General features: G+C 52.8%; 2 protein-coding genes across 6 annotated transcripts; one reads left to right on the forward strand and one right to left on the reverse strand.

Annotated features, from left to right (window-relative positions):
- Positions 1 to 1,018: 1,018 nt before the first annotated feature.
- LOC309891112 (ATP-dependent RNA helicase DDX25-like) lies at positions 1,019 to 8,096 on the reverse strand. 3 transcript variants are annotated; one of them, XM_082785497.1, is made up of 11 exons: positions 7,737 to 8,090; positions 7,593 to 7,640; positions 7,121 to 7,256; positions 6,928 to 7,020; positions 6,691 to 6,793; positions 5,595 to 5,709; positions 4,930 to 5,107; positions 3,986 to 4,223; positions 3,293 to 3,455; positions 2,804 to 2,992; positions 1,019 to 1,209 (listed from the first exon to the last, which is right to left on the reverse strand). In XM_082785497.1, the coding sequence occupies exons 1-11, from the start codon at positions 7,969 to 7,971 to the stop codon at positions 1,148 to 1,150; spliced, it is 1,560 nt and encodes a 519-aa protein (XP_082641623.1). In that variant the 5' UTR covers positions 7,972 to 8,090; the 3' UTR covers positions 1,019 to 1,147. The 3 variants fall into 3 exon arrangements, with proteins under 3 accessions (XP_082641623.1, XP_082641622.1, XP_082641624.1); XM_082785496.1 differs by having other exon boundaries at positions 7,593 to 8,090; XM_082785498.1 differs by lacking the exons at positions 1,019 to 1,209; positions 3,293 to 3,455 and having other exon boundaries at positions 2,824 to 2,992; positions 7,593 to 8,096.
- Positions 8,097 to 37,915: 29,819 nt separating this feature from the next.
- On the forward strand, positions 37,916 to 44,993 carry LOC309891111 (ATP-dependent RNA helicase DDX25-like). 3 transcript variants are annotated; one of them, XM_082785494.1, is made up of 11 exons: positions 37,916 to 38,275; positions 38,372 to 38,419; positions 38,756 to 38,891; positions 38,992 to 39,084; positions 39,219 to 39,321; positions 40,303 to 40,417; positions 40,905 to 41,082; positions 41,789 to 42,026; positions 42,557 to 42,719; positions 43,020 to 43,208; positions 44,803 to 44,993. In XM_082785494.1, the coding sequence occupies exons 1-11, from the start codon at positions 38,041 to 38,043 to the stop codon at positions 44,862 to 44,864; spliced, it is 1,560 nt and encodes a 519-aa protein (XP_082641620.1). In that variant the 5' UTR covers positions 37,916 to 38,040; the 3' UTR covers positions 44,865 to 44,993. The 3 variants fall into 3 exon arrangements, with proteins under 3 accessions (XP_082641620.1, XP_082641619.1, XP_082641621.1); XM_082785493.1 differs by having other exon boundaries at positions 37,916 to 38,419; XM_082785495.1 differs by lacking the exons at positions 42,557 to 42,719; positions 44,803 to 44,993 and having other exon boundaries at positions 37,916 to 38,419; positions 43,020 to 43,196.
- Positions 44,994 to 69,444: the final 24,451 nt, after the last annotated feature.

A 69,444-nucleotide genomic window follows, 5' to 3' on the forward strand; every position in this document is an offset into this window, starting at 1 on the left:
TCTTGGCCAAAGTGACCATGAAGTAGTTGAGTTTAAAATCTTTGGTGACAGGAGAAAAACTCCACTCAAAATGTCATCCTTGGATATGAGAAGAACAGATGTCAGGCTATTAACCACTTCATAAGGTCCCTTGGGAATCTGTTTCTGAAGGTGTCAGAGTCCGTCAGTGCTGGTCACTTTTTAAGAGCCATCTCTTAAGAGCACAGGAGCAGGTGATTCCAAAGTGTTAGATGTTAAACAAGAAGGACAGAACGCTGGCTTGGCTGAGCAGGAATCTTCTTCTATAACTTAGGCGGAAAAGGAAAGTCTATGGACACTGGAGGCAAGTTCAAGTGACAAGGGAGGACAACAGAAATGCTGTGTGCCTGGAAGGAGAAAAGTGCGGCCAAAACTCGGAGTTGAAGCTGGCCAGTACTGTCGGAGGCAACAAAAAGGGCTTTTTAAAGTATGTCAACACCAAAAAAGGGACTACAAGTAACATTGGTCTATTATTCACCTCACAAATAGGGTCACAGACAAAGCAGACATCTAATGTCTTCTTTGCCTCTGTTTTCAACACCGACCACGGGCCTTGGGACACCTGGAGCCCTGTGTTGAAATCCATTACTCCTTGTCCTGTCACTACATTCACTGATAGACTCCCTTTCCAGCTTCCTTGTGGCCCCCCATTAGGTACTAGAAGGCTGCTGTAAGGTCTCCCCAAACCCTGCTCTTTTCCAGGCCAAACACCCCCAGCTCTCTCAGTCTGTCTTTATCGGAGAGATGCTCCAGCCCTGCAATCATCCTCGTGGCCCTCCTCTGGACTCGCTCCAAACGGTCCATGTTGTTAAACCCCTGCATGTTCTGTTTTCAGGTGATTCATCATGACACACAAAATTATGGCTGTAAAAACCTCAGAGACAAACCAAGGAAGTTTTATTACCAGAAAAACAATCGCAAGAATCCCAAAACTTTGAGGGATGAGGGTCGTGTGTGTCTTTCCCCCCACTCCCCCCCCGCTCCCCTCCCATCTTCCCATTTTGTAAAACATCACAACAAAACCAAGCATCTTCAGGAACTTTGAAGAAAACTGGGAGATTTCCCAAACCTTTTCCCATCCATGTTAAACCAAAACTTGGATTCACTGGAGCAAATCCTGACATTTTGCTCAGTTGTCCAGCTGTTCCAGCTCGTCCATGTCATCTGGGTCAAGCCTCTTGATCTCGGTCTCTGAAGAAAGAAAACAAATGTCAGTGCCTGCCCAGGAGTTGGCAAAGGCATAGCACTGCTGCTCGGGGGCTGCTAGCAGTGGCAAACCCTGGCAGCCATGCCCAGGACTCTCGGCTCTGCCTTCCACAGATGACATAAAACAAGCTGTGAGCTGTTCAGAATGTGGCCGGAGGTGAGAGGTTAGAAACCTGCCCAGCTGTTTGCATCAAACCCAGTTGAGTAGAGGTAGAGGTAGAAGTGACACAGATTCCAGCTATCTCAGGACCAACTGGCCACCTCTGGGATACGGCTTCCTGGCTCAGTGCACGTGCTAACCTCGCTCTGGGCTGAAAAGCTACCCAAAGTGCTCAGCATGGCATTTCCACACTGCGGAGTTCAAAAGGTAATCAAACTTTGAGAGAGCACAACAGACACAAACCTGACCGACAAATGATAAGGGACGTATGTAGTGATGGGAACCCAAACTGATCAGTCACACTGACTGATGGAGCTCAGAGTGTTTATTCCACAGAGGTTATCCGATCAAGGACCTTGGCAACTGGGCAACGTGGGAAAAGGAGGAAACAAGCAACAAAACACCTGACACAGACCTGACAAAACCAATGAGACAATGACGAGAAACTAACCTCACCACTCACACTCATTGGTGGGCTATCGAGAAACTACAGCTGCCGCTTCCCAGAAGAACCACCTGCACTTTACAGCTGGTAAGGCTGTGAGCCAGGGGGACCTGGACTGGAAGGGGTGTGGGAACTGGGAGGGCTGTACAAACCCAGGATGGGACGTGCAGGAGGAAAGGGAGGTGGGACGTGCAGAGAGGGGGTAAGCAGGAAAGGGCATAGAAGCGGCCACTTGCATGTGAAATGGGGCTAGTCGGTGTGCTTCTTTGGTTTACCCCCGACACTGATCGCCACGGTCTGTCTTGTAGTCTTACGCCTGCTTAAATCTTTTCCCACTTCTGTCTCCCTGTGATCTCACACTCAATCCCTGGTATGTGTGTGTGTGTGTGTACGTGCGTGCGTACAGCAGAACAGCAGTACCTTCTCACCAGCTACTGCTGAGACCCGTGCATGAATGAAAACTGGTGCCAACTCCTGCAGTCAGACAGGGACAAGGCTGCCCTTGGCCTCGGCTGCCACCTACTGGAGCCACTGCAGGGGTCTCACTGCAGATGCTGCAGCAAGCACGGTTCTTCAACTCCCAGCCACTGGGCTGGGGATGCTGTGCATCCAAAAAAACATCTGCTGGGGGGCACCGGAGTGACTGTGACTGTGTGTGCGTGTACATGATGAACTCGAAGTGACAGCTGCTGGAGGCAGAGGTGAGCATCTGTACCTCCTACAGACTGTGTGGGTATGGAGGGGGTATGTGTGTGTGCATTCACCCGCAAACTTCAGCCTGGGCCAGCTAGTGACTGTGGGGTACCTCGGGTCCACGCCAGGGTATCAGGTGCGTGGGTGGGGTCCGTGCCCAAGAGAGCAGCTGCAAGAGGTGGCCACGCTCCTGACATCCCTTAACGCTTCCCAATGCACTCCTCATCCACGTGTCCCTCAGCTCTTCGCAGCGTCTCAGAGCTGGGCACAAGGATACTCACGGAAATGCTCCTCTATACTGTGCACGAGGTACGTGGTCTGCCTTTCCACCATGTTGAAGGCAATGCCCTTCTTCCCAAAGCGGCCCGTTCGACCAATGCGGTGCAGGTAGGTCTCAAAATCCAGCTGCTTCTCCTGATTAACAGGGAGGCTGAAGTTCACCACGATGGTGACTTGTGCCACATCAATCCCTGAAAGACAGAGAGGTTTCTCGCAACCAGGCTCCCACAGATCCGAAGGCAATCACCTGCGTCCAGATCGGGGCTAGTCCACTTGCAGCATAAAGCGGTCAGCCCTGGCTCTGCAGCACACACTACAATGACATGTCAAGGCAACAAAAGACCTACATGGAGAGGCCACGGAGCACGGGTTGTGTCACCAGAAACAAAGCAGCATCGTGTGTCCCCTGTGAGTTGATGGGCCATGGGGCAAAGCAAGGGGATTCCCACACTGCAGACGCTGCCAGGGTGTTGCTTTTCAGGATACGCTACCTCTAGCACAGACGTTTGTGGTGATGAGGACCTTCTCCTTCCCATCGCGGAATCTCTGAATCACATCGGCCCTCTGCACTATGGTCAGCTCTGCCGTCAGCATGGCGACCTGGTGCCCATCTTTGCTCATCTCCACCGACAGCCAGTCCGCACTCCTGCGAGTCTAGATGCGTGGGAGAGGCAGGAGGAGCTTTTGCAGCAGCTCTGCTGCTGCTGCTCCTCTCAGTCATTGCCTATCCTTCACTGCTAAGCTTCCCCTAAATCCTTTCAGTTGAGCCCCTGCTGCTTTTTAACAGGCAGAGCCTCCAAAGAAGACCAGAGCGATGCAGGCGAGCAAGAAGCCCAACACAAAGTGCAAAGGGCAAGGAAACACAGTATGCTTCCTATGCAATGCTCCCTGGGGAAGCCAGGCAAACGGGATCTCAACCGTCACGACAGATGCTGCTAGAACACCTCTTTTAAAGGCTGCACTTGCTGCAAGTCATCGTGCCCGTGCTTTCACGCTCAGCTCCAGCCAATCTAATGGCTGTGCCAGAAGGGCTGTCCTTTAAGTGCTGCCCAGGTGCTTCCCATCCCTCCCTTCCTTTTGATGGTCTCAGCAGAAGTACTGAGGCCACGCTGTAAGACGGATCGTTTACAAACCACTGACTGCAAGGACACCACCACTCTCTCCTGGCAAACTAGCTGCTTTACCTGGCAGAATATCATAGCCTGCCCAATGGTGATGCTGCCGTAGATGTTGCACAGGGCCTCGTACTTCTCCTCTCTGTTCCTGCACACAAAGTAGTACTGCCTGATATTGCTCAGGGTCAGCTCTTCCTGACGGAGCTTTATTATGATGGGGTTGGAGATAATTTGCTTTGCAAAATTCCACACTGTTTCCTTGAAGGTTGCAGAGAAAAGCAGCATTTGGCAGCCCCTCGGTAAAGCCCTAGAGCACAAAAAGGACTTGTTACCCCTGAGGCATGCTACAAGCTACCTCTGGATGAACAGGCTTTGGAAACAAAGGGATTCCTCCATCCAGGGAGGGCCATTCCTCACTCAGCGCAGCACAGCACAGCACTCCAGAATGAGTCAGCCCTACGGAAGAGGCCTGTCGGAATAAGCTACTCTGCATTTGCAGTATTATTATTCCAAAAGGCTATCTACTATCGGAGGAAAAAACACCCAATTAACACTTGGCCTCCTTCTTTGCACCCGCAGACACCGCTCACACACAGCATTTCCACGTGCCAAGGACAGGTCCCCGTATCCCCTGATTCTCGAGCTACATTTCAAGCCCTGTCATTCACTCTGTAAAGACCTTCATGGCCCACAGAGTTTTTCAAAGCTGAGCAACCAGCAAAAAGTGGGGGAGGAGGATTTACTTGTCTACGTTCTGATCAGGAGCAAAGCTACGTCTGGCCAAGGACATCCAAGGGATGTAGCAGTCAGAGACAATTTCTTTGGCTCCCTTGTTCTGCAGTTTCTTCCACACAAAGTGGATTTCTTTCTTCCTCTCTCTCCCTCTCTCTCTTGTCTTTTCCTGTCTCTCCTCTTCTATTTCTTTCGCTACCCAATGTATCTAAGGGCATCTCGAAACACCGCATTTGACTATCTCAAATTGTGGCAGGACACAAGCCAGCACTGGTATTCACCTCTGAATGCGAATGCTTTGGTACGAGAAGCCCTGACGGTCCATCATTACGTCAGCTTCATCCAGCACAAACAGGCTGATTCTCTTCATATTCACCACTCGCCGTTTGAAACACCAGTCCAGCATTGTCCCAGGAGTCCCGATGACAATCTGCTCCTCCAGCAAGGCGCCTGGCAGAACTGCAGGAGGAGAAATCGTATCACACCACCTCAGTGCAAGGAGCATTATGTTTCTCGGCCACACACACCTGGCTGCGAATGAGCAGGGTAGTATCCAGAGAGACAGGGACTCAACATCTGCTATGTTCCGACTGCTTGAGCATGGTTCCAACCCTGCTGCGTCAGCTTCGGACTGCCTAGCAATGCCTTTGAGGGGGTCATTGCAAAGCGGAGCTCAGGAGCTTAAAATTGCAGGGAGCCATCAAGCAGGGCTGACGCTTCCCTGACGCCTTGTCAGGTGGAAACCAGCAAAAGGGGTGCCCCACCTCTGAAAGGAGACAGCGGTCACGAGAATGACTCCTTAGAAGGCACGGGAATTCACACGCCGTTTCATGTGCCTTCAGAGCTCCGCACAGCTCCCGCTAGTTCACAGCTCTCACAGCATCCCGCTAGCTCCTTACAGGACTGTTACACCGCCCGCAGCTCCGCTCAGCAGGGCTGGACTCACCTCTGTTTCCCTGAACAGCGTACGTAACCCTGATGTCGGCACAAAACTGACCCATCTTCTCGATCACATGTCCGATCTGCAGGGCCAGCTCGTAGGTTGGAGCCAAGCAGAGGCACTGAGAGATAAGACAGCTGTCAGACAAGAGCCACATCTTTTAAAAGCACGCAGTGCCCCTGGCATGGCATACCCTACGCAAACGAGAAGGCATTTCAAAGGAACGGAAAGCTCAGCACGCTGAAATCTCACCGCTAAACTCTTCCAAATCTGCAGAGGGATCAGCAACGGCAGTCGCATTTGCAGCTTTGGAAGGTAACCTGGAAGGTACAGCTGAAGGCAGAAGGGACTCAAGGCAGCTACTAGGAGAGGTCCCTTCTTTACTGTGAGGGTGACAGAGCGCCAGAACCGGCTGCCCAGAGAGGCTGTGGAGTCTCCTTCTTTGGAGACATTCTAAACCCGCCTGGATGCCATCCTGCACAGTGTGCTCTAGGTGATCCTGATCAGCAGGGGAGTTGGACTAGATGAGCGTCAGAGGGCCCTTCCAACCTCGCCCGTTCTGGGATCCCGTGATTTCTGCTAAGGAAATTTGTTTCCTCAGGCACAGTGCCATTTGCTTCTGTGCCCAGCTTTCAACTGAGAGTTTAAATTACATAGGATGCTTGAGACTCAAGACTTCGAAGTGCAGCACCCAGCCTGCGTAGGTGCTTCTGAACCCAGAGAGGTGCCTTGCCTTCTCAGGAGCTTTTACGGCATCAGAAACTAGCGCAAGTCACAGCAAACAGCTGGAGTCTCTGCACGTGCTTCTCAAAGCTGGCTGCATGCTCCTCAAAACAGAACGTCAGGATACCTAGGGCCTGGCTAAATCCACTGCTACCCAGTAAAAGTACCCTCCTTTAGCTGGCAGCTGCATCTGCTCCCAAGCTTTCTATCCAACCTCCCTGCTGCTGGGACGCTACCTGGGTGTTTACCAGCCCACTACAGCGGCTACAGCGGCTAGACCACCGTTGAGACTGGGACAAAACCAGAGCTCTGTCCACGGACAGCGGCTTGAGGGTGCAGCCAAACCCCTGCCGCATGGCCTTTCCCCTTCCTACGTTACCTGCGGGTACTTCTCTGCACCGTTAACTCTGCTCAACATCGCCAACACAAAAGCTGCCGTTTTCCCTGTCCCTGACTGGCTCTGTGCAATCAGGTTTTGGGGCCTGCAAGGCAAAGGCTGCTTAGCCGAGCACAAAGGCTTGGCGTCCCCGCACCGGCACCCCGACGCCACGGTGCCGCAGGGGAGCCAAGGCGGTGGTGGTACCGCTCTGCTCACCCGGGCGGCCCCGGTACTCACGGATGGGCCAGCAGCATTGGCAGAGCTGTCTCCTGGATCTTGGACGGCCTGTTGAAGCCCATGGCGTAGACCCCCTGCAAGAGCTCCTTCTTCCTGCCCAAAAGCACCAAAAGCGACCGTTCCACAAGGAACGGCTAACAGCGCCCAGGGGCAGCTCCAAAGCCCGCCTGCCTCGGGGCTGCCGCCTACTCACAGGGGCAGCTCCTCAAAGCTTTTCACCGAGAAGAGAGGCGAGCTGGGGTCCTGCTGCAGGATCTCCACGTGATGGCTGGACTCCACGAGGGACGTGTGGATCAGCTTGTTCAACAGCGAGCTCTCCGCCAAGTCCACTAGAGAAGGCGCGGGCTCGTGACAAGCCCCGGTGCCCAGGAGAAGCCTCCCCTCGGGCCCCCCGTCCCACACACACGGGGCTCTCCAGCCATCCGCCCCCACCGCCCCTGCCACCGCCGGCTCTTCGCCGAGCTCTTCTCCTGCGCAACCTACCTCAGTCCCGAGGAACCCGGCTGGACTTCACGGCAGCCTGGCACCCTGCCCCGGCCCACGCCTCCGCTGCCCTCGCCTGCTGCCGAGGCTCCGGGAGCTGCCGCTCCCCCAGCCCGGCCCCGGGGGTGCCGGCCCTGCGGCCTGCGCGCAGGCCCCGGGGGACAAGGCCCGGCGGGACCCACCTCTGTCCTCCTCCTCGCTCTCCTCGTCCTCGCTCGTGCAGGCGGGCTCTGCCACGGGACAAGGCACACGACGCTCAGCACCTCCCCGCAGCCCCGCCCGGGCCGGCCCCGGCACACGGGGCCCCGAGGGGGGCCGGCCCTCACCCCGCTGCCGACACGGACACAGCTCCCGGCGCCGGCCCGCGCACCGCTGCCGGCGGCCAGGCGAGCCGCACAGCCCGCACAGCCCGCGGCGCCGACGGCAGAGGCGGCCCCGGCCAGGGGAGCGCGCGGGGGACGGGCTGCCCGGGGACGGGCTGCCCGGGGACGGGCTGCCCGGCAGGAGGCTGCCCGGGCCCCGCGCCCGCTCCCGCCGCCGGCCCCCGCCGCCCGAGGCCATCGCGCCCCCGCCGCCGCAGCTCGCGAACCTTCCCCAGGCGCCGCCGCCGCCGCCTGCTGCCCCCCGGCGGCCGGCAGGGCGCAAGGCGGCTGCCGGCGGGCCCCGGACAAGGAGGGCGCGGAGGGGCCCCGCACGGGCCTACCCCAGAGTTCAGCCCGTAGGACTAAGAGCACAGTCCTAAACTCCGGCTTGGTCCGGGACCACGTCCCTGGGGAGCCGGTGCCAGTGCACGACTGCCCTCTGGGTGAAGAACCTCTTCCAGTCGGCCGGTTGGCTAGTAACTGGGTCACCCATCTCCAACAAGGGCCGGAATAAGTTTAATATTGCCTTTTGTAGTATTTGGAATTGGAAATTGTTACAACGAATGTCCATGTTAGCTTCCTTGACAAAAGTGCATGGCAAGGTATTGAGGGGTGTTGTAAGTTGCCCCCTTAATTAATTTTCAGAGCATTGCATTAATAATAGAAAGGAATTTATTGAGTGTGGGAATAGAAATGTTGTTTTTGCAGAGTTACGTTGTTTAGAAGGAGGGAATGTGGTACTGAGATATGCTTACAGTGATAAGAAAGTTTAGCAGGGGACCTTGTAAAATGCAGACAATCAGACTCCTTAGGACAATTAGGTGAAAATCATGGTGTCAAGTCAAGTCAGATAAGTGAAGAAACATTACCACTTCAAGCAGTAAAAATGTCAAAAGAGATTTGAAATTTAACAGGCCGGCGACTGAAGGCCATGCATTGTTTGTGAAGCATCAGATAGATTGTGAACCTGGATTACCCACTCAGTGGGGAAACAGGGGAGGGTCCTGCCATCAAAAGGTATATGAACTGTGTTTTGGAACTAGTAGATGCGCTCTCTCCTGCTTGTGGGGCGCCCGCCATTGCAATCGCGAATAAATTTCTACTTCACTGAGATCCTCGCCTGAGCCTAAGTTATTGGCTACGGAGTGTTTCTCACAATTTGGGGGCTCGTCCGGGAGCCAGTCACCTACTGGGGAGCCCCACCGCCGCAGCAGTAGGAAGGCATGCCCCGCTGATTTCAGCGGTCCTGTGCATCGACGGTGGCGGTTCTGCGCCAGAGGGCCCAAGACTGGTTAAAGAGGCAGGATCCGTGAAGTAGTGGGGAAAGGAAGAAGGTAGGCACTCCGGGTTTTTTTTAAGAATCGATCCGGTAACTCTGTGCACAGACCAAGGTCAGAAATACTGAGTATTGCCTTGGGGGTCAGGTGATCTGGTGTATGGTAAGCCCTTGCACGGGGAAGTGCTGGCACTACACCAGGGGAATCTGGTGTACGGTAATCCTTGCACGGGGAAGTGCTTGGAAGTACACCAGGGAATCTGGTAAACTCAGGTGTGCGGTAACGCTGGCACGGGGAAGTGCTTGGCGGTACACCCCCATCTTTCAGTACGTTGGTGTGTGGTACAGGGAGATATCCCTGGGGGAGTGCCTACTAATAGTTCTTCCTGAAGAATGATAAGAAATTGGAAACATAATCCCAAAATTAGAGGGATTGTAAAAGAAAAATAATTAAAAAAAAAAAAAAAAAAGGGTTAAATATTGTGTATCAGTCTGGACAAAAGAACCAATTAAGGAAACAGCAGTATTTTGGCCAAAATATGGGTCTGATGAAAATTCAGGCTTTAAATTTATGTGTAAACAATAAGATTCCTTTTTCAGAGAAGGAGCCAAGTTATGCTCCCTATAATCTTAATATTGAACTGGTGGCAGCAGCAGTCACTCCAGGAAGGGAGATAGGGACTGTAATTAACACTGTCCCTAAAGAAGTATCATACTCTAGGCTCTGGCAAGAATTAGAACAAGGTAGAAGATATATTGAGAATTTTGCCTTCCCTGATACTAACAGTACTAACACTAACTGTGTATCCTCTTAGGTGAACTACCCCCTCCTCCTTACCAGCAGAGAGGTTAGGACTTTTAAGAAGGAGAGGAAGTCTTTATTCGAGGACCCCAACAGCCTAGTTGAACAATTAGACCAGTTCCTACGACCTTATTTATACTCTTGGGGGAGGGAATTATGTCTATAAGTATGTTGTTTACAGGGAAAGAAATGGGAATGATCAGGAGGAGAGCTGCTATACAAGAATGGGAAAGAGCTCATCCTCCAGGACCAGGGGTAATACTGGCAGGGCAGAAATACCCACTTGCCAATCCTGGCTGGAATAATAATAGTGTGCAACACAGAAATCATATGAGAGACTTGGGGTCAGAATGAGAAAGTACTTGGGGATGAGACCTGATGACCCAGTATCCCAAGGGCTCTTGAAAGTTCATTGTGTGATTAAAGCCTTGCAAAATACACAGAAAATGCTTCAGAAGGTGGGGGGATGTAGTGAACAGTCTCTGGGGGACCCTCCTGTGGGAGGCCCTGGAGGCGTGTGTCTGGAGGGGAGATAAGAAGGAAAAAAAGAAAAAAGAGATCAAAACTAATGGTATTGACAGTGCAGCGGGTAGTGAGGCAGAGGGTTGGAGAAAGATGAAGAAAATCTTCAGAGGGAGTCAGGGCCAGGATGGAAAGGAGGGGAAGAGAGATAAAGGAATGGCAGGCAAAGAAGGCTGCCTGTGTTGCGGCCCGAGTCCTAGCAGAGACAGGCTTTGATAAGATGTTTTAAGTGTGGCCAGGCTGGCCACTTCGAATAGGAATATCTGGAGTGGAAGAAGGAGGAAAGAAGGAAAATGGGATGAAATATGCTATATTGATATGTTGTTTCAGTATCTTGGAGGGAAAAGGTATGGAATTAAGTTGGCCCCTGACTGAGCCTTCGGTGCTGGTATTAGAAAAGTACAGTCTGGAGAAAGATGAAGGAAGTGTTAAAAGGGTTGCTGAAGGTGTTAAAGGTGTGGCATGTAATATTTAACAGAGCTGTTTGAAGTTGAATGAGCAGGGAAAGAGGATGTAGGCATTATCTAAGTAACAGTCTAGAACGTAATACACAATAAATGTTTGTTCATTGTCTTTTGTATTATAAAAACAAGGAGTTCTGTTTGAGGAACGGGAGTTGTGAAAACTCCCTGCTGAAGTAAGGAGCTGTATAATGCTTTGCTAGACACTATGAAAATTCTTTTGCTTAATGTAACAAAAAAGAGAACCCCCTCCCCTTCTCTCCTTCTGCATCTCAGTTGCCTCTTTTGTTCAAAGACACTGCTGCAAAGTTCATGTAACCATCTCCTGATAAGTTGCTAAACTAGTGTATCAACATCCTGCATTCCTGTCTCACGCTGGGCCAACATGACCAAATAAAAAAAAGAAGTTGAACCACAACGCGGAGGAAGACTACGGCCTTCATCTTCACGACCACCAGAGGGACAGAGACGACCCCCTAGCAACAGTGCGCGCAGTCGCAGAACATACCAGGATGTGCTGCGTAATCCCAGAATTACCAAGATATAAAAAGGGACCCTGGCGGGGGTGAGGTGCGCGCCGTTGGTGGAGCCGAGACTCCCCGGCCGCCCAGCGCTGTTTTGCTTGCTGTTGCTTACTCAATAAATTCCTTTCTATTATTAATGCAATGCTCTCTGAAAATTAATTAAGGGGGCAACTTATAACAAATTTGGTGCCGTGACTCGGATGAAGGCAATCTGATTGAAAGACCTTCGAAGGGGGCGCCCCGCTGATTTCAGCGGCCTTCGCTAGGACTGCTTTCATTCAAATCCTTCACCGACGAACCCTAAATTCGGCAGCAAGCAAATAAAGCCGGCAACCCCTAGTAATCTTTGTGCACGAAGACCGAACGAAGACTCAGGAGTGAGTAAGTATAGGCCGGTGATCCGTTCGGTTGGGGTTGGGTATCCTGGAGCGTGTCGCTGTGAGACGTCCAATTGCGGACGAAGCGAGTGTGGACCCCTCAGTAGTGTGGTTCCCACATCCCGCGAGGGACTGGGCCACGAAAAGGGGGAAGCGATTCATGCGTGTGTGTGTGAAGGCGCTCCGGAAGATGGGACAGAAGAAGAGTAAGCCTTCTGGTCCCATGGGCGGGGTAACGTCTGATGTTAGGTTACCCCGGGATTAATGATTAAAAATTGGGAGGATTCCCCTTTTAGGCGGGGAAGGAATAAAGTAAAAATGATACATTATTGTGTTGAAGTTTGGGGTGGTAAACAGATTCGAGGAGACCACCTTTACTGGCCCGTATTTGGGTCCTTTGAAGATTGGGTTTGCCAGGCCCTAAATATTTATGTAAACTCAAAAGAACCTTTTAGTTTGGAAGAAAGTGAATATGCACATTTGTGGATCAGCTCGGAAACTCGAGCCAATTTATATCCTCTAAAAGAAAAAGGAGGGGATGGGAGGCAGAAGATAAACTGAGAATTAGAGATTCCAGCCCCACTGACTCCCTATATTCCACCACCCCCACCTGCAGCCCCTCCGACTCCCGGGCTTCCTAATCTGCAACCCCGGGGAGACTCTGATAGCAACTCTGATTCTAGCACTCAGGGACCAGTGACTAGGAATATGTGGCAGTCCCCATTAACTCCAGGGACGTCTGAGATTTTAAGAAAGAGACAGGAGGAGGGTAAGCGATCTTTAATGGCAACTGGCATAATGTTTGCAGCTGCTGAGGAATAATTCTAACTGGAATAATAACTGTACATTGTATATTGTATATATAAAAGCCCGGGCATTTTTGTTAAAGTGTTCTTTTATACATATGTTAATATGTTAATATGTAAATATAAGAACTGCCATTGAGGTGTATGTCTAAGGGAACAAAATTTGCCCAGGCATATTATCGGCTCATCAGGTTTAAATGTCCCCAGTGTAATTGTCTACAGGCAGTTAATTTACAGTGGTTTGATTTTACTTGTGTATCTGTATATTGTGGATTTTGGAGGGATTGGGATTGACTAGTAAAGAGCTTCTAGGAAAACGGTGGAATATTAACCACTGTAGATTACAATAGGAAAAGTTCAAAGCAAAGAAATCCCGAGGAAAAGCCTCCTAGGATGTATACTAACACATTGGAGGGATATAGTGGGGTGAGAGGGTACAGAAAGTAAAAGGACTCTTATCAAATATTGTAATCAGTGGTGGCCACTTTATAAACTAGAGGATGGAGCGGAGTGGCCCCTAAATGGAACTACTAATTATAACACCATATTACAGTCAATGTTTTTGTTGAGAGAAGGAAAACAGGATGAAATGTTGTATATTGATGTTGTTTCAGCATCTTGGAGGGAAAAGGTATGGAATTAAGTTGGCCCCTGACTGAGCCTTTGATGTCGGCATTAGAAAAGTAAAGGCTAGAGAAAGATAAAGGAAGTGTTAAAAGGTTTGTTGAAAGTGTTAAAGGTATTCGAAGTTGAATGAGCAGGGAAAGGTGTTGCATATTTGCTGTGGTGTTTGTTCAGTTTCCCAAGCATCGGGGAGGGGGGAACAGCCTGCTCCACCAGGGGCCTCTCCAGCGGCCGCAGGGGGGCTTCGGCTCCAGCGCCTGGAGCGCCTCCTCCCCCTCCTTCTGCACTGACTTTGGTGTCTGCGGGGGGGTTTCTCGCTCTCCCAGCTGCTGTTGAGCAGCAGGTTTTTGTTTGTTTGTTTGTTTGTTTGTTTTCGTGGATGTGCTCTCACAGAGGCACGGACTACGTTACTATGGCTTGGCTCTGGGCAGCAGTGGGCCCCTTTAGGGCCAGATGAAATTGTCCCTTATCTACCACGGGGAGGTTTCTGTTTTTGTTTTGTTTTGTTTTTCACGGGGGCTGCCACTGCAGTTTCCCACCCCCACACCCCTCACACACCCTCAAACCTTGCCATCAAACCCAATACACCGGAGCAGCTAAATCATTACTGACTTGTAAAGTATCAGGGATTAAATTAACTAATGAAACCCTAAATGTGATGGGGGTAGAAGGGACTGGGATAACAGTGCCACTTTTGGGGGATACCAAGCTAAGACTAGGGAATAAAATGATCGCTGGGCAATTATTGTATGTATCCAAGGCAGAGACTAACTTGTTGGGAAGGGATTTGATGATTAAATTGGGCATTCAACTAGTAAATTATTAGACTGGAATAACAGTGTAATTAATGGAGTGCTCTCAGGCCCTGAGAGCAAACATATATTCACCTCTGACTGGAAAGACCCTGAAATGGGGGCGGAAGCAACAATATAGGTGGACAATTTTACCTCGGGGGGTTTACAGGGCCACCTATCTATATGGGTAAGTTTTAAAAAAGATTTTGGAGCAATTACAACCTCCCAAGGAGGTATTAATGTTACAAATATGTGGATCATTTTCTATTGTCAGGACAGGAGAAAAGAGTTGTGAAGAAAGCTACTAACAAGCTATTCAACTTTCTGGGAAAGCAGGGCTTGAGAGTATTAAAAAAAAAAAAAAAAAAGGTTTCAATATGGAGAAAGAGAAGTCAGGTATTTAAGGCATCTAATGTCTGAGGGAAAATGAAGAATAAATACAGAGAGGATTCAGGGAATTGTTGAAAATTAAGAAAGAACTAAAAAGTTTTAAAAGAATGATTTTTTTAAGGAATCAGGAGCTATGAAGTCTGAAGGAAAACGGATACTCCCTGATGGGAGAGAAATGCTGAATAAAGTGATAATGAGGCAAATATTAACTGTTTTACATCAAAAGAGTCATTGGGAGGTGCAAGCAATGTGTGATATTGTGCTAAGAAAGTATGTCTGTGTAGGAATATACACTTTAGGGAAGCACATATGTAGAGGATGTACCATATGTCAAAAGGTAAATAAAAAGGTGTTCTGTAACCCATCTAGAGGGGGACGGGAGCCAGGGATCTGACCTTTCCAAAGTATACAGGTAAACTTTACTGAGTTACTTGTTTGTCCTAATTGAGCACGTGACTGGATGGGTGTAAGCTTTACTGCAAGGGTTAAAGCAGGCCTTAGAGATTGAGTGGGATTTTCACAGCCCCGGGCACCCCTCCTTTGCTGGGAAGGTGGAGTGAATGAATCAGACATTAAAGAAGCAATTAACTAAACTAGTGTTAGAAACCCAACTTCCTTGGGTAAAATGCTTACTCCTACAGGTTTAAACAGCACCAAGAAAGGATATAGGAATTTCACCATATGAGATGCTGTTCAGATTGCCCTATCTGGGCAGAAGGGATGAGATACCACAATTCAAAACAAGAGAGTTTTCTTAAGAACTGTATTCTGGGGTTGTCTTCTTTGTCATCTCTCAGGACCTGTGGGTTGTTGGCTCAAACCCCACCTTTGGAATTCCCCATTCACCACCATCACCCAGGAAACTGGGTCCTGATTCGGACCTGGAAAGAGTCAACTCCGGCCTGAATGGGAAGGACAATTACTGACCACTGAAACAGCCGTAAGAACTGCGGAAAAAGGTTGGACTCACTATACTCGAGTGAAGGCATCTGTCGACGCTAGTACCTGGGAAGCTGTTCCTACAAAAGACTTGTTGGAAGTTAAAATTGAAGAGAAAAATCTCGTAGTGGACTCTGAGCAGGATAAGAGCTTACAATTGTAAACGAACCTTTTATTTTCACAGGTAACTAACGAGTGTGACTTGTGATTGAGAGAAAGGACAGACCTATAGCGAACTGCAGTGCTCCCAAGGGGGGGGTTGTTATAGTAGTAGTGTACATCTTATTTTTGTATCGATAATTATTTGGAAACCTAAGGTTTAAAAATAATGACAGGGAAAAATTGATTACTAATTTTGTTTTTAGTGATTCTAGGCCTCAGAGAAGGCCTCGGTCAATTGGTAACTTGGAAAAGGCATGACCAGATAATAGCAAAAACGGGATACCCCATCAAAATATGGGTGACTGTGACAGAGGGTTATGTACCACAAGCCGTCACATTTGATGCTTGTGAGGTGTTAGCTTGTGGAGATTTAAATGCCCAATGACAATTGAGCAGAAAGAACAAATAACTGGGAGAGACACAACAGCCAGATTGAGAATAGCTGTATGGAAACAATCCTCTATTGCCATCAGAGAAAGGGAGAAACTCAAGGAGAAAACAGGAGAGTAAACAGGAGGCCCTCTGAAATGTGGCAGTTCAAACATTTGAGATTCAAATAGGGTATGGGGATGTGAATGCCTGGATAGAATGGGTCAAATATACTGTCCAGAGTCTCAACCGTAGCTACTGCTATGCTTGTGCCTCGGGATGACCGATTGCCCAGATAGTGCCCTTCCCATGGGGGTGGACCAAAGACTCCCAACGGATGCGATGTATGATTGCATTGTACCAAGAAAAGACTGCCTGGGGAAATGAGGCCTGTAAGTCTCTCTTTGCTGTTTCTTGCATGATAACAATATCACAGTTCCCCCTGCATTCTCTACAGCTATAGGTAACCATACAGCTTGCCTCTCACGGCAGGGTGTGAGTGCTACCTGGCATCTGGGACAATTTGCCTTGTGCTACCAAGGACTTGATGGGAAACTGCTCAAGACTAGAGATCCCCAGGGCAGATCTCTGGTGGTACGGTGGAGGGAAGATCTTACGGTCCACCCTACCATCTAATTGGGAAGGCACTTGTGCACTTGTTCAATCAGCTATACCCTTCACCCTGGCATTTGAAAGAGAAACATCACAAATACCCAGAAGAAGTAAAGGAGGCTTAGGAATATCATTTGATGATAGAGTGTACATAGATTCTATTGGGGTACCTAGAGGAGTTCCGGATGAACATAAAGCCAGAAATTAAATTGCTGCAGGGTTTGAGTTACTGTTCTGGTGGGTAACAATCAATAAAAATGTGGATTGGATTAATTATTTCTATTATAATCAGCAGAGATTCATCAATTATACCAAGGATGCGATGAGAGGAATCGCTGAACAACGAGATGCCGTCAGCAAAATGGCTTGGGAAAACAGGATAGCATTAGATATGATGCTCGTGGAGAAGGGTGGTGTATACGTGATGCTGGGCAACCGTTGTACTTTTAGCCGTAACAATACTGCCCCGGATGGCACAGTAACAAGAGCATTGCAAGGGCTTACCACCCTTGCCAATGAATTGGCAGAAAATTCCGGAGCAGACACTTCCATCACAGGATGGTTGAAATCTTGGTTTGGTAAATGGAAAGGGATGGTAATGTCCATATTTACATCCTCAATTATAGTAGCAGGAGTTTTGACAGCTATTGGCTGTTGCATTATCCCCTTTGTAAGGGGACTTGTCCAGCGGTTAATTGAAACCACATTATTGAAATAAATGACCATAGATCCACCACCCTACTCAGATAAAATGATATTAGAGGAAATGGAGAGCAAAGAAAGTGAAGAAGAGGAAGATATTTACCAAATTACACTTAAAATAAATAAATAAATAAAAATAAAAAGAGTTTTTGCAAAAACCAACAGTTTATAAAAAAAGAAAAGGGGGGAATTGTGGGAATAGAAATGTTGTTTTTGCAGAGTTACATTGTTTAGAAGGAGGGAATGTGGTACTGAGATATGCTTACAGTGATAAGAAAGTTTAGCAGGGGACCTTGTAAAATGCAGACAATCAGACTCCTTAGGACAATTAGGTGAAAATCATGGTGTCAAGTCAAGTCAGATAAGTGAAGAAACATTACCACTTCAAGCAGTAAAAATGTCAAAAGAGATTTGAAATTTAACAGGCCGGCGACTGAAGGCCATGCATTGTTTGTGAAGCATCAGATAGATTGTGAATCTGGATTACCCACTCAGTGGGGAAACAGGGGAGGGTCCTGCCATCAAAAGGTATATAAACTGTGTTTTGGAACTAGTAGATGCGCTCTCTCCTGCTTGTGGGGCGCCCGCCATTGCAATCGCGAATAAATTTCTACTTCACTGAGATCCTCGCCTGAGCCTAAGTTATTGGCTACGGAGTGTTTCTCACATTGAGTAAGCAACAGCAAGCAAAACAGCGCTGGGCGGCCGGGGAGTCTCGGCTCCGCCAATGGCGCGCACCTCACCCCCGCCAGGGTCCCTTTTTATATCTTGGTAATTCCGGGATTACGCAGCACATCCTGGTATGTTCTGCGACTGCGCACACTGTTGCTAGGGGGTCGTCTCTGTCCCTCTGGTGGTCGTGAAGATGAAGGCCATAGTCTTCCTCGGCGTTGTGGTTCAACTTCTTTTTTTATTTGGTCATGTTGGCCCAGCGTGAGACAGGAAGGCAGGATGTTGATACACTAGTTCAGCAACTTATCAGGAGATGGTTACGTGAGCTTTGCAGCAGTGTCTTTGAACAAAAGAGGCAACTGAGATGCAGAAGGAGAGAAGGGGAGGGGGTTCTCTTTTTTGTTACATTAAGCAAAAGAATTTTCATAGTGTCTAGCCAAGCATTATACAGCTCCTTACTTCAGCAGGGAGTTTTCACAACTCCCGTTCCTCAAACAGAACTCCTTGTTTTATAATGCAAAGGGCAATGAACAAACATTTATTGTGTATTACAAGGGGTACGTATCATAAAGACTGGGAAGAAAAATATTTGTATTAAGTAAAAGAATTTACTAGATTTTCCAGAAAAGGGGGGACTGATATTGTATAAACTCAGGCTCTGCAGTCTATGCCTCTGAGAAAGCAGATTTAAGAAAGGAAAGACAAAACTGCTGCACATCAGCACCAGTGAGACAGAGGAGTGAGAAACGGCCCTGCAGACACCGAGGTCAGTACAGCAGGAGGGCAGGGGGTGCTCCAGGCTCACAGCAGCAGTTCCCTTGCGGCCTGTACAGGGAGAGGCACCTGGTGGAGCAGGCTGTCGCCCTGCAGCCCATGGTGTACCACAGCGGCGCAGAGCTCCATGATGCAGCCAGGGAAGGAGCCCACAATGGATCTGACCTGAAGGAGGCTGTGGCCTGTGGAGAACCCCTGCTGGAGCAGACTCCAGGTCAGATCTGCAGCCCATGGAGAGGAGCCTCTGCAGGAACAGGGGACCTGGGGGGAGCTGCCACCCATGGGGTCCCATCCTGGAGCAGTTTGCGGCTGATGGATGGATCCCATGGTACGGACCCATACTTGGAGCAGTTCTCGAGGTGCTGCTGCCTGTGGGAAGCACACGCAGGATTCTTTTTGGAAAGGACTGCATCCCATGGGAGGTATCCCACTTTGGAGCAGGGGCAGAGAGTGACCGAGAAGGAGTGGCGGAGACAAAGTGCCATAAACTGACCACAACCCCTATTCCCTGTTTGTCTGCGCTGCATGGGGGGAGCAGGTGGAAGAGGGCAGATGGGGTGGAAGGTGGTTTTAATTTGTTTTCTCTGTTTCTCACTTCTCTAGCTTGTTAGTAACAGGCAATACATTTCTCTAATCTCTCTCCACTGAGTCCATATTGCCCGTGGCAATCTCCTTGGCCTTATCTCAAGCCGTGAGCCCTTTTCATCGTATTTTCTCCCCCTTTCCCTTTGAGGTGTGGGAGTGAGAGAGCAGCTGTGGTGGAGCTCAGCTGCCCACCTGAGTAAAACCACGACACTCTTCGAGGAGGAGGTTATCACCAACGCATTCCGGGAAGCTCTTAGATTGCTTACGCCCTGCTGTGCTGTCCCTCCAACAGATGTGCAGTGGTTGACGTCTCCCATGAAGACCAGGGCTTGTGAATGTGAGGTTGCTTCCAGCTGCCTATAAAAGGCCTTATCTGCTTGGTCTTCCTGGTCGGGTGGCCCGTAGACAGCCTCCACTGTACTGCCACCTCTCTTGAATCCACCCTTAGTCCCATGCTTCACTTTGCCCCGATCTGCCCTAAACTGGGGGCATATGGCAGGTGGGAAGCGAGGGAGGGGGAATCTGCCCAACAGAGAAACACAGGCCTCTGGGCTCCCAGCTTTCCCCTCAGCCAGTCTGCTCACTGCGGTGGTGCTGCCAGAAAGGACCCAGGCATTCTAGTCACCGGCAGAGGAGAGGGGACACAGGCACACATACAAGGTAGCTTTGCTGAAGGTGTTTATTGCAGATGGGGGGGAAATGGGCCATATCGTCCAGAGGATCTGGCAGCACGATCCAGGGATGACCATCTCTTCATGTAACTGGGGGGCGACAGGATGGGGGTTCATCACAATCTGTGGGCCTGAAAGACAAAGCGCAAGACGTGATCGCCCAGCATCCGTGGGGACACGAGAGAGGCCTCGTCCCCACCAGGTCTCTGAAAAGATCAGAGGAGGAAGCAGGGAATCGTAGCCCACCCCCAGCCCCCAGTACACCCCCAGCAGGACTCGGCTCTCTTGGGGTCCGTACGGCACCCAGAGCCCCTTGCCCAGCGTGCAGCTACCCTGGGGTGCCCATAGACCTCTGGACCCAGTCCTATGGGGATCCTGGGGGTCTGTATGGCATCAGAACCCCTGCCTACACTGCATGCTAAGCCTCTGGGTCCATCCAGCCTGCTGAGCATAAGGCCCAGGGACGGTTCTGTCCAGCCACAAAGTTCAACAAGGCCAAGTGCAAGGTCCTGCATCTGGGCTGGGGCAGTCCCAAGGACAAACACAGGCCAGGTGAAGAACAGATTGAGAACAGCCCTGAGGAGAAGGACCTCGGGGTGCTGGTTGACGAGAAGCTTGACGTGAGCCAGCAACGTGCACCTGCAGCCCCAAAAGGCAACCGTACCCTGGGCTGCATCAAAAGCAGCGTAGCCAGCAGGGCAAGGAAGGTAATTCTCCCCCTCTGCTCTGCTCTGCTCTGGTGAGACCCCACCTGGAGCCCTGTGGTCAGCTCTGGAGCCCCCAGCACCAGGAGGACATGGACCTATTAGAATGAGTCTAGAGGAGGGCCACAGTGATGATCAAAGAGCTGGAGTACCTCTCCTATGAAGACAGGCTGAGGGAGCTGGGGTTGTCCAGCGTGGAGAAGAGGAGGCGCCAGGGACACCTCATTGTGGCCTCTCAGTACTTAAAGGGGGTCTGCAGAAAAGATGGGGGGGGGCTCTTTCTCTGCGAGTGTAGTGATAGGACAAGGCGTAATGGTTTTAAACTAAAAGAGGGTAGGTTTAGATTAGATACTCAGAAGAAATTCTTCACTCTGAGGGTGGTGAGGCTCTGGCGCAGGTTGCCCAGAGACGTGGTGGATGCCTCATCCCTGGAAGTGCTCCAGGCCAGCTTGGATGGGGCTTTGGGCAACCTGGTCTGCTGGGAGGTGTCCCTGCACATGGCAGGGGACTTGAAACTAGATGACCTTTAGGGTCCCCTCCAAACCAAAACATTCTGTGATTCCATGATCCTGAGACAGATCGTGGCTAATGCCCTCTATTGCCCCCAGCCATACACAAGTTCTGCCCAGCACAGAGGCCTCTGGGGTTTCCTGGAGTAAAGGATCCTTTGCAGGGCCAGCGACACGCCAGTGCTGCTCACCTAGGCATAGAGATCTGCAGCCAGGCGTTTCTTGCGCACTGCTGCCACCACCTCGACAGGCACAGGCTGCAGAGCCCTCTTCCCTCGCAGAAACTTCAGCTGCAGCAGGAGAGAGATCGTGAGACCTCAGTGGGCGCCGGGATGAATTCAACCCAGCAGGTGACGGCAGGGCACGGGGAAGGCAAATGGCCCCGCAGTTCTCAAGACTGGCTCCAGCCCAAGGCCACCCCGATACTCACTTCCAAATCAAAGCCTCCACTTGCCGCAAACTCAGAGTCTTTCAGGAACTAGGAAAGGAGAATGAGGGGGTCAGTCTGGATTGGTGCTTGATGTGGAAGGATGAAGGGGGCACAGGTGTCCCCAGTCACCCCTACTGCGTGGCTTCCCCTCGGTCTGCGAGGGAAAATCCCTTCTGCTCCCCACAGACCCGTTGCTCCCCAGCTTCATCTGGAATAGCTGTTGATGCAGGGACCTCGGGTGGGGATGGAGACAAGGATGTGGGGACCAAAAGACAGGGCACAGAGGGGATTCGAACAGAGGGAATTTGCAGACCCCAAGGGACTACTGGGCTGGGGGTGCTGAAGTTATGGGACCGTGTGGGACGCAAGTCAGGGGATAAGGAATTCAAAGAGAGCGAATGTGGAGACTTCAAGTGACGTGATTGGTGTGGGCTGAAGGAAGAGGCTTGAGGTGGACCAAAACGAGGGGACTGGGAGGACTGCTGGGGGGGTATTTGGAAGTGGGGGTGAAAGGAAGGGGACACCACAGCAATGGATTAGATGAAAGGCAGAGGACTGAGAGGAAAGAATGAAAGAAAGGCATTGGAAGAGATGAAAGGTACGGCACTGGGGAGCCTAGACAGGACACGGAGGAGATCCAGGGAAAGGGACACCTTGGTGCGGACCAAAGGCGTCGGGGCGGTGGGCTTAGGAGGGGTCCCCAGAGGTCTCTGGAGAGGGATCTCCAGACTCTTTGGGCATCCCACACACCTGACCAGGAGTGGAGGGATCACCTGGACACTTTATGGAGTTTTTGCCAAAGTCTAGGTGTCAGGGAGGGCGCAGTGCCCCCGGTCAGTGGGGTCTCCTCCCCAAGAGCTGCCCATAGCATGGAACCCATCCCCATAGCACTGGGGCTCACCAGAGCATCTGCTGGGAGGCATAGCATGGCGAGGAGCAGGGCCATGCTGAGCAGGGCGATCTTCATCTTCCTCCGTGGTCTACGCAGTCCCGGATGAGGCTGGAGAAAGTGAGGGGCAAGATTTATCTCTCGCAGGACTCCCCACTGACCCCGCCCCGAGAGCCCAGGGGCAAAGCCACGCTTGGCATGCACCAGCCCTGGCAGTGAGCCCACCGCTGGCAGAGACTGACCCACACCTCCGCCACTCACCCAGCCACCTTCTGCGGCACCAGGCCAGCTTCCTGCACAGGGCAGCTCCACAGGGATGGCTCCAGGCATCAGGGGGTGGCGAGGGGGCGGTCAGACACCCTGCAGTGAGTTCCCCAGCAGGAAACCATCCTCCAACAGCCCCTAAAGCCATGTCTCCCTGTCTCCCAGTGCCCCTCACCTTCCAGGCCAGGCTTACTCCCCAGGACTCCCCCAGAGATGATGCAGCCTCAAATTAAGGGACTCTAAGCAGAGTTGTTTCTGACCCCTCTGCAGTCCCTTGAGTGAACGGGCACGCTGAGACTGACTCCTCTTCTTCAGGCACTGGGGACACTGGCATTAGGGGACACCGGGAAGGTAGGAGGACAGCTGGGGGGCATGGGCAATGGGGACAGCCGGGTGACTGAGAACTTGAGGTCCAGAGGGTGATCAGGGTACTGGGAGGCACTGGCCGTGAGGAGCACTGGTGAATGCTGGGCACCAGGGGATGAGGACTCTGCTTGCAGGAGCTGCTGGGGGCGGTCGAAGAGCACAGCTCCAGCCCAGACCATCTCCAAGTTATTGCAGGCCCCAAACTGGTCCCAGTCTCCAGCCATGGCCCCTGAGAGAGGACAGACAGCACAAGGTAACAAGCCCTGCCCTGGTCCATGCCTTGCCACTGTCTGGGGGCACCATGCCCTCCCGGACACCTGGGTCCTTCCCTGCAGAGCTGACCCCCACGTGGCGGGTGCCAGTGCCCCATCACCAGCAAGGCTCCAGCTCCCCTTCCATTCCCACATGGGGCTCAGCCAAGTCTCCCCAAAGGCCTTGTTCCCAGGCAGTGTCCCTGCAATGCCCCTCGCCCCAGCAGGGGCTAGCCCTGACCCTGAGCAGGATGAGGCCATTCAGAGGGGACGCGATGAGGCAGGCGCTTGTCCCCGGGCAGCTGCTCAGACCTAATTGCGGGAGCAAATTTCCTCTGGACAGGGAAGAGAGGTTTGACTCCAAAGCATCTCTGATAAGCTGTGTTTGCCCAGGGCCCGTGGGACAAGGAGCCCATTCAGGCAGCACGGTCCTTCCGGACAGGGCCCGAGCAGGAGGAGGCTGCAGCAGGACGTGGAGCAGCCTGGGCTCCCTCCAGCATTGGCAGTCAGCAGAGCCCACGGAGGGGGGCAGCCCTGGTGTGGTAGTGGAGGGGCACATCCTGGAGCAAGCAGTCAACTGGAAGATTTTCATTTTGGCTGCTTCTGCTTCTTGCACTACTTGCCAGATAGCTGAATTATCAGCTTATCAGTGTTGCATTATTTATTATATTTAAAAACAAAGTGACATTATTAAAAGTGGTCTTCAGGGAGATCCCATCTGCTGGTTTAATGATATCTAAAAAGATATGTTTGTGTAAGAGGGGAGAGATATGCCACTGTTAAAAAACACAAACATTTCGTTTCATGAAATCTTCCAGTTGACTGCCTATTCTTTGGTAAATTTCCAAAGCTAATATTCAACGTGATCTGCAGGGGAGGAAAACAAGATGTGGGACATCTGGCTTCCCTGTTCTGCATGAGGAGGCAAGCATTGGCTGGAAACCACTGTGTCTCAGGGTCACTGGGGTGCTCTCCTTGATCTGAGGGGAGAGTTGAGCCTGTTGTTCACAGGCCTCCCCTGGCGCACACTGCCCAGAGGATGCTGCCCAGGGACCCTAAGACACTGATGTCCAGGATGGGTGACAGGGAAGAAAACCCCCCTGGTAGCCCTTGGAAGATCTGTAGAGCCGGCAGGGCAGAGAGAGGGGAGGCAGTGCCCCACAGGGAGACACCTCTATTGTACTGCTGCTCAATGCCTCTTTTCTGCCAGGACTGCCCTGCCATCAGGTTTCTCCAAAGGAAAGTGACCACCCGGCTGTCAGGCTGCTCCCAGAGGACTGCCACTGCCTCTGGGCTCCAGCCGGTCCCCAGGGCAGCGAGGGAACCGCAGCATGCTGGGTGCTCCAGGATGTGCCCCTCCACTACCACACCAGGGCTGCCCCCCTCCGTGGGCTCTGCTGACTGCCAATGCTGGAGGGAGCCCAGGCTGCTCCACGTCCTGCTGCAGCCTCCTCCTGCTCGGGCCCTGTCCGGAAGGACCGTGCTGCCTGAATGGGCTCCTTGTCCCACGGGCCCTGGGCAAACACAGCTTATCAGAGATGCTTTGGAGTCAAACCTCTCTTCCCTGTCCAGAGGAAATTTGCTCCCGCAATTAGGTCTGAGCAGCTGCCCGGGGACAAGCGCCTGCCTCATCGCGTCCCCTCTGAATGGCCTCATCCTGCTCAGGGTCAGGGCTAGCCCCTGCTGGGGCGAGGGGCATTGCAGGGACACTGCCTGGGAACAAGGCCTTTGGGGAGACTTGGCTGAGCCCCATGTGGGAATGGAAGGGGAGCTGGAGCCTTGCTGGTGATGGGGCACTGGCACCCGCCACGTGGGGGTCAGCTCTGCAGGGAAGGACCCAGGTGTCCGGGAGGGCATGGTGCCCCCAGACAGTGGCAAGGCATGGACCAGGGCAGGGCTTGTTACCTTGTGCTGTCTGTCCTCTCTCAGGGGCCATGGCTGGAGACTGGGACCAGTTTGGGGCCTGCAATAACTTGGAGATGGTCTGGGCTGGAGCTGTGCTCTTCGACCGCCCCCAGCAGCTCCTGCAAGCAGAGTCCTCATCCCCTGGTGCCCAGCATTCACCAGTGCTCCTCACGGCCAGTGCCTCCCAGTACCCTGATCACCCTCTGGACCTCAAGTTCTCAGTCACCCGGCTGTCCCCATTGCCCATGCCCCCCAGCTGTCCTCCTACCTTCCCGGTGTCCCCTAATGCCAGTGTCCCCAGTGCCTGAAGAAGAGGAGTCAGTCTCAGCGTGCCCGTTCACTCAAGGGACTGCAGAGGGGTCAGAAACAACTCTGCTTAGAGTCCCTTAATTTGAGGCTGCATCATCTCTGGGGGAGTCCTGGGGAGTAAGCCTGGCCTGGAAGGTGAGGGGCACTGGGAGACAGGGAGACATGGCTTTAGGGGCTGTTGGAGGATGGTTTCCTGCTGGGGAACTCACTGCAGGGTGTCTGACCGCCCCCTCGCCACCCCCTGATGCCTGGAGCCATCCCTGTGGAGCTGCCCTGTGCAGGAAGCTGGCCTGGTGCCGCAGAAGGTGGCTGGGTGAGTGGCGGAGGTGTGGGTCAGTCTCTGCCAGCGGTGGGCTCACTGCCAGGGCTGGTGCATGCCAAGCGTGGCTTTGCCCCTGGGCTCTCGGGGCGGGGTCAGTGGGGAGTCCTGCGAGAGATAAATCTTGCCCCTCACTTTCTCCAGCCTCATCCGGGACTGCGTAGACCACGGAGGAAGATGAAGATCGCCCTGCTCAGCATGGCCCTGCTCCTCGCCATGCTATGCCTCCCAGCAGATGCTCTGGTGAGCCCCAGTGCTATGGGGATGGGTTCCATGCTATGGGCAGCTCTTGGGGAGGAGACCCCACTGACCGGGGGCACTGCGCCCTCCCTGACACCTAGACTTTGGCAAAAACTCCATAAAGTGTCCAGGTGATCCCTCCACTCCTGGTCAGGTGTGTGGGATGCCCAAAGAGTCTGGAGATCCCTCTCCAGAGACCTCTGGGGACCCCTCCTAAGCCCACCGCCCCGACGCCTTTGGTCCGCACCAAGGTGTCCCTTTCCCTGGATCTCCTCCGTGTCCTGTCTAGGCTCCCCAGTGCCGTACCTTTCATCTCTTCCAATGCCTTTCTTTCATTCTTTCCTCTCAGTCCTCTGCCTTTCATCTAATCCATTGCTGTGGTGTCCCCTTCCTTTCACCCCCACTTCCAAATACCCCCCCAGCAGTCCTCCCAGTCCCCTCGTTTTGGTCCACCTCAAGCCTCTTCCTTCAGCCCACACCAATCACGTCACTTGAAGTCTCCACATTCGCTCTCTTTGAATTCCTTATCCCCTGACTTGCGTCCCACACGGTCCCATAACTTCAGCACCCCCAGCCCAGTAGTCCCTTGGGGTCTGCAAATTCCCTCTGTTCGAATCCCCTCTGTGCCCTGTCTTTTGGTCCCCACATCCTTGTCTCCATCCCCACCCGAGGTCCCTGCATCAACAGCTATTCCAGATGAAGCTGGGGAGCAACGGGTCTGTGGGGAGCAGAAGGGATTTTCCCTCGCAGACCGAGGGGAAGCCACGCAGTAGGGGTGACTGGGGACACCTGTGCCCCCTTCATCCTTCCACATCAAGCACCAATCCAGACTGACCCCCTCATTCTCCTTTCCTAGTTCCTGAAAGACTCTGAGTTTGCGGCAAGTGGAGGCTTTGATTTGGAAGTGAGTATCGGGGTGGCCTTGGGCTGGAGCCAGTCTTGAGAACTGCGGGGCCATTTGCCTTCCCCGTGCCCTGCCGTCACCTGCTGGGTTGAATTCATCCCGGCGCCCACTGAGGTCTCACGATCTCTCTCCTGCTGCAGCTGAAGTTTCTGCGAGGGAAGAGGGCTCTGCAGCCTGTGCCTGTCGAGGTGGTGGCAGCAGTGCGCAAGAAACGCCTGGCTGCAGATCTCTATGCCTAGGTGAGCAGCACTGGCGTGTCGCTGGCCCTGCAAAGGATCCTTTACTCCAGGAAACCCCAGAGGCCTCTGTGCTGGGCAGAACTTGTGTATGGCTGGGGGCAATAGAGGGCATTAGCCACGATCTGTCTCAGGATCATGGAATCACAGAATGTTTTGGTTTGGAGGGGACCCTAAAGGTCATCTAGTTTCAAGTCCCCTGCCATGTGCAGGGACACCTCCCAGCAGACCAGGTTGCCCAAAGCCCCATCCAAGCTGGCCTGGAGCACTTCCAGGGATGAGGCATCCACCACGTCTCTGGGCAACCTGCGCCAGAGCCTCACCACCCTCAGAGTGAAGAATTTCTTCTGAGTATCTAATCTAAACCTACCCTCTTTTAGTTTAAAACCATTACGCCTTGTCCTATCACTACACTCGCAGAGAAAGAGCCCCCCCCCATCTTTTCTGCAGACCCCCTTTAAGTACTGAGAGGCCACAATGAGGTGTCCCTGGCGCCTCCTCTTCTCCACGCTGGACAACCCCAGCTCCCTCAGCCTGTCTTCATAGGAGAGGTACTCCAGCTCTTTGATCATCACTGTGGCCCTCCTCTAGACTCATTCTAATAGGTCCATGTCCTCCTGGTGCTGGGGGCTCCAGAGCTGACCACAGGGCTCCAGGTGGGGTCTCACCAGAGCAGAGCAGAGCAGAGGGGGAGAATTACCTTCCTTGCCCTGCTGGCTACGCTGCTTTTGATGCAGCCCAGGGTACGGTTGCCTTTTGGGGCTGCAGGTGCACGTTGCTGGCTCACGTCAAGCTTCTCGTCAACCAGCACCCCGAGGTCCTTCTCCTCAGGGCTGTTCTCAATCTGTTCTTCACCTGGCCTGTGTTTGTCCTTGGGACTGCCCCAGCCCAGATGCAGGACCTTGCACTTGGCCTTGTTGAACTTTGTGGCTGGACAGAACCGTCCCTGGGCCTTATGCTCAGCAGGCTGGATGGACCCAGAGGCTTAGCATGCAGTGTAGGCAGGGGTTCTGATGCCATACAGACCCCCAGGATCCCCATAGGACTGGGTCCAGAGGTCTATGGGCACCCCAGGGTAGCTGCACGCTGGGCAAGGGGCTCTGGGTGCCGTACGGACCCCAAGAGAGCCGAGTCCTGCTGGGGGTGTACTGGGGGCTGGGGGTGGGCTACGATTCCCTGCTTCCTCCTCTGATCTTTTCAGAGACCTGGTGGGGACGAGGCCTCTCTCGTGTCCCCACGGATGCTGGGCGATCACGTCTTGCGCTTTGTCTTTCAGGCCCACAGATTGTGATGAACCCCCATCCTGTCGCCCCCCAGTTACATGAAGAGATGGTCATCCCTGGATCGTGCTGCCAGATCCTCTGGACGATATGGCCCATTTCCCCCCCATCTGCAATAAACACCTTCAGCAAAGCTACCTTGTATGTGTGCCTGTGTCCCCTCTCCTCTGCCGGTGACTAGAATGCCTGGGTCCTTTCTGGCAGCACCACCGCAGTGAGCAGACTGGCTGAGGGGAAAGCTGGGAGCCCAGAGGCCTGTGTTTCTCTGTTGGGCAGATTCCCCCTCCCTCGCTTCCCACCTGCCATATGCCCCCAGTTTAGGGCAGATCGGGGCAAAGTGAAGCATGGGACTAAGGGTGGATTCAAGAGAGGTGGCAGTACAGTGGAGGCTGTCTACGGGCCACCCGACCAGGAAGACCAAGCAGATAAGGCCTTTTATAGGCAGCTGGAAGCAACCTCACATTCACAAGCCCTGGTCTTCATGGGAGACGTCAACCACTGCACATCTGTTGGAGGGACAGCACAGCAGGGCGTAAGCAATCTAAGAGCTTCCCGGAATGCGTTGGTGATAACCTCCTCCTCGAAGAGTGTCGTGGTTTTACTCAGGTGGGCAGCTGAGCTCCACCACAGCTGCTCTCTCACTCCCACACCTCAAAGGGAAAGGGGGAGAAAATACGATGAAAAGGGCTCACGGCTTGAGATAAGGCCAAGGAGATTGCCACGGGCAATATGGACTCAGTGGAGAGAGATTAGAGAAATGTATTGCCTGTTACTAACAAGCTAGAGAAGTGAGAAACAGAGAAAACAAATTAAAACCACCTTCCACCCCATCTGCCCTCTTCCACCTGCTCCCCCCATGCAGCGCAGACAAACAGGGAATAGGGGTTGTGGTCAGTTTATGGCACTTTGTCTCCGCCACTCCTTCTCGGTCACTCTCTGCCCCTGCTCCAAAGTGGGATACCTCCCATGGGATGCAGTCCTTTCCAAAAAGAATCCTGCGTGTGCTTCCCACAGGCAGCAGCACCTCGAGAACTGCTCCAAGTATGGGTCCGTACCATGGGATCCATCCATCAGCCGCAAACTGCTCCAGGATGGGACCCCATGGGTGGCAGCTCCCCCCAGGTCCCCTGTTCCTGCAGAGGCTCCTCTCCATGGGCTGCAGATCTGACCTGGAGTCTGCTCCAGCAGGGGTTCTCCACAGGCCACAGCCTCCTTCAGGTCAGATCCATTGTGGGCTCCTTCCCTGGCTGCATCATGGAGCTCTGCGCCGCTGTGGTACACCATGGGCTGCAGGGCGACAGCCTGCTCCACCAGGTGCCTCTCCCTGTACAGGCCGCAAGGGAACTGCTGCTGTGAGCCTGGAGCACCCCCTGCCCTCCTGCTGTACTGACCTCGGTGTCTGCAGGGCCGTTTCTCACTCCTCTGTCTCACTGGTGCTGATGTGCAGCAGTTTTGTCTTTCCTTTCTTAAATCTGCTTTCTCAGAGGCATAGACTGCAGAGCCTGAGTTTATACAATATCAGTCCCCCCTTTTCTGGAAAATCTAGTAAATTCTTTTACTTAATACAAATATTTTTCTTCCCAGTCTTTATGATACGTACCCCTTGTAATACACAATAAATGTTTGTTCATTGCCCTTTGCATTATAAAACAAGGAGTTCTGTTTGAGGAACGGGAGTTGTGAAAACTCCCTGCTGAAGTAAGGAGCTGTATAATGCTTGGCTAGACACTATGAAAATTCTTTTGCTTAATGTAACAAAAAAGAGAACCCCCTCCCCTTCTCTCCTTCTGCATCTCAGTTGCCTCTTTTGTTCAAAGACACTGCTGCAAAGCTCACGTAACCATCTCCTGATAAGTTGCTGAACTAGTGTATCAACATCCTGCCTTCCTGTCTCACGCTGGGCCAACATGACCAAATAAAAAAAGAAGTTGAACCACAACGCCGAGGAAGACTATGGCCTTCATCTTCACGACCACCAGAGGGACAGAGACGACCCCCTAGCAACAGTGTGCGCAGTCGCAGAACATACCAGGATGTGCTGCGTAATCCCGGAATTACCAAGATATAAAAAGGGACCCTGGCGGGGGTGAGGTGCGCGCCATTGGCGGAGCCGAGACTCCCCGGCCGCCCAGCGCTGTTTTGCTTGCTGTTGCTTACTCAATGTGAGAAACACTCCGTAGCCAATAACTTAGGCTCAGGCGAGGATCTCAGTGAAGTAGAAATTTATTCGCGATTGCAATGGCGGGCGCCCCACAAGCAGGAGAGAGCGCATCTACTAGTTCCAAAACACAGTTTATATACCTTTTGATGGCAGGACCCTCCCCTGTTTCCCCACTGAGTGGGTAATCCAGATTCACAATCTATCTGATGCTTCACAAACAATGCATGGCCTTCAGTCGCCGGCCTGTTAAATTTCAAATCTCTTTTGACATTTTTACTGCTTGAAGTGGTAATGTTTCTTCACTTATCTGACTTGACTTGACACCATGATTTTCACCTAATTGTCCTAAGGAGTCTGATTGTCTGCATTTTACAAGGTCCCCTGCTAAACTTTCTTATCACTGTAAGCATATCTCAGTACCACATTCCCTCCTTCTAAACAATGTAACTCTGCAAAAACAACATTTCTATTCCCACAATTCCCCCCTTTTCTTTTTTTATAAACTGTTGGTTTTTGCAAAAACTCTTTTTATTTTTATTTATTTATTTATTTTAAGTGTAATTTGGTAAATATCTTCCTCTTCTTCACTTTCTTTGCTCTCCATTTCCTCTAATATCATTTTATCTGAGTAGGGTGGTGGATCTATGGTCATTTATTTCAATAATGTGGTTTCAATTAACCGCTGGACAAGTCCCCTTACAAAGGGGATAATGCAACAGCCAATAGCTGTCAAAACTCCTGCTACTATAATTGAGGATGTAAATATGGACATTACCATCCCTTTCCATTTACCAAACCAAGATTTCAACCATCCTGTGATGGAAGTGTCTGCTCCGGAATTTTCTGCCAATTCATTGGCAAGGGTGGTAAGCCCTTGCAATGCTCTTGTTACTGTGCCATCCGGGGCAGTATTGTTACGGCTAAAAGTACAACGGTTGCCCAGCATCACGTATACACCACCCTTCTCCACGAGCATCATATCTAATGCTATCCTGTTTTCCCAAGCCATTTTGCTGACGGCATCTCGTTGTTCAGCGATTCCTCTCATCGCATCCTTGGTATAATTGATGAATCTCTGCTGATTATAATAGAAATAATTAATCCAATCCACATTTTTATTGATTGTTACCCACCAGAACAGTAACTCAAACCCTGCAGCAATTTAATTTCTGGCTTTATGTTCATCCGGAACTCCTCTAGGTACCCCAATAGAATCTATGTACACTCTATCATCAAATGATATTCCTAAGCCTCCTTTACTTCTTCTGGGTATTTGTGATGTTTCTCTTTCAAATGCCAGGGTGAAGGGTATAGCTGATTGAACAAGTGCACAAGTGCCTTCCCAATTAGATGGTAGGGTGGACCGTAAGATCTTCCCTCCACCGTACCACCAGAGATCTGCCCTGGGGATCTCTAGTCTTGAGCAGTTTCCCATCAAGTCCTTGGTAGCACAAGGCAAATTGTCCCAGATGCCAGGTAGCACTCACACCCTGCCGTGAGAGGCAAGCTGTATGGTTACCTATAGCTGTAGAGAATGCAGGGGGAACTGTGATATTGTTATCATGCAAGAAACAGCAAAGAGAGACTTACAGGCCTCATTTCCCCAGGCAGTCTTTTCTTGGTACAATGCAATCATACATCGCATCCGTTGGGAGTCTTTGGTCCACCCCCATGGGAAGGGCACTATCTGGGCAATCGGTCATCCCGAGGCACAAGCATAGCAGTAGCTACGGTTGAGACTCTGGACAGTATATTTGACCCATTCTATCCAGGCATTCACATCCCCATACCCTATTTGAATCTCAAATGTTTGAACTGCCACATTTCAGAGGGCCTCCTGTTTACTCTCCTGTTTTCTCCTTGAGTTTCTCCCTTTCTCTGATGGCAATAGAGGATTGTTTCCATACAGCTATTCTCAATCTGGCTGTTGTGTCTCTCCCAGTTATTTGTTCTTTCTGCTCAATTGTCATTGGGCATTTAAATCTCCACAAGCTAACACCTCACAAGCATCAAATGTGACGGCTTGTGGTACATAACCCTCTGTCACAGTCACCCATATTTTGATGGGGTATCCCGTTTTTGCTATTATCTGGTCATGCCTTTTCCAAGTTACCAATTGACCGAGGCCTTCTCTGAGGCCTAGAATCACTAAAAACAAAATTAGTAATCAATTTTTCCCTGTCATTATTTTTAAACCTTAGGTTTCCAAATAATTATCGATACAAAAATAAGATGTACACTACTACTATAACAACCCCCCCCTTGGGAGCACTGCAGTTCGCTATAGGTCTGTCCTTTCTCTCAATCACAAGTCACACTCGTTAGTTACCTGTGAAAATAAAAGGTTCGTTTACAATTGTAAGCTCTTATCCTGCTCAGAGTCCACTACGAGATTTTTCTCTTCAATTTTAACTTCCAACAAGTCTTTTGTAGGAACAGCTTCCCAGGTACTAGCGTCGACAGATGCCTTCACTCGAGTATAGTGAGTCCAACCTTTTTCCGCAGTTCTTACGGCTGTTTCAGTGGTCAGTAATTGTCCTTCCCATTCAGGCCGGAGTTGACTCTTTCCAGGTCCGAATCAGGACCCAGTTTCCTGGGTGATGGTGGTGAATGGGGAATTCCAAAGGTGGGGTTTGAGCCAACAACCCACAGGTCCTGAGAGATGACAAAGAAGACAACCCCAGAATACAGTTCTTAAGAAAACTCTCTTGTTTTGAATTGTGGTATCTCATCCCTTCTGCCCAGATAGGGCAATCTGAACAGCATCTCATATGGTGAAATTCCTATATCCTTTCTTGGTGCTGTTTAAACCTGTAGGAGTAAGCATTTTACCCAAGGAAGTTGGGTTTCTAACACTAGTTTAGTTAATTGCTTCTTTAATGTCTGATTCATTCACTCCACCTTCCCAGCAAAGGAGGGGTGCCCGGGGCTGTGAAAATCCCACTCAATCTCTAAGGCCTGCTTTAACCCTTGCAGTAAAGCTTACACCCATCCAGTCACGTGCTCAATTAGGACAAACAAGTTACTCAGTAAAGTTTACCTGTATACTTTGGAAAGGTCAGACCCCTGGCTCCCGTCCCCCTCTAGATGGGTTACAGAACACCTTTTTATTTACCTTTTGACATATGGTACATCCTCTACATATGTGCTTCCCTAAAGTGTATATTCCTACACAGACATACTTTCTTAGCACAATATCACACATTGCTTGCACCTCCCAATGACTCTTTTGATGTAAAACAGTTAATATTTGCCTCATTATCACTTTATTCAGCATTTCTCTCCCATCAGGGAGTATCCGTTTTCCTTCAGACTTCATAGCTCCTGATTCCTTAAAAAAATCATTCTTTTAAAACTTTTTAGTTCTTTCTTAATTTTCAACAATTCCCTGAATCCTCTCTGTATTTATTCTTCATTTTCCCTCAGACATTAGATGCCTTAAATACCTGACTTCTCTTTCTCCATATTGAAACCTTTTTTTTTTTTTTTTTTAATACTCTCAAGCCCTGCTTTCCCAGAAAGTTGAATAGCTTGTTAGTAGCTTTCTTCACAACTCTTTTCTCCTGTCCTGACAATAGAAAATGATCCACATATTTGTAACATTAATACCTCCTTGGGAGGTTGTAATTGCTCCAAAATCTTTTTTAAAACTTACCCATATAGATAGGTGGCCCTGTAAACCCCCCGAGGTAAAATTGTCCACCTATATTGTTGCTTCCGCCCCCATTTCAGGGTCTTTCCAGTCAGAGGTGAATATATGTTTGCTCTCAGGGCCTGAGAGCACTCCATTAATTACACTGTTATTCCAGTCTAATAATTTACTAGTTGAATGCCCAATTTAATCATCAAATCCCTTCCCAACAAGTTAGTCTCTGCCTTGGATACATACAATAATTGCCCAGCGATCATTTTATTCCCTAGTCTTAGCTTGGTATCCCCCAAAACTGGCACTGTTATCCCAGCCCCTTCTACCCCCATCACTTTTTAGGGTTTCATTAGTTAATTTAATCCCTGATACTTTACAAGTCAGTAATGACCTAGGTACCCCAGTGTATTGGGTTTGATGGCAAGGTTCGGGGGCTGTGAGTGGGGGGGTGGGAAACTGCAGTGGCAGCCCTCGTGAGAAAAACCCAGAAGCCTCCCCGTGGCAGATAAGGGACAATTTCATCTGGCCCCAAAGGGGCCCACTGCTGCCCAGAGCCAAGCCATGAGCAATACAGTCCGTGCCTCTGTGAGAGCACATCCACGAAAACAAACAAAGAAACAAACAAAAACCTGCTGCTCAACAGCAGTTGGGAGAGCGAGAAACCCCCCCCGCAGACACCAAAGTCAGCGCAGAAGGAGGGGGAGGAGGCGCTCCAGGCGCTGGAGCCGAAGCCCCCCTGCGGCCGCTGGAGAGGCCCCTGGTGGAGCAGGCTGTTCCCCCCTCCTGTCCCCCTCCCCGATGCTTGGGAAACTGAACAAACACCACAACAAATATGCAAATATACCAAAACTTCTAGACTGTTACTTAGATAATGCCTACATCCTCTTTCCCTGCTCATTCAACTTCAAACAGCTCTGTTAAATATTACATGCCACACCTTTAACACCTTCAGCAACCCTTTTAACACTTCCTTCATCTTTCTCCAGACTGTACTTTTCTAATACCAGCACCGAAGGCTCAGTCAGGGGCCAACTTAATTCCATACCTTTTCCCTCCAAGATACTGAAACAACATATCAATATAGCATATTTCATCCCATTTTCCTTCTTTCCTCCTTCTTCCACTCCAGATATTCCTATTCGAAGTGGCCAGCCTGGCCACACTTAAAACATCTTATCAAAGCCTGTCTCTGCTAGGACTCGGGCCGCAACACAGGCAGCCTTCTTTGCCTGCCATTCCTTTATCTCTCTTCCCCTCCTTTCCATCCTGGCCCTGACTCCCTCTGAAGATTTTCTTCATCTTTCTCCAACCCTCTGCCTCACTACCCGCTGCACTGTCAATACCATTAGTTTTGATCTCTTTTTTCTTTTTTTCCTTCTTATCTCCCCTCCAGACACACGCCTCCAGGGCCTCCCACAGGAGGGTCCCCCAGAGACTGCTCACTACATCCCCCCACCTTCTGAAGCATTTTCTGTGTATTTTGCAAGGCTTTAATCACACAATGAACTTTCAAGAGCCCTTGGGATACTGGGTCATCAGGTCTCATCCCCAAGTACTTTCTCATTCTGACCCCAAGTCTCTCATATGATTTCTGTGTTGCACACTATTATTATTGCAGCCAGGATTGGCAAGTGGGTATTTCTGCCCTGCCAGTATTACCCCTGGTCCTGGAGGATGAGCTCTTTCCCATTCTTGTATAGCAGCTCTCCTCCTGATCATTCCCATTTCTTTCCCTGTAAACAACATACTTATAGACATAATTCCCTCCCCCAAGAGTATAAATAAGGTCGTAGGAACTGGTCTAATTGTTCAACTAGGCTGTTGGGGTCCTCGAATAAAGACTTCCTCTCCTTCTTAAAAGTCCTAACCTCTCTGCTGGTAAGGAGGAGGGGGTAGTTCACCTAAGAGGATACACAGTTAGTGTTAGTACTGTTAGTATCAGGGAAGGCAAAATTCTCAATATATCTTCTACCTTGTTCTAATTCTTGCCAGAGCCTAGAGTATGATACTTCTTTAGGGACAGTGTTAATTACAGTCCCTATCTCCCTTCCTGGAGTGACTGCTGCTGCCACCAGTTCAATATTAAGATTATAGGGAGCATAACTTGGCTCCTTCTCTGAAAAAGGAATCTTATTGTTTACACATAAATTTAAAGCCTGAATTTTCATCAGACCCATATTTTGGCCAAAATACTGCTGTTTCCTTAATTGGTTCTTTTGTCCAGACTGATACACAATATTTAACCCTTTTTTTTTTTTTTTTTTAATTATTTTTCTTTTACAATCCCTCTAATTTTGGGATTATGTTTCCAATTTCTTATCATTCTTCAGGAAGAACTATTAGTAGGCACTCCCCCAGGGATATCTCCCTGTACCACACACCAACGTACTGAAAGATGGGGGTGTACCGCCAAGCACTTCCCCGTGCCAGCGTTACCGCACACCTGAGTTTACCAGATTCCCTGGTGTACTTCCAAGCACTTCCCCGTGCAAGGATTACCGTACACCAGATTCCCCTGGTGTAGTGCCAGCACTTCCCCGTGCAAGGGCTTACCATACACCAGATCACCTGACCCCCAAGGCAATACTCAGTATTTCTGACCTTGGTCTGTGCACAGAGTTACCGGATCGATTCTTAAAAAAAACCCGGAGTGCCTACCTTCTTCCTTTCCCCACTACTTCACGGATCCTGCCTCTTTAACCAGTCTTGGGCCCTCTGGCGCAGAACCGCCACCGTCGATGCACAGGACCGCTGAAATCAGCGGGGCATGCCTTCCTACTGCTGCGGCGGTGGGGCTCCCCAGTAGGTGACTGGCTCCCGGACGAGCCCCCAAATTGTGAGAAACACTCCGTAGCCAATAACTTAGGCTCAGGCGAGGATCTCAGTGAAGTAGAAATTTATTCGCGATTGCAATGGCGGGCGCCCCACAAGCAGGAGAGAGCGCATCTACTAGTTCCAAAACACAGTTCATATACCTTTTGATGGCAGGACCCTCCCCTGTTTCCCCACTGAGTGGGTAATCCAGGTTCACAATCTATCTGATGCTTCACAAACAATGCATGGCCTTCAGTCGCCGGCCTGTTAAATTTCAAATCTCTTTTGACATTTTTACTGCTTGAAGTGGTAATGTTTCTTCACTTATCTGACTTGACTTGACACCATGATTTTCACCTAATTGTCCTAAGGAGTCTGATTGTCTGCATTTTACAAGGTCCCCTGCTAAACTTTCTTATCACTGTAAGCATATCTCAGTACCACATTCCCTCCTTCTAAACAACGTAACTCTGCAAAAACAACATTTCTATTCCCACACTCAATAAATTCCTTTCTATTATTAATGCAATGCTCTGAAAATTAATTAAGGGGGCAACTTACAACACCCCTCAATACCTTGCCATGCACTTTTGTCAAGGAAGCTAACATGGACATTCGTTGTAACAATTTCCAATTCCAAATACTACAAAAGGCAATATTAAACTTATTCCGGCCCTTGTTGGAGATGGGTGACCCAGTTACTAGCCAACCGGCCGACTGGAAGAGGTTCTTCACCCAGAGGGCAGTCGTGCACTGGCACCGGCTCCCCAGGGACGTGGTCCCGGACCAAGCCGGAGTTTAGGACTGTGCTCTTAGTCCTACGGGCTGAACTCTGGGGTAGGCCCGTGCGGGGCCCCTCCGCGCCCTCCTTGTCCGGGGCCCGCCGGCAGCCGCCTTGCGCCCTGCCGGCCGCCGGGGGGCAGCAGGCGGCGGCGGCGGCGCCTGGGGAAGGTTCGCGAGCTGCGGCGGCGGGGGCGCGATGGCCTCGGGCGGCGGGGGCCGGCGGCGGGAGCGGGCGCGGGGCCCGGGCAGCCTCCTGCCGGGCAGCCCGTCCCCGGGCAGCCCGTCCCCGGGCAGCCCGTCCCCCGCGCGCTCCCCTGGCCGGGGCCGCCTCTGCCGTCGGCGCCGCGGGCTGTGCGGGCTGTGCGGCTCGCCTGGCCGCCGGCAGCGGTGCGCGGGCCGGCGCCGGGAGCTGTGTCCGTGTCGGCAGCGGGGTGAGGGCCGGCCCCCCTCGGGGCCCCGTGTGCCGGGGCCGGCCCGGGCGGGGCTGCGGGGAGGTGCTGAGCGTCGTGTGCCTTGTCCCGTGGCAGAGCCCGCCTGCACGAGCGAGGACGAGGAGAGCGAGGAGGAGGACAGAGGTGGGTCCCGCCGGGCCTTGTCCCCCGGGGCCTGCGCGCAGGCCGCAGGGCCGGCACCCCCGGGGCCGGGCTGGGGGAGCGGCAGCTCCCGGAGCCTCGGCAGCAGGCGAGGGCAGCGGAGGCGTGGGCCGGGGCAGGGTGCCAGGCTGCCGTGAAGTCCAGCCGGGTTCCTCGGGACTGAGGTAGGTTGCGCAGGAGAAGAGCTCGGCGAAGAGCCGGCGGTGGCAGGGGCGGTGGGGGCGGATGGCTGGAGAGCCCCGTGTGTGTGGGACGGGGGGCCCGAGGGGAGGCTTCTCCTGGGCACCGGGGCTTGTCACGAGCCCGCGCCTTCTCTAGTGGACTTGGCGGAGAGCTCGCTGTTGAACAAGCTGATCCACACGTCCCTCGTGGAGTCCAGCCATCACGTGGAGATCCTGCAGCAGGACCCCAGCTCGCCTCTCTTCTCGGTGAAAAGCTTTGAGGAGCTGCCCCTGTGAGTAGGCGGCAGCCCCGAGGCAGGCGGGCTTTGGAGCTGCCCCTGGGCGCTGTTAGCCGTTCCTTGTGGAACGGTCGCTTTTGGTGCTTTTGGGCAGGAAGAAGGAGCTCTTGCAGGGGGTCTACGCCATGGGCTTCAACAGGCCGTCCAAGATCCAGGAGACAGCTCTGCCAATGCTGCTGGCCCATCCGTGAGTACCGGGGCCGCCCGGGTGAGCAGAGCGGTACCACCACCGCCTTGGCTCCCCTGCGGCACCGTGGCGTCGGGGTGCCGGTGCGGGGACGCCAAGCCTTTGTGCTCGGCTAAGCAGCCTTTGCCTTGCAGGCCCCAAAACCTGATTGCACAGAGCCAGTCAGGGACAGGGAAAACGGCAGCTTTTGTGTTGGCGATGTTGAGCAGAGTTAACGGTGCAGAGAAGTACCCGCAGGTAACGTAGGAAGGGGAAAGGCCATGCGGCAGGGGTTTGGCTGCACCCTCAAGCCGCTGTCCGTGGACAGAGCTCTGGTTTTGTCCCAGTCTCAACGGTGGTCTAGCCGCTGTAGCCGCTGTAGTGGGCTGGTAAACACCCAGGTAGCGTCCCAGCAGCAGGGAGGTTGGATAGAAAGCTTGGGAGCAGATGCAGCTGCCAGCTAAAGGAGGGTACTTTTACTGGGTAGCAGTGGATTTAGCCAGGCCCTAGGTATCCTGACGTTCTGTTTTGAGGAGCATGCAGCCAGCTTTGAGAAGCACGTGCAGAGACTCCAGCTGTTTGCTGTGACTTGCGCTAGTTTCTGGTGCCGTAAAAGCTCCTGAGAAGGCAAGGCACCTCTCTGGGTTCAGAAGCACCTACGCAGGCTGGGTGCTGCACTTCGAAGTCTTGAGTCTCAAGCATCCTATGTAATTTAAACTCTCAGTTGAAAGCTGGGCACAGAAGCAAATGGCACTGTGCCTGAGGAAACAAATTTCCTTAGCAGAAATCACGGGATCCCAGAACGGGCGAGGTTGGAAGGGCCCTCTGACGCTCATCTAGTCCAACTCCCCTGCTGATCAGGATCACCTAGAGCACACTGTGCAGGATGGCATCCAGGCGGGTTTAGAATGTCTCCAAAGAAGGAGACTCCACAGCCTCTCTGGGCAGCCGGTTCTGGCGCTCTGTCACCCTCACAGTAAAGAAGGGACCTCTCCTAGTAGCTGCCTTGAGTCCCTTCTGCCTTCAGCTGTACCTTCCAGGTTACCTTCCAAAGCTGCAAATGCGACTGCCGTTGCTGATCCCTCTGCAGATTTGGAAGAGTTTAGCGGTGAGATTTCAGCGTGCTGAGCTTTCCGTTCCTTTGAAATGCCTTCTCGTTTGCGTAGGGTATGCCATGCCAGGGGCACTGCGTGCTTTTAAAAGATGTGGCTCTTGTCTGACAGCTGTCTTATCTCTCAGTGCCTCTGCTTGGCTCCAACCTACGAGCTGGCCCTGCAGATCGGACATGTGATCGAGAAGATGGGTCAGTTTTGTGCCGACATCAGGGTTACGTACGCTGTTCAGGGAAACAGAGGTGAGTCCAGCCCTGCTGAGCGGAGCTGCGGGCGGTGTAACAGTCCTGTAAGGAGCTAGCGGGATGCTGTGAGAGCTGTGAACTAGCGGGAGCTGTGCGGAGCTCTGAAGGCACATGAAACGGCGTGTGAATTCCCGTGCCTTCTAAGGAGTCATTCTCGTGACCGCTGTCTCCTTTCAGAGGTGGGGCACCCCTTTTGCTGGTTTCCACCTGACAAGGCGTCAGGGAAGCGTCAGCCCTGCTTGATGGCTCCCTGCAATTTTAAGCTCCTGAGCTCCGCTTTGCAATGACCCCCTCAAAGGCATTGCTAGGCAGTCCGAAGCTGACGCAGCAGGGTTGGAACCATGCTCAAGCAGTCGGAACATAGCAGATGTTGAGTCCCTGTCTCTCTGGATACTACCCTGCTCATTCGCAGCCAGGTGTGTGTGGCCGAGAAACATAATGCTCCTTGCACTGAGGTGGTGTGATACGATTTCTCCTCCTGCAGTTCTGCCAGGCGCCTTGCTGGAGGAGCAGATTGTCATCGGGACTCCTGGGACAATGCTGGACTGGTGTTTCAAACGGCGAGTGGTGAATATGAAGAGAATCAGCCTGTTTGTGCTGGATGAAGCTGACGTAATGATGGACCGTCAGGGCTTCTCGTACCAAAGCATTCGCATTCAGAGGTGAATACCAGTGCTGGCTTGTGTCCTGCCACAATTTGAGATAGTCAAATGCGGTGTTTCGAGATGCCCTTAGATACATTGGGTAGCGAAAGAAATAGAAGAGGAGAGACAGGAAAAGACAAGAGAGAGAGGGAGAGAGAGGAAGAAAGAAATCCACTTTGTGTGGAAGAAACTGCAGAACAAGGGAGCCAAAGAAATTGTCTCTGACTGCTACATCCCTTGGATGTCCTTGGCCAGACGTAGCTTTGCTCCTGATCAGAACGTAGACAAGTAAATCCTCCTCCCCCACTTTTTGCTGGTTGCTCAGCTTTGAAAAACTCTGTGGGCCATGAAGGTCTTTACAGAGTGAATGACAGGGCTTGAAATGTAGCTCGAGAATCAGGGGATACGGGGACCTGTCCTTGGCACGTGGAAATGCTGTGTGTGAGCGGTGTCTGCGGGTGCAAAGAAGGAGGCCAAGTGTTAATTGGGTGTTTTTTCCTCCGATAGTAGATAGCCTTTTGGAATAATAATACTGCAAATGCAGAGTAGCTTATTCCGACAGGCCTCTTCCGTAGGGCTGACTCATTCTGGAGTGCTGTGCTGTGCTGCGCTGAGTGAGGAATGGCCCTCCCTGGATGGAGGAATCCCTTTGTTTCCAAAGCCTGTTCATCCAGAGGTAGCTTGTAGCATGCCTCAGGGGTAACAAGTCCTTTTTGTGCTCTAGGGCTTTACCGAGGGGCTGCCAAATGCTGCTTTTCTCTGCAACCTTCAAGGAAACAGTGTGGAATTTTGCAAAGCAAATTATCTCCAACCCCATCATAATAAAGCTCCGTCAGGAAGAGCTGACCCTGAGCAATATCAGGCAGTACTACTTTGTGTGCAGGAACAGAGAGGAGAAGTACGAGGCCCTGTGCAACATCTACGGCAGCATCACCATTGGGCAGGCTATGATATTCTGCCAGGTAAAGCAGCTAGTTTGCCAGGAGAGAGTGGTGGTGTCCTTGCAGTCAGTGGTTTGTAAACGATCCGTCTTACAGCGTGGCCTCAGTACTTCTGCTGAGACCATCAAAAGGAAGGGAGGGATGGGAAGCACCTGGGCAGCACTTAAAGGACAGCCCTTCTGGCACAGCCATTAGATTGGCTGGAGCTGAGCGTGAAAGCACGGGCACGATGACTTGCAGCAAGTGCAGCCTTTAAAAGAGGTGTTCTAGCAGCATCTGTCGTGACGGTTGAGATCCCGTTTGCCTGGCTTCCCCAGGGAGCATTGCATAGGAAGCATACTGTGTTTCCTTGCCCTTTGCACTTTGTGTTGGGCTTCTTGCTCGCCTGCATCGCTCTGGTCTTCTTTGGAGGCTCTGCCTGTTAAAAAGCAGCAGGGGCTCAACTGAAAGGATTTAGGGGAAGCTTAGCAGTGAAGGATAGGCAATGACTGAGAGGAGCAGCAGCAGCAGAGCTGCTGCAAAAGCTCCTCCTGCCTCTCCCACGCATCTAGACTCGCAGGAGTGCGGACTGGCTGTCGGTGGAGATGAGCAAAGATGGGCACCAGGTCGCCATGCTGACGGCAGAGCTGACCATAGTGCAGAGGGCCGATGTGATTCAGAGATTCCGCGATGGGAAGGAGAAGGTCCTCATCACCACAAACGTCTGTGCTAGAGGTAGCGTATCCTGAAAAGCAACACCCTGGCAGCGTCTGCAGTGTGGGAATCCCCTTGCTTTGCCCCATGGCCCATCAACTCACAGGGGACACACGATGCTGCTTTGTTTCTGGTGACACAACCCGTGCTCCGTGGCCTCTCCATGTAGGTCTTTTGTTGCCTTGACATGTCATTGTAGTGTGTGCTGCAGAGCCAGGGCTGACCGCTTTATGCTGCAAGTGGACTAGCCCCGATCTGGACGCAGGTGATTGCCTTCGGATCTGTGGGAGCCTGGTTGCGAGAAACCTCTCTGTCTTTCAGGGATTGATGTGGCACAAGTCACCATCGTGGTGAACTTCAGCCTCCCTGTTAATCAGGAGAAGCAGCTGGATTTTGAGACCTACCTGCACCGCATTGGTCGAACGGGCCGCTTTGGGAAGAAGGGCATTGCCTTCAACATGGTGGAAAGGCAGACCACGTACCTCGTGCACAGTATAGAGGAGCATTTCCGTGAGTATCCTTGTGCCCAGCTCTGAGACGCTGCGAAGAGCTGAGGGACACGTGGATGAGGAGTGCATTGGGAAGCGTTAAGGGATGTCAGGAGCGTGGCCACCTCTTGCAGCTGCTCTCTTGGGCACGGACCCCACCCACGCACCTGATACCCTGGCGTGGACCCGAGGTACCCCACAGTCACTAGCTGGCCCAGGCTGAAGTTTGCGGGTGAATGCACACACACATACCCCCTCCATACCCACACAGTCTGTAGGAGGTACAGATGCTCACCTCTGCCTCCAGCAGCTGTCACTTCGAGTTCATCATGTACACGCACACACAGTCGCAGTCACTCCGGTGCCCCCCAGCAGATGTTTTTTTGGATGCACAGCATCCCCAGCCCAGTGGCTGGGAGTTGAAGAACCGTGCTTGCTGCAGCATCTGCAGTGAGACCCCTGCAGTGGCTCCAGTAGGTGGCAGCCGAGGCCAAGGGCAGCCTTGTCCCTGTCTGACTGCAGGAGTTGGCACCAGTTTTCATTCATGCACGGGTCTCAGCAGTAGCTGGTGAGAAGGTACTGCTGTTCTGCTGTACGCACGCACGTACACACACACACACACATACCAGGGATTGAGTGTGAGATCACAGGGAGACAGAAGTGGGAAAAGATTTAAGCAGGCGTAAGACTACAAGACAGACCGTGGCGATCAGTGTCGGGGCTAAACCAAAGAAGCACACAGACTAGCCCCATTTCACATGCAAGTGGCCGCTTCTATGCCCTTTCCTGCTTACCCCCTCTCTGCACGTCCCACCTCCCTTTCCTCCTGCACGTCCCATCCTGGGTTTGTACAGCCCTCCCAGTTCCCACACCCCTTCCAGTCCAGGTCCCCCTGGCTCACAGCCTTACCAGCTGTAAAGTGCAGGTGGTTCTTCTGGGAAGCGGCAGCTGTAGTTTCTCGATAGCCCACCAATGAGTGTGAGTGGTGAGGTTAGTTTCTCGTCATTGTCTCATTGGTTTTGTCAGGTCTGTGTCAGGTGTTTTGTTGCTTGTTTCCTCCTTTTCCCACGTTGCCCAGTTGCCAAGGTCCTTGATCGGATAACCTCTGTGGAATAAACACTCTGAGCTCCATCAGTCAGTGTGACTGATCAGTTTGGGTTCCCATCACTACATACGTCCCTTATCATTTGTCGGTCAGGTTTGTGTCTGTTGTGCTCTCTCAAAGTTTGATTATCTTTTGAACTCCGCAGTGTGGAAATGCCATGCTGAGCACTTTGGGTAGCTTTTCAGCCCAGAGCGAGGTTAGCACGTGCACTGAGCCAGGAAGCCGTATCCCAGAGGTGGCCAGTTGGTCCTGAGATAGCTGGAATCTGTGTCACTTCTACCTCTACCTCTACTCAACTGGGTTTGATGCAAACAGCTGGGCAGGTTTCTAACCTCTCACCTCCGGCCACATTCTGAACAGCTCACAGCTTGTTTTATGTCATCTGTGGAAGGCAGAGCCGAGAGTCCTGGGCATGGCTGCCAGGGTTTGCCACTGCTAGCAGCCCCCGAGCAGCAGTGCTATGCCTTTGCCAACTCCTGGGCAGGCACTGACATTTGTTTTCTTTCTTCAGAGACCGAGATCAAGAGGCTTGACCCAGATGACATGGACGAGCTGGAACAGCTGGACAACTGAGCAAAATGTCAGGATTTGCTCCAGTGAATCCAAGTTTTGGTTTAACATGGATGGGAAAAGGTTTGGGAAATCTCCCAGTTTTCTTCAAAGTTCCTGAAGATGCTTGGTTTTGTTGTGATGTTTTACAAAATGGGAAGATGGGAGGGGAGCGGGGGGGGAGTGGGGGGAAAGACACACACGACCCTCATCCCTCAAAGTTTTGGGATTCTTGCGATTGTTTTTCTGGTAATAAAACTTCCTTGGTTTGTCTCTGAGGTTTTTACAGCCATAATTTTGTGTGTCATGATGAATCACCTGAAAACAGAACATGCAGGGGTTTAACAACATGGACCGTTTGGAGCGAGTCCAGAGGAGGGCCACGAGGATGATTGCAGGGCTGGAGCATCTCTCCGATAAAGACAGAGAGCTGGGGGTGTTTGGCCTGGAAAAGAGCAGGGTTTGGGGAGACCTTACAGCAGCCTTCTAGTACCTAATGGGGGGCCACAAGGAAGCTGGAAAGGGAGTCTATCAGTGAATGTAGTGACAGGACAAGGAGTAATGGATTTCAACACAGGGCTCCAGGTGTCCCAAGGCCCGTGGTCGGTGTTGAAAACAGAGGCAAAGAAGACATTAGATGTCTGCTTTGTCTGTGACCCTATTTGTGAGGTGAATAATAGACCAATGTTACTTGTAGTCCCTTTTTTGGTGTTGACATACTTTAAAAAGCCCTTTTTGTTGCCTCCGACAGTACTGGCCAGCTTCAACTCCGAGTTTTGGCCGCACTTTTCTCCTTCCAGGCACACAGCATTTCTGTTGTCCTCCCTTGTCACTTGAACTTGCCTCCAGTGTCCATAGACTTTCCTTTTCCGCCTAAGTTATAGAAGAAGATTCCTGCTCAGCCAAGCCAGCGTTCTGTCCTTCTTGTTTAACATCTAACACTTTGGAATCACCTGCTCCTGTGCTCTTAAGAGATGGCTCTTAAAAAGTGACCAGCACTGACGGACTCTGACACCTTCAGAAACAGATTCCCAAGGGACCTTATGAAGTGGTTAATAGCCTGACATCTGTTCTTCTCATATCCAAGGATGACATTTTGAGTGGAGTTTTTCTCCTGTCACCAAAGATTTTAAACTCAACTACTTCATGGTCACTTTGGCCAAGACAGCCACAAATTGCCACTTTACCTTCTCTGTTTACAAACAACAAATCCTGGAGGCACCTTTCCCCTTCGTGCCTGTACCAAGAAGTTAGCTTCAGTGTGCATTAGTTATTTCTGCGGCAGGCAGGCTACGACTTGGTTGCCATCACGGAGACGTGGTGGGACCAGTCTCATGACTGGAGTGCTGCAATGCCTGGCTATAAGCTCTATAGAAGGGACAGGCAGCATAGAAGGGGTGGTGGTGTGGCTCTCTATATTAGAGAGTCTTTCGAGGTTGTAGAACTCGAGGTTGGGAATGACAAGGTCGAGTCCCTTTGGGTTAGGATCAGCAGGGACAACAAGGCTAGTGTCCTGGTCGGGGTCTGCTATAGACCGCCGAACCAGGATGAGGAGACGGATGAGGAATTCTACAGGCAGCTGACAGAGGTTGCAAAATCATCAGCTGTTGTACTCGTGGGGGACTTCAACTTCCCTGACATATCCTGGAAGCACAACACAGCCCTGAGAAAGCAGTCTAGGAGATTTCTGGAGAGCGTGGAAGATAGCTTCCTGACGCAGCTGGTTAGTGAGCCTACCAGGGGAGGTGCCCCGCTAGACCTTCTCTTCACAAACAGAGAAGGACTGGTGGAGGACGTGATCGTCGGGAGCTGTCTAGGGCAGAGTGACCACGCAATGGTGGAGTTCACTATTCTTGGCGAGGCCAGGAAGGGGACCAGTAAAACCGCTGTATTGGACTTTCGGAGGGCTGACTTTGAGCTGCTCAGGACACTGGTTGGTGGAGTCCCTTGGGAGGCGGTTCTGAAGGGCAGAGGGGTCCAGGAAGGCTGGGCGCTCTTCAAGAGGGAAGTCTTAATGGCGCAGGAACGGTCTGTTCCCACGTGCCCAAAGACGAGCTGGCGGGGAAGAAGACCGGCCTGGCTCAACAGAGAATTGTGGCTTGATCTTAGGAGGAAAAAGAGGGTTTATAAGCTTTGGAAAAGTGGGCAGGCCACTAAGGAGGACTTTAAAGAAGTAGCGAGGCTGTGCAGGGACAAAATTAGGAAGGCCAAAGCTCATCTGGAGCTCAATCTGGCTACTGCCGTTAAAGATAACAAAAAACGTTTCTATAAATACATCAACACAAAAAGGAGGACTAAGGAGAATCTCCATCCTTTACTGGATGTGGGGGGAAACTTAGTTACAAGAGATGAGGAAAAGGCGGAGGTGCTCAATGCCTTCTTTGCCTCAGTCTTTAGCGGCAATACCGGATGTTCTCTGGATACCCAGTACCCTGAGCTGGTGGAAGGGGATGGGGAGCAGGATGTGGCCCTCATTATCCATGAAGAACTGGTTGGTGACCTACTACGGCACTTAGATGTGCACAAGTCGATGGGGCCAGATGGGATCCACCCAAGGGTACTGAGGGAACTGGCAGAGGAGCTGGCCAAGCCACTGTCCATCATTTATCAACAGTCCTGGCTATCGGGGGAGGTCCCAATCGACTGGCGGCTAGCAAACGTGACGCCCATCTACAAGAAGGGCCGGAGGGCTGACCCAGGAAACTACAGGCCTGTCAGTTTGACCTCAGTGCCAGGAAAGCTCATGGAGCAGATCCTCCTGAGAGTCATCATGCAGCACTTGAAGGGGAAGCAGGCGATCAGGCCCAGTCAGCATGGCTTTATGAAAGGCAGGTCATGCCTGACGAACCTGATCTCCTTCTATGACAGAGTGACGCGCTGGGTGGATGAGGGAAAGGCTGTGGATGTGGTCTACCTTGACTTCAGCAAGGCTTTTGACACCGTCTCCCACAGCATTCTCCTCAAGAAACTGGCTGCTCTTGGCTTGGACTGGCGCACGCTTCGTTGGGTTAGAAACTGGCTGGATAGCCGGGCCCAAAGAGTCGTGGTGAATGGAGCCAAGTCCAGTTGGAGGCCAGTCACTAGTGGCGTCCCCCAGGGCTCGGTGCTGGGGCCGGTCCTCTTTAATATCTTCATCGATGATCTGGACGAGGGCATCGAGTGCACCCTCAGTAAGTTCGCAGATGACACCAAGTTAGGTGCGTGTGTCGATCTGCTTGAGGGTAGGAAAGCTCTGCAGGAGGATCTGGATAGGCTGCACCGATGGGCTGAGGTCAACTGCATGAAGTTTAACAAGGCCAAGTGCCGGGTCCTGCACCTGGGGCGCAATAACCCCAAGCAGAGCTACAGGCTGGGAGAGGAATGGTTGGAAAGCTGCCAGGCAGAGAAGGACCTGGGAGTGATGGTGGACAGTCGGCTGAATATGAGCCAGCAGTGTGCTCAGGTGGCCAAGAAGGCCAACGGCATCCTGGCTTGTATTAGGAACAGCGTGACCAGCAGGGCTAGGGAGGTGATCGTCCCCCTGTACTCAGCTCTGGTGAGGCCGCACCTCGAGTACTGTGTTCAGTTTTGGGCCCCTCGCTACAAGAAGGACATCGAGGTGCTTGAGCGGGTGCAGAGAAGGGCGACGAAGCTGGTGAGGGGCCTGGAGAACAAGTCCTACGAGGAGCGGCTGAGGGAGCTGGGCTTGTTCAGCCTGGAGAAGAGGAGGCTCAGGGGCGACCTTATCGCTCTCTATGGGTACCTCAAGGGAGGCTGTAGCGAGGTGGGGGTTGGCCTGTTCTCCCACGTGCCTGGTGACAGGACGAGGGGGAATGGGTTTAAGTTGAGCCAGGGGAGTTTTAGGCTAGATGTTAGGAAGAACTTCTTCACTGAAAGGGTTGTGAGGCATTGGAACAGGCTGCCCAGGGAAGTGGTGGAGTCACCATCCTTGGAAGTCTTCAAAAGACGTTTAGATGTAGAGCTTAGGGATATGGTTTAGTGGAGGGCTGTTAGCGTTAGGTTGGAGGTTGGACTCGATGACCTTGAGGTCTCTTCCAACCTAGAAAAAAATTCTGTGATTCTGTGATTCTGTTAGGAATTCATTAGGAATACTGTTTGTATTGACAGTTGGTATTCCCAGTTAATGTCTGTGAAGTTGAAGTCACCCATAAGGATCAGGTTAGCTGATCTAGAGACATCCCTTGATAATCTGTGACCTTCAAGTTCCCAGTCTTCATACCTATTGTATAAGGGCACCTGGGAAGGCGAGGTAGGGAAGGAGGGGATTTGCTTGCTGCCCTGACCAGAAAAATTCCAGGTGCTGGGACAGAAGTGACCTCACAGCCAGCATCCACAGGGCTACAAGGAACTGTTGTCCTCAGGAGGCCTCTTCTCAGCCCACCCAGGAGTACGGGTTGCAGGGAGTGCCCTGCACAATCACTCAGGTACTCTGCCTGCCAAGCAGCTCATGCTGCAGAAGGCCTCCCCCATGTTCCACCCACATTCCACCTGCTCGCAACTCGCTCAGGCAGTATCTCTGTAAACCTCCATTGGAAACGACAGGCTCATGCACTCCCTGCAGACAGAGACCTGAACAGCCACATCTTTGGGGAGGCATTTGGTACAGGTTGCCACAGACTTTTGGCAAGTGCTTTAGCAAGTGCATGCCAACTGGTGGTGTGGCCATGGCTGGGATTGCTTTCTGGGAGGTACCTGGTAGGTGAGACAGTCTATGGAGTAGATGTCAGTTGTTCTTCCCCTATCCATGAGTGCTGTAAGTCCCTTGTAGAAGGCCACCAGGCACAATTTGCCCTTCGTGAATGTGATATAAGTTCATCTGATTCGTGTCAGTATGGAACAGTGCTAGGGCCGCATGGTATGATGAATGTGACCTTCTGTCTTACATACCCCTGTATAACCACAAGTCTAAGAAAAACAGAATGGTTAATGTATATAGTTCTTGTACCTTGACTTTGGTTTCTTCCCTTTCCTCCCAGTGTCCCAGTCTCCCCCTCATTATAGTCAATTTATGAAATCTTCAGAAATATTCCTCAAATCCATGAGCCTATTTGCTTTTGTTATTCTGAACTCTTATTCCTAACAGTTACAGCCTTTTTGCCTTCTTTGTGGATGATTTAGTACTGCTATAGATGTGACTGGAGTGTCCCTGTGAATGGCCTGTGAGGAATGTTTTAACAACATGTGAAGTGTCAATAGAGAGCTATTTGTATTTGTATGTTCTTTCTTTGAAGTCTCTGATGTCTGGGAGTTTCAGAACAACTGCTAACAACTAGTAACTGTTATGGCTTCTCAATGGAACATTATGCAAGCCCCTGATATCTGGCCAGGTGGCCAGGAGATTAAGGAGAAGAAAAAAGAATCTGAAGGACGGCTAGGAGACAAAACTTGCAGGGGATGCTGTGTAAGCTTTTGACATGCTGCCAAGGAGTACAAAGGGGACGGACAAGAAAAAAAAACTGAGAGGAAGACTACGAGCCTTCAGCATGAAAGACCCCCAGAGACCACCAGGGGGACCACTGGAGACTGATGTGCATGCTCCAGTAGGAGGGACTGGATCCTGGAAGCTAATTATAATAACCCAGTTTTTTTTAGAAGTAGTAATGAACATGTATTAGTCTAGGAGCATAAAAATCAGCTACTTGATGTAACTGGTGTGCGTCCTGGCGGAGCGGAGACTCCCGGCGCACCCAGCGCTGTTTGCTTACCTCTATTCCTTTAATAAATTGTAAACTTTGATTATAATCCTATTTTGAAGACTGAGCCATTTATAACAGTGAAGCCATGTTGGCTGTTGCCAGTTGCCTCCTTATTTTCCACATGCCTCAGCATATTTTCCAGGAGGATCTGCTCCATGATCTTGCCAGGTACAGAGGTAAGACTGACTGGCCTCTAGTGTAGATGCACTTCAGGCCTATTTGGACGATAGCGTAGATGTACTACAGCCTGACTGCACATTAGTGTAAATGCACTAGGGCTAGTCAAGCTCTTTTTCACTACCCCATATCTCCCATCTCTCTTTTCCCAGCTTCCCCTGGGGGAAGCCCTACCCCTACCTTTTTATGGAATTAGGGAAAAGCTCTAATTCATGCATGACCATTCCTGGCCACTTCTGTGGTTTCTAATTTGTCCATGTCCCTTGTGCCTTTGCTGCTGCATGGCTCTCCATCCCCTAACTCAACATGGATGGCAGACCAATCAACCTTGTTAGCCCACTGTCCTATAACCTTTGTCATACCACCCCCAGGCTTGTCTCTGTCAAGCCTGGTTTTACTCCTTTCCTCTCTTCAAATCTAGTTTAAAGCCCTATCACTGTGTTCTGCCAACTCCTGAAAGAAATCAAAGATCCCTCTTAGAGACAAGTGAACCCCTCCACTGCCAGCAGGCCTGGTGTCTTGTAAAATGACCTGTGATCAAAAAAAAGTTCTTCTACTGACACCAGGCTCTGTGACAGGTATTGTTTTGCTGGGTCTTCCTGTTCTTTGCCTTCTTATTGTCTGCAGATGGAGGGATAGAGGAAAACACCATCTGTTCTGCCAATCCCTTAACCAGGTGTCCCAAGGCCCTGAAGTAAATTTTATTTGCCCTTAGGTAAGGAGGTAGGCTTCAGAAAAGTGCTGTCCCCTCTCTTCAGGATCCTCTTTTCTGACCATATCTTATCTCATTAGCGTGATAGCACTCATTTTCTGCCAAGTGTTTGAGACATCATTCTTTTGTAGCTTTTCAGTCTCTTACACCCATGGAGAGGACCAGGGTGAAGCAGGCAGTGTCCCTGCAGACCACTGGGTACCATGTTGGAGTACATCTCCACCCTGCAGCCCCTGGAGGAGCTCATACTGAAGCAGGTGGAGCTGGCCTGAATCATAGAATCACAGAATCATCTAGGTTGGAAGAGACCTCCACGATCATCTAGTCCAACCTCTGACCTAACACTAACAAGTCCTCCACTAAACCATATCACTAAACTTTAAATGTTTTTTAAAGAAGGGATAGTGACTCAACCAATTCCCTGGGCAGCCTATTCCCAAGGCAGGTCAATCTGGCCTGAAGGAGGCTGCAGCCCATGGCTGTCCACACAGGAGCAGGCCCCTGGCAGGACCTGACTTCCATGAAGAGGAGTCCATGGTGGAGCAGGTGATCTGGTGGGAGCTGCCAAATGTGGAGGAGGCGTGCTGGAGCCACCCGGTCCTGAAGGATTTCACCCTGTATTACAGACAAATATTGAGCAGTTCTTGAAGAACTGCAGTCTGTGGGAGGTCCTTCTAGGATCAGTTCATGAAGGACTGCCTGCATCCCTTGAGAGGCACACTGTACTGGAGGATGGGAAGCAGGTGAGTTGGCAATTTCCCTGTCCTTTTAATAACTCATGAGATGTTTTTGATGTTGATGTTATTAATGTTATTGTTGTTCTTGGTTGGTTGGTTGCTTAGGTATGTTTTGTGTTGTTGTTGTTCCATTTCTTTTTTTTTTTTTTTTTTCCTGGATTTTCCCTGTCCTGAGGAGGAGAGTGAGACAGAAGCATGTTGGTGCTTAGTAACCTACCAGTGCTAAACAGCCACCGCTCCATACAGCAGGCTGTGCAATGGGGGTACTCAGCACGGGGCTGCAAAAACACCTGTGAACCCAGGAGTGCTGGGCCCCTGTGGAAGAAACCGCTGCCCATCACAGAGTGGGGAAGAGGACCTAGGGATGCGGGCTGTCTGTCTGGACTCCTCTCCTGACCCCTCTCCAAATGGGGGCTGGTGTTCACACAGTGCTCCACAGGCCTCTGCAGCAGCCTGCTTGCACTGGTCCCTCCAAAACAGGGGTGCACCAAGGTGTGGCACCAGCTGCTCCTCATCTCTTTCTCTTCCAGGTGGATGCTCAAGGAAATCCTCCACTCAGGAGAGGTCCCAGGCTACCAGGCCTCCAGTCCTTCCCTCAAGCTTAGCACTGGTGCTGCCAGAGAAGATCCAGGTGTCTGGGTGCTAGCAGATGAGGGTGGACCTGGAACCCCCCCAAAGACACAGACACACAGAGCAGAGCTTTGCTGGAGGGCTTTATTGATCATTAGAGGAAAAAGGTCCAGGGCTCCCATGACATCAGGTCGGTGCGTCCAGGGCTGATCATCTCCTCATGCCACTGGGGGGGGCTGAGGACAGGGGGGGTTCACATCATGTCTTCTTCTCCTGAAAGACACAGCCCAAAATGTGCCCCCCAGAGTCCACTGGGACAAGAGAAGCTTTGTCCCTGTGGGGTTTCTCTCAAAGGACCAAGGGAATCTCTCCCATATCTGCGGTGTCCCTGGGCTGCCTGCATGGCAGCCAGAATCCTGCCTGTCCCTTACAGAGACATTCCTGGTCTGTACACAACTGTGGAGCACAAGGGAAAGACTGGGGGATGGCATTTCCCAGGTCCCTCCAGAGCAGGTCATGGGCAGCCCCTTTCACCCAGACCCAGACCCAGGCCCTGACACCCAATTCCCCAAGGACTCCGGGTTCTGCCAGGGTCACCTGGCAGCCTTTGTGGGGCTCCTACTCACCTAGGCTCTGAGGGCTGCAGACAGGCTTCTCTTGCGCAAGGCCTTTACCCCCGTGTCCAAGGCAGGCTGGAGAGAAAGGGAGTGTTAGGGCCAAACTGGGTTGTACTGGGAGGCAGGGGAAGGCAAGGGGGGCTCTGGGGAAAGGGACCTCCAAGGAAAATTGTGTGGATGCTTGAGTGAGTATTGTGGGGCAATGAAGTATAGTGGGACACACTGGGGTTGCCCAAGACACTGAAGTGCCTTGGGAAAGGCAAGGGAAGGCCTGAAGCCTCCAGACCTCGTGGTGCCTCCCAGAGCCCCTTCTCCTGCACATTGTCCACCTGCAGCAGGAGGCAGCCCATGAGAGACCTGGTAGGTCACAGGGACGTCCCCATGTGCCATGAGGAATGAGAAAGGCGAGCACAACTCTGCGCTTCCCCGGCCTGGCCAGCCCCAGGGTCACCCCGCTACTCACTGGCACAGCAACATCTTCACTTGCTGTCACATCAACATCTGCCACGTCCTAGGGAAGAAGAGCCATGAGGCAGTCGTGAGTGGAGCTCAGTGGTGATGGGATGGTGTTGGGCTGGTGGGGTTGGGTAGTCCCAGGGTTTTGCTGTCCACCCCTCCCCTTGGCTCGGCGCGAGTGCTCCCCATAACCTCACTGCTCCTAAGGCTTCTCTGGGATGTCTGCCCATGCAAGGACACCAGTGTTGGGGGTGGGGGACAAGGAGAGTGTGGGGAATTGGGGTACCCAAAGGGAGGGAGTTGGAGTCTTTGCCAGCCCCTTGCTTGGCAAGGGGAGAAGCAAAGCAAGGAGGTTTGATGCCCACCACTGCGGATTTCTTTTGCAAGAGAGTTGACAGCTGTCAGCTGGGGGAGGAATCCCAGCCCAGTCTGGCCAGAGATCCTCTGAGATGGTCACCTCTTTGGGGTCCTATTGCCCAGAGTGAGACCTGAGGGGCGACGTGAGCACTTACCACCTGGTCCAAGGCCACCACAGATGATTCAGCAGGATGAAGAGCCACCTGTGGCAGGAGAGAAAGGAGCAAGAGAAGGTATGAAAGAGACCGGGGCAGCCAGGCACGGACCCACATTGCGTTGAGACCCCAGTGTCCAAAGAGGGCAAAGTACGCCTGGCCAGAGGGGCCCCCTGCAGCCCATCCCCACCTCCAGCCTTCAGCCTGTGCCCACGATGGGGGGCTCACCTGCGCATCTGCCGGGTGGCACAGGATGGCGAGGAGCAGGGCCACACTGAGCACAGCAACCTTCATCTTCCTCTGCGGTCTGGTGAGTCTTGAGTGAAGCTGGAGAAGGTGAGGGACAAGATTTATTCCTGCCCGGTCTCCTCCTGTCTCCCCCAAGAGCCCCTGGGGCAAAGCTGGGTTTGGCAGGGACACCAGCCCTGGCAACGAGCCCAGCCCTGGCACAGACTGACCCCCACCCCTGGCACTCAGCCAGCCACCTTCCCCGGCACCAGGCCAGCTTCCTGCGTGGGGCAGCTCCATGAGGCAGCTCCATCCAGGCATGAGTTGGTGGGGGGCAGTGCCTCACCTTCTCCTGGTCGGTCTGCCTGTGCCCCCCACCTGCCTCTGCCTCATTTCTCCCTGTCCAGTCAACCCCCCAGGGCTCCCCGTGTGCCAGTATCTTGCCTGAAAGCGGGGCTCTCCAAGCACCGTTGTCCCAGGCACTTTTCCAGGCCTTTGGAGAAAGAGGAGACTGGACTCAGTGCGGTTCATGGGCTAGCAGGAACTGTGGGAACTGGGGACACTGGAAGGTGGTGGTGAGGTTTAGAGGCATGATCAGTGGGCACTCTTGGGGAACTGGGAAAAAGAGTACAGTCAGCGGGGATACTGGGCAGCACTGGAAATGAGTTGTTCTGGTGACGGGTGGGCAGCAGGAGATGGCAGGTTAGCCTTGCAAGGTTTTCTGCAGGCCCCAAACTTGTCCCCCTCTTCGGGCACTCTTGCCCTCCCCAGTGTGGAGACCAGAGAGGAATGTTGCCAGAGCTGCTGCTGCTGCCTGTGGCCACGGTTCCCGCGTGGACACCTGGGTCCTTCTTTGCAGAGCTGCCCCTGGACAGCGGGTGACAGTGCCTCCAGCCCCAGCAAGGCCCCGACCCCAGCCCCGGCTGGGAATCAGCCAATGGTCCTCAAAGACCCTTGTCCCCGGGGAGTGTCCCTTCAGTGCCCTCACCCCAGGCACAGGTCACTGCTGTCCCCAGGCAGGATGTGGCCATTCAGAGGGGACCCGATGAAGCAGGCTCTTGTTCCTGGGCAGCCGCTCGAAGCTAATGGCAGGGGAACAAAGCTCCCCTGGCCTCAGGAGAGATGTTTGCCCCTGAAGCATCTCTGATAAGCCCTGTTTGCCCGGGGCTGATGAGACAAGGAGCCCATTCAGGGATGCTGGCACCTGGTGTGAGGGCCCCATGAGGTGGGGGAGCTGGGGTGGTCAAGTGGCCTGGACGCCTGCTTGCCTTCGCTGCCCTGGGGATTTGTCTGCTCATCGGGCATGGCCTCCTTTCTCCTGCCCCTGCCTGCCTTAGGAAAGCCGCCAAACCACAGGATGATGTCAGTTCAAGTCTATTTGCATGTATTGCAATCTTCCCATGAAAAGAATCTACTACACAGCATTAGAGCCTTTCAAGCTTTTTTTTTTTTTTTTTTTTTTTTTTTTTTCCTAACATTGATAGTGCTAAATTTAACTGCAACAATCCAGACAGTCTTTTGAGGGCAACAGTCCAGGGCAAAACTCTGCAGTCTTCCACGCAGCCTGTAGCAACCTGGGTCCTTCATGTCTGGGGAGGGTTGCTGTCCACATCCCCTACTAGAAGGAGAGGAGGAGGACACAGAGCACCCTCGTAGGCTTAGGAAATCTAGGACCATTTTCAGTTCAGCACAATGATCTCTTCTCCCTCTTGTGCATTTTGAAAAGTGACCACTGAGGCACGCCACATTTCCTGCTCCAATCCCACTCACCGCTTCTCCCCCTGACAGCTAGGCCATAGTGTCCCAGCAGGTGAGAAGGCAAAGGCTGCTGCTCCCAAAGTATTTCTTCTGCGCAGGCCACAGTCCTCGCAACGCTCCCATCCCCTCAGCTTGCAGGGTTACAGCCACCAGCAAGGTTTTCTTCCTAATTGTCTTCTCTGGCTGGTTCGCTCTGAGCACCGAGTGTGTGTCTGGTACTGCTGGCAAAACGCTGCTGCGCAGCCACAAGTACTGGGTTACTCACATCCCAGCACTCCATGGGCATCACTGACCCATGGCAGAGTGCCTCTGTGCTCTGCTGGAAGGCGCCAACAGATTTGCCACTCTCTTAAGGTAACTGAAATTCATAGAGTCATAGAATCGTTTAGGTTGGAAAAGGCCTCTATGAACATCTGCTCCACGCTGTAACCCAGCACTGACAAGTCCACCACTAAACCACACTAATAAGTTCTAGTTCTACACGTTTTTGAAGAACTCCAGGAACGGTGACTCAACAACTGCCCTGGGCAGCCTGTTCCCATACTTCCCAACGCTTTCGGTCAAGAAAGTTTTCCTAATATCCAAAGTAAACCTCCCCTAGCGCAACTTAAGTCCATTTCCTCTTGTCTTCTCACTTGCTGCTTGGGAGAAGACACCAATCCCCACCTCACTATAGCCTGATTTGTACAGACCTATTCCCACCTCACCACAGCCTCCTTTAAGCTAACTGCAGAGTGTTATCAGGAGTTGCCCGAGCCTCCTTTTCTCCAGGCTGAAGAACCCCAGCTCCCTCAGCCGCTCCTCATAAGACTTGTTCTCGGGACCCTTCACCAGCCTCGCTGCCCTTCTCTGGACATGCTCCAGCACGTCAATGTCCTTCTTGTAGTGAGGGGCCCGAAACTGAGCACAGTATTTGAGGTGCGGCCTCACCGGAGCTGAGTACAGAGGGACAATCACTGCCCTAGTGCTGCTGGCCACGCTATTTCTGGTACAAGCCAGGATGCTGTTGGTCTTCTTGGCCACCTGACCACACCGCTGGCTCATATTCAGGCAGCTGTCGACCAACCCCCCAGCACCCTTTCCGCCAGGCAGCTTTCCAGACCGTCTCTTCCCCCTGCCTGCAGCGTTGCATGGGCTTGCTGTGCCCCAAGTGCAGGACCCGACACTTAGCCTTGCTGTACCTCAGACAGTTGGCCTCGGACCATCAGTCCAGCCTATCTAGACCCCTCTGCAGAGCCCTCCTACCCTCGAGCAGATCGACACTTGTGCCTAACTTGGTGTTGTCTGGAAACTTACTGAGGGTGTGCTTGATCCCCTCGTGCAAATCCTTGAGAAAGATATTGAAGAGAATTGGTCCTGGTACTGAGCCCTGAGGGACACCACTAGTGACCGACATCCAGCTGGATTTAACTCCATTCACCACACGACTTTGGGCCTGGCCACTCAGCCAGCTTTTAACCCAATGAAGCGGACACTTGTCCGGGCCTTCAGCAGCCAACTGCTCCAGGACAATGGTGGGGGAAACGGTGTCAAAAGCCTTACTGAAGTCTAGGTAGACCATACGCAGGGCCTTTCCCTCATCCACTGAGCGTGTCACATTGCCGTAGAAGGAGACCAGCTTTGTCAAGCAGTACCTACCGGTGCTAAACAGCCACCGCTCCATACAGCAGGCTGTGCAATGGGGGTACTCAGCACGGGGCTGCAAAAACACCTGTGAACCCAGGAGTGCTGGGCCCCTGTGGAAGAAACCGCTGCCCATCACAGAGTGGGGAAGAGGACCTAGGGATGCGGGCTGTCTGTCTGGACTCCTCTCCTGACCCCTCTCCAAATGGGGGCTGGTGTTCACACAGTGCTCCACAGGCCTCTGCAGCAGCCTGCTTGCACTGGTCCCTCCAAAACAGGGGTGCACCAAGGTGTGGCACCAGCTGCTCCTCATCTCTTTCTCTTCCAGGTGGATGCTCAAGGAAATCCTCCACTCAGGAGAGGTCCCAGGCTACCAGGCCTCCAGTCCTTCCCTCAAGCTTAGCACTGGTGCTGCCAGAGAAGATCCAGGTGTCTGGGTGCTAGCAGATGAGGGTGGACCTGGAACCCCCCCAAAGACACAGACACACAGAGCAGAGCTTTGCTGGAGGGCTTTATTGATCATTAGAGGAAAAAGGTCCAGGGCTCCCATGACATCAGGTCGGTGCGTCCAGGGCTGATCATCTCCTCATGCCACTGGGGGGGGCTGAGGACAGGGGGGGTTCACATCATGTCTTCTTCTCCTGAAAGACACAGCCCAAAATGTGCCCCCCAGAGTCCACTGGGACAAGAGAAGCTTTGTCCCTGTGGGGTTTCTCTCAAAGGACCAAGGGAATCTCTCCCATATCTGCGGTGTCCCTGGGCTGCCTGCATGGCAGCCAGAATCCTGCCTGTCCCTTACAGAGACATTCCTGGTCTGTACACAACTGTGGAGCACAAGGGAAAGACTGGGGGATGGCATTTCCCAGGTCCCTCCAGAGCAGGTCATGGGCAGCCCCTTTCACCCAGACCCAGACCCAGGCCCTGACACCCAATTCCCCAAGGACTCCGGGTTCTGCCAGGGTCACCTGGCAGCCTTTGTGGGGCTCCTACTCACCTAGGCTCTGAGGGCTGCAGACAGGCTTCTCTTGCGCAAGGCCTTTACCCCCGTGTCCAAGGCAGGCTGGAGAGAAAGGGAGTGTTAGGGCCAAACTGGGTTGTACTGGGAGGCAGGGGAAGGCAAGGGGGGCTCTGGGGAAAGGGACCTCCAAGGAAAATTGTGTGGATGCTTGAGTGAGTATTGTGGGGCAATGAAGTATAGTGGGACACACTGGGGTTGCCCAAGACACTGAAGTGCCTTGGGAAAGGCAAGGGAAGGCCTGAAGCCTCCAGACCTCGTGGTGCCTCCCAGAGCCCCTTCTCCTGCACATTGTCCACCTGCAGCAGGAGGCAGCCCATGAGAGACCTGGTAGGTCACAGGGACGTCCCCATGTGCCATGAGGAATGAGAAAGGCGAGCACAACTCTGCGCTTCCCCGGCCTGGCCAGCCCCAGGGTCACCCCGCTACTCACTGGCACAGCAACATCTTCACTTGCTGTCACATCAACATCTGCCACGTCCTAGGGAAGAAGAGCCATGAGGCAGTCGTGAGTGGAGCTCAGTGGTGATGGGATGGTGTTGGGCTGGTGGGGTTGGGTAGTCCCAGGGTTTTGCTGTCCACCCCTCCCCTTGGCTCGGCGCGAGTGCTCCCCATAACCTCACTGCTCCTAAGGCTTCTCTGGGATGTCTGCCCATGCAAGGACACCAGTGTTGGGGGTGGGGGACAAGGAGAGTGTGGGGAATTGGGGTACCCAAAGGGAGGGAGTTGGAGTCTTTGCCAGCCCCTTGCTTGGCAAGGGGAGAAGCAAAGCAAGGAGGTTTGATGCCCACCACTGCGGATTTCTTTTGCAAGAGAGTTGACAGCTGTCAGCTGGGGGAGGAATCCCAGCCCAGTCTGGCCAGAGATCCTCTGAGATGGTCACCTCTTTGGGGTCCTATCGCCCAGAGTGAGACCTGAGGGGCCACGTGAGCACTTACCACCTGGTCCAAGGCCACCACAGATGATTCAGCAGGATGAAGAGCCACCTGTGGCAGGAGAGAAAGGAGCAAGAGAAGGTATGAAAGAGACCAGGGCAGCCAGGCACGGACCCACATTGCGTTGAGACCCCAGTGTCCAAAGAGGGCAAAGTACGCCTGGCCAGAGGGGCCCCCTGCAGCCCATCCCCACCTCCAGCCTTCAGCCTGTGCCCACGATGGGGGGCTCACCTGCGCATCTGCCGGGTGGCACAGGATGGCGAGGAGCAGGGCCACACTGAGCACAGCAACCTTCATCTTCCTCTGCGGTCTGGTGAGTCTTGAGTGAAGCTGGAGAAGGTGAGGGACAAGATTTATTCCTGCCCGGTCTCCTCCTGTCTCCCCCAAGAGCCCCTGGGGCAAAGCTGGGTTTGGCAGGGACACCAGCCCTGGCAACGAGCCCAGCCCTGGCACAGACTGACCCCCACCCCTGGCACTCAGCCAGCCACCTTCCCCGGCACCAGGCCAGCTTCCTGCGTGGGGCAGCTCCATGAGGCAGCTCCATCCAGGCATGAGTTGGTGGGGGGCAGTGCCTCACCTTCTCCTGGTCGGTCTGCCTGTGCCCCCCACCTGCCTCTGCCTCATTTCTCCCTGTCCAGTCAACCCCCCAGGGCTCCCCGTGTGCCAGTATCTTGCCTGAAAGCGGGGCTCTCCAAGCACCGTTGTCCCAGGCACTTTTCCAGGCCTTTGGAGAAAGAGGAGACTGGACTCAGTGCGGTTCATGGGCTAGCAGGAACTGTGGGAACTGGGGACACTGGAAGGTGGTGGTGAGGTTTAGAGGCATGATCAGTGGGCACTCTTGGGGAACTGGGAAAAAGAGTACAGTCAGCGGGGATACTGGGCAGCACTGGAAATGAGTTGTTCTGGTGACGGGTGGGCAGCAGGAGATGGCAGGTTAGCCTTGCAAGGTTTTCTGCAGGCCCCAAACTTGTCCCCCTCTTCGGGCACTCTTGCCCTCCCCAGTGTGGAGACCAGAGAGGAATGTTGCCAGAGCTGCTGCTGCTGCCTGTGGCCACGGTTCCCGCGTGGACACCTGGGTCCTTCTTTGCAGAGCTGCCCCTGGACAGCGGGTGACAGTGCCTCCAGCCCCAGCAAGGCCCCGACCCCAGCCCCGGCTGGGAATCAGCCAATGGTCCTCAAAGACCCTTGTCCCCGGGGAGTGTCCCTTCAGTGCCCTCACCCCAGGCACAGGTCACTGCTGTCCCCAGGCAGGATGTGGCCATTCAGAGGGGACCCGATGAAGCAGGCTCTTGTTCCTGGGCAGCCGCTCGAAGCTAATGGCGGGGGAACAAAGCTCCCCTGGCCTCAGGAGAGATGTTTGCCCCTGAAGCATCTCTGATAAGCCCTGTTTGCCCGGGGCTGATGAGACAAGGAGCCCATTCAGGGATGCTGGCACCTGGTGTGAGGGCCCCATGAGGTGGGGGAGCTGGGGTGGTCAAGTGGCCTGGACGCCTGCTTGCCTTCGCTGCCCTGGGGATTTGTCTGCTCATCGGGCATGGCCTCCTTTCTCCTGCCCCTGCCTGCCTTAGGAAAGCCGCCAAACCACAGGATGATGTCAGTTCAAGTCTATTTGCATGTATTGCAATCTTCCCATGAAAAGAATCTACTACACAGCATTAGAGCCTTTCAAGCTTTTTTTTTTTTTTTTTTTTTTTTTTTTTCCTAACATTGATAGTGCTAAATTTAACTGCAACAATCCAGACAGTCTTTTGAGGGCAACAGTCCAGGGCAAAACTCTGCAGTCTTCCACGCAGCCTGTAGCAACCTGGGTCCTTCATGTCTGGGGAGGGTTGCTGTCCACATCCCCTACTAGAAGGAGAGGAGGAGGACACAGAGCACCCTCGTAGGCTTAGGAAATCTAGGACCATTTTCAGTTCAGCACAATGATCTCTTCTCCCTCTTGTGCATTTTGAAAAGTGACCACTGAGGCACGCCACATTTCCTGCTCCAATCCCACTCACCGCTTCTCCCCCTGACAGCTAGGCCATAGTGTCCCAGCAGGTGAGAAGGCAAAGGCTGCTGCTCCCAAAGTATTTCTTCTGCGCAGGCCACAGTCCTCGCAACGCTCCCATCCCCTCAGCTTGCAGGGTTACAGCCACCAGCAAGGTTTTCTTCCTAATTGTCTTCTCTGGCTGGTTCGCTCTGAGCACCGAGTGTGTGTCTGGTACTGCTGGCAAAACGCTGCTGCGCAGCCACAAGTACTGGGTTACTCACATCCCAGCACTCCATGGGCATCACTGACCCATGGCAGAGTGCCTCTGTGCTCTGCTGGAAGGCGCCAACAGATTTGCCACTCTCTTAAGGTAACTGAAATTCATAGAGTCATAGAATCGTTTAGGTTGGAAAAGGCCTCTATGAACATCTGCTCCACGCTGTAACCCAGCACTGACAAGTCCACCACTAAACCACACTAATAAGTTCTAGTTCTACACGTTTTTGAAGAACTCCAGGAACGGTGACTCAACAACTGCCCTGGGCAGCCTGTTCCCATACTTCCCAACGCTTTCGGTCAAGAAAGTTTTCCTAATATCCAAAGTAAACCTCCCCTAGCGCAACTTAAGTCCATTTCCTCTTGTCTTCTCACTTGCTGCTTGGGAGAAGACACCAATCCCCACCTCACTATAGCCTGATTTGTACAGACCTATTCCCACCTCACCACAGCCTCCTTTAAGCTAACTGCAGAGTGTTATCAGGAGTTGCCCGAGCCTCCTTTTCTCCAGGCTGAAGAACCCCAGCTCCCTCAGCCGCTCCTCATAAGACTTGTTCTCGGGACCCTTCACCAGCCTCGCTGCCCTTCTCTGGACATGCTCCAGCACGTCAATGTCCTTCTTGTAGTGAGGGGCCCGAAACTGAGCACAGTATTTGAGGTGCGGCCTCACCGGAGCTGAGTACAGAGGGACAATCACTGCCCTAGTGCTGCTGGCCACGCTATTTCTGGTACAAGCCAGGATGCTGTTGGTCTTCTTGGCCACCTGACCACACCGCTGGCTCATATTCAGGCAGCTGTCGACCAACCCCCCAGCACCCTTTCCGCCAGGCAGCTTTCCAGACCGTCTCTTCCCCCTGCCTGCAGCGTTGCATGGGCTTGCTGTGCCCCAAGTGCAGGACCCGACACTTAGCCTTGCTGTACCTCAGACAGTTGGCCTCGGACCATCAGTCCAGCCTATCTAGACCCCTCTGCAGAGCCCTCCTACCCTCGAGCAGATCGACACTTGTGCCTAACTTGGTGTTGTCTGGAAACTTACTGAGGGTGTGCTTGATCCCCTCGTGCAAATCCTTGAGAAAGATATTGAAGAGAATTGGTCCTGGTACTGAGCCCTGAGGGACACCACTAGTGACCGACATCCAGCTGGATTTAACTCCATTCACCACACGACTTTGGGCCTGGCCACTCAGCCAGCTTTTAACCCAATGAAGCGGACACTTGTCCGGGCCTTCAGCAGCCAACTGCTCCAGGACAATGGTGGGGGAAACGGTGTCAAAAGCCTTACTGAAGTCTAGGTAGACCATACGCAGGGCCTTTCCCTCATCCACTGAGCGTGTCACATTGCCGTAGAAGGAGACCAGCTTTGTCAAGCAGTACCTACCGGTGCTAAACAGCCACCGCTCCATACAGCAGGCTGTGCAATGGGGGTACTCAGCACGGGGCTGCAAAAACACCTGTGAACCCAGGAGTGCTGGGCCCCTGTGGAAGAAACCGCTGCCCATCACAGAGTGGGGAAGAGGACCTAGGGATGCGGGCTGTCTGTCTGGACTCCTCTCCTGACCCCTCTCCAAATGGGGGCTGGTGTTCACACAGTGCTCCACAGGCCTCTGCAGCAGCCTGCTTGCACTGGTCCCTCCAAAACAGGGGTGCACCAAGGTGTGGCACCAGCTGCTCCTCATCTCTTTCTCTTCCAGGTGGATGCTCAAGGAAATCCTCCACTCAGGAGAGGTCCCAGGCTACCAGGCCTCCAGTCCTTCCCTCAAGCTTAGCACTGGTGCTGCCAGAGAAGATCCAGGTGTCTGGGTGCTAGCAGATGAGGGTGGACCTGGAACCCCCCCAAAGACACAGACACACAGAGCAGAGCTTTGCTGGAGGGCTTTATTGATCATTAGAGGAAAAAGGTCCAGGGCTCCCATGACATCAGGTCGGTGCGTCCAGGGCTGATCATCTCCTCATGCCACTGGGGGGGGCTGAGGACAGGGGGGGTTCACATCATGTCTTCTTCTCCTGAAAGACACAGCCCAAAATGTGCCCCCCAGAGTCCACTGGGACAAGAGAAGCTTTGTCCCTGTGGGGTTTCTCTCAAAGGACCAAGGGAATCTCTCCCATATCTGCGGTGTCCCTGGGCTGCCTGCATGGTAGCCAGAATCCTGCCTGTCCCTTACAGAGACATTCCTGGTCTGTACACAACTGTGGAGCACAAGGGAAAGACTGGGGGATGGCATTTCCCAGGTCCCTCCAGAGCAGGTCATGGGCAGCCCCTTTCACCCAGACCCAGACCCAGGCCCTGACACCCAATTCCCCAAGGACTCCGGGTTCTGCCAGGGTCACCTGGCAGCCTTTGTGGGGCTCCTACTCACCTAGGCTCTGAGGGCTGCAGACAGGCTTCTCTTGCGCAAGGCCTTTACCCCCGTGTCCAAGGCAGGCTGGAGAGAAAGGGAGTGTTAGGGCCAAACTGGGTTGTACTGGGAGGCAGGGGAAGGCAAGGGGGGCTCTGGGGAAAGGGACCTCCAAGGAAAATTGTGTGGATGCTTGAGTGAGTATTGTGGGGCAATGAAGTATAGTGGGACACACTGGGGTTGCCCAAGACACTGAAGTGCCTTGGGAAAGGCAAGGGAAGGCCTGAAGCCTCCAGACCTCGTGGTGCCTCCCAGAGCCCCTTCTCCTGCACATTGTCCACCTGCAGCAGGAGGCAGCCCATGAGAGACCTGGTAGGTCACAGGGACGTCCCCATGTGCCATGAGGAATGAGAAAGGCGAGCACAACTCTGCGCTTCCCCGGCCTGGCCAGCCCCAGGGTCACCCCGCTACTCACTGGCACAGCAACATCTTCACTTGCTGTCACATCAACATCTGCCACGTCCTAGGGAAGAAGAGCCATGAGGCAGTCGTGAGTGGAGCTCAGTGGTGATGGGATGGTGTTGGGCTGGTGGGGTTGGGTAGTCCCAGGGTTTTGCTGTCCACCCCTCCCCTTGGCTCGGCGCGAGTGCTCCCCATAACCTCACTGCTCCTAAGGCTTCTCTGGGATGTCTGCCCATGCAAGGACACCAGTGTTGGGGGTGGGGGACAAGGAGAGTGTGGGGAATTGGGGTACCCAAAGGGAGGGAGTTGGAGTCTTTGCCAGCCCCTTGCTTGGCAAGGGGAGAAGCAAAGCAAGGAGGTTTGATGCCCACCACTGCGGATTTCTTTTGCAAGAGAGTTGACAGCTGTCAGCTGGGGGAGGAATCCCAGCCCAGTCTGGCCAGAGATCCTCTGAGATGGTCACCTCTTTGGGGTCCTATCGCCCAGAGTGAGACCTGAGGGGCCACGTGAGCACTTACCACCTGGTCCAAGGCCACCACAGATGATTCAGCAGGATGAAGAGCCACCTGTGGCAGGAGAGAAAGGAGCAAGAGAAGGTATGAAAGAGACCGGGGCAGCCAGGCACGGACCCACATTGCGTTGAGACCCCAGTGTCCAAAGAGGGCAAAGTACGCCTGGCCAGAGGGGCCCCCTGCAGCCCATCCCCACCTCCAGCCTTCAGCCTGTGCCCACGATGGGGGGCTCACCTGCGCATCTGCCGGGTGGCACAGGATGGCGAGGAGCAGGGCCACACTGAGCACAGCAACCTTCATCTTCCTCTGCGGTCTGGTGAGTCTTGAGTGAAGCTGGAGAAGGTGAGGGACAAGATTTATTCCTGCCCGGTCTCCTCCTGTCTCCCCCAAGAGCCCCTGGGGCAAAGCTGGGTTTGGCAGGGACACCAGCCCTGGCAACGAGCCCAGCCCTGGCACAGACTGACCCCCACCCCTGGCACTCAGCCAGCCACCTTCCCCGGCACCAGGCCAGCTTCCTGCGTGGGGCAGCTCCATGAGGCAGCTCCATCCAGGCATGAGTTGGTGGGGGGCAGTGCCTCACCTTCTCCTGGTCGGTCTGCCTGTGCCCCCCACCTGCCTCTGCCTCATTTCTCCCTGTCCAGTCAACCCCCCAGGGCTCCCCGTGTGCCAGTATCTTGCCTGAAAGCGGGGCTCTCCAAGCACCGTTGTCCCAGGCACTTTTCCAGGCCTTTGGAGAAAGAGGAGACTGGACTCAGTGCGGTTCATGGGCTAGCAGGAACTGTGGGAACTGGGGACACTGGAAGGTGGTGGTGAGGTTTAGAGGCATGATCAGTGGGCACTCTTGGGGAACTGGGAAAAAGAGTACAGTCAGCGGGGATACTGGGCAGCACTGGAAATGAGTTGTTCTGGTGACGGGTGGGCAGCAGGAGATGGCAGGTTAGCCTTGCAAGGTTTTCTGCAGGCCCCAAACTTGTCCCCCTCTTCGGGCACTCTTGCCCTCCCCAGTGTGGAGACCAGAGAGGAATGTTGCCAGAGCTGCTGCTGCTGCCTGTGGCCACGGTTCCCGCGTGGACACCTGGGTCCTTCTTTGCAGAGCTGCCCCTGGACAGCGGGTGACAGTGCCTCCAGCCCCAGCAAGGCCCCGACCCCAGCCCCGGCTGGGAATCAGCCAATGGTCCTCAAAGACCCTTGTCCCCGGGGAGTGTCCCTTCAGTGCCCTCACCCCAGGCACAGGTCACTGCTGTCCCCAGGCAGGATGTGGCCATTCAGAGGGGACCCGATGAAGCAGGCTCTTGTTCCTGGGCAGCCGCTCGAAGCTAATGGCGGGGGAACAAAGCTCCCCTGGCCTCAGGAGAGATGTTTGCCCCTGAAGCATCTCTGATAAGCCCTGTTTGCCCGGGGCTGATGAGACAAGGAGCCCATTCAGGGATGCTGGCACCTGGTGTGAGGGCCCCATGAGGTGGGGGAGCTGGGGTGGTCAAGTGGCCTGGACGCCTGCTTGCCTTCGCTGCCCTGGGGATTTGTCTGCTCATCGGGCATGGCCTCCTTTCTCCTGCCCCTGCCTGCCTTAGGAAAGCCGCCAAACCACAGGATGATGTCAGTTCAAGTCTATTTGCATGTATTGCAATCTTCCCATGAAAAGAATCTACTACACAGCATTAGAGCCTTTCAAGCTTTTTTTTTTTTTTTTTTTTTTTTTTTCCTAACATTGATAGTGCTAAATTTAACTGCAACAATCCAGACAGTCTTTTGAGGGCAACAGTCCAGGGCAAAACTCTGCAGTCTTCCACGCAGCCTGTAGCAACCTGGGTCCTTCATGTCTGGGGAGGGTTGCTGTCCACATCCCCTACTAGAAGGAGAGGAGGAGGACACAGAGCACCCTCGTAGGCTTAGGAAATCTAGGACCATTTTCAGTTCAGCACAATGATCTCTTCTCCCTCTTGTGCATTTTGAAAAGTGACCACTGAGGCACGCCACATTTCCTGCTCCAATCCCACTCACCGCTTCTCCCCCTGACAGCTAGGCCATAGTGTCCCAGCAGGTGAGAAGGCAAAGGCTGCTGCTCCCAAAGTATTTCTTCTGCGCAGGCCACAGTCCTCGCAACGCTCCCATCCCCTCAGCTTGCAGGGTTACAGCCACCAGCAAGGTTTTCTTCCTAATTGTCTTCTCTGGCTGGTTCGCTCTGAGCACCGAGTGTGTGTCTGGTACTGCTGGCAAAACGCTGCTGCGCAGCCACAAGTACTGGGTTACTCACATCCCAGCACTCCATGGGCATCACTGACCCATGGCAGAGTGCCTCTGTGCTCTGCTGGAAGGCGCCAACAGATTTGCCACTCTCTTAAGGTAACTGAAATTCATAGAGTCATAGAATCGTTTAGGTTGGAAAAGGCCTCTATGAACATCTGCTCCACGCTGTAACCCAGCACTGACAAGTCCACCACTAAACCACACTAATAAGTTCTAGTTCTACACGTTTTTGAAGAACTCCAGGAACGGTGACTCAACAACTGCCCTGGGCAGCCTGTTCCCATACTTCCCAACGCTTTCGGTCAAGAAAGTTTTCCTAATATCCAAAGTAAACCTCCCCTAGCGCAACTTAAGTCCATTTCCTCTTGTCTTCTCACTTGCTGCTTGGGAGAAGACACCAATCCCCACCTCACTATAGCCTGATTTGTACAGACCTATTCCCACCTCACCACAGCCTCCTTTAAGCTAACTGCAGAGTGTTATCAGGAGTTGCCCGAGCCTCCTTTTCTCCAGGCTGAAGAACCCCAGCTCCCTCAGCCGCTCCTCATAAGACTTGTTCTCGGGACCCTTCACCAGCCTCGCTGCCCTTCTCTGGACATGCTCCAGCACGTCAATGTCCTTCTTGTAGTGAGGGGCCCGAAACTGAGCACAGTATTTGAGGTGCGGCCTCACCGGAGCTGAGTACAGAGGGACAATCACTGCCCTAGTGCTGCTGGCCACGCTATTTCTGGTACAAGCCAGGATGCTGTTGGTCTTCTTGGCCACCTGACCACACCGCTGGCTCATATTCAGGCAGCTGTCGACCAACCCCCCAGCACCCTTTCCGCCAGGCAGCTTTCCAGACCGTCTCTTCCCCCTGCCTGCAGCGTTGCATGGGCTTGCTGTGCCCCAAGTGCAGGACCCGACACTTAGCCTTGCTGTACCTCAGACAGTAGGCCTCGGACCATCAGTCCAGCCTATCTAGACCCCTCTGCAGAGCCCTCCTACCCTCGAGCAGATCGACACTTGTGCCTAACTTGGTGTTGTCTGGAAACTTACTGAGGGTGTGCTTGATCCCCTCGTGCAAATCCTTGAGAAAGATATTGAAGAGAATTGGTCCTGGTACTGAGCCCTGAGGGACACCACTAGTGACCGACATCCAGCTGGATTTAACTCCATTCACCACACGACTTTGGGCCTGGCCACTCAGCCAGCTTTTAACCCAATGAAGCGGACACTTGTCCGGGCCTTCAGCAGCCAACTGCTCCAGGACAATGGTGGGGGAAACGGTGTCAAAAGCCTTACTGAAGTCTAGGTAGACCATACGCAGGGCCTTTCCCTCATCCACTGAGCGTGTCACATTGCCGTAGAAGGAGACCAGCTTTGTCAAGCAGTACCTACCGGTGCTAAACAGCCACCGCTCCATACAGCAGGCTGTGCAATGGGGGTACTCAGCACGGGGCTGCAAAAACACCTGTGAACCCAGGAGTGCTGGGCCCCTGTGGAAGAAACCGCTGCCCATCACAGAGTGGGGAAGAGGACCTAGGGATGCGGGCTGTCTGTCTGGACTCCTCTCCTGACCCCTCTCCAAATGGGGGCTGGTGTTCACACAGTGCTCCACAGGCCTCTGCAGCAGCCTGCTTGCACTGGTCCCTCCAAAACAGGGGTACCTTAACCCTAACCCTAACCCTTACCCTAACCCTAACCCTAACCAAAACCCTAACCCTAACCCTAAGAGAACACTAGCCCTAACCATAACCCACACCCTAAGAGAACCCTAACCC

The sequence above is a fragment of the Aythya marila genome (assembly GCF_965140915.1).
Source record: "Aythya marila genome assembly, contig: HAP1_HAP1_SCAFFOLD_459, whole genome shotgun sequence".
NCBI lineage: Eukaryota > Metazoa > Chordata > Aves > Anseriformes > Anatidae > Aythya > Aythya marila.

Coding starts and splice junctions, on each gene's coding strand:
- LOC309891112 (XM_082785496.1), bottom strand. CDS start 7,971: ATGGCCTCGGGCGGCGGGGGCCGGCGGCGGGAGCGGGCGCGGGGCCCG. Junction 7,257..7,592: donor GAGCGAGGAGGAGGACAGAG/GTGGGTCCCGCC, acceptor CGCCTTCTCTAG/TGGACTTGGCGGAGAGCTCG. Junction 5,108..5,594: donor CGCTGTTCAGGGAAACAGAG/GTGAGTCCAGCC, acceptor CTCCTCCTGCAG/TTCTGCCAGGCGCCTTGCTG.
- LOC309891111 (XM_082785493.1), top strand. CDS start 38,041: ATGGCCTCGGGCGGCGGGGGCCGGCGGCGGGAGCGGGCGCGGGGCCCG. Junction 39,085..39,218: donor CCAATGCTGCTGGCCCATCC/GTGAGTACCGGG, acceptor TTTGCCTTGCAG/GCCCCAAAACCTGATTGCAC. Junction 40,418..40,904: donor CGCTGTTCAGGGAAACAGAG/GTGAGTCCAGCC, acceptor CTCCTCCTGCAG/TTCTGCCAGGCGCCTTGCTG.